This window comes from Taudactylus pleione, unplaced genomic scaffold, assembly GCF_031769625.1.
Source record: "Taudactylus pleione unplaced genomic scaffold, aTauple2 ptg001330l, whole genome shotgun sequence".
NCBI lineage: Eukaryota > Metazoa > Chordata > Amphibia > Anura > Myobatrachidae > Taudactylus > Taudactylus pleione.
Genome location: NW_028285730.1, coordinates 214,889 through 286,689, shown reverse-complemented (window position 1 = coordinate 286,689; position 71,801 = coordinate 214,889). Strand labels below are relative to the sequence as shown.

The 71,801-nt window shown below is 48.6% G+C and overlaps 2 protein-coding genes across 3 annotated transcripts in view; both read left to right on the top strand.

Moving 5' to 3' along the window:
• The first annotated feature begins 24,940 nt into the window (after nucleotides 1–24,940).
• Nucleotides 24,941–53,337, top strand: RBM43 (RNA binding motif protein 43). Of its 2 annotated transcripts, none has more exons than XM_088463188.1 (5): nucleotides 24,941–25,510; nucleotides 27,434–27,491; nucleotides 36,795–36,992; nucleotides 44,571–44,665; nucleotides 51,113–53,337. In XM_088463188.1, the coding sequence occupies exons 3-5, from the start codon at nucleotides 36,809–36,811 to the stop codon at nucleotides 52,271–52,273; spliced, it is 1,440 nt and encodes a 479-aa protein (XP_088319314.1). In that variant the 5' UTR covers nucleotides 24,941–25,510; nucleotides 27,434–27,491; nucleotides 36,795–36,808; the 3' UTR covers nucleotides 52,274–53,337. The 2 variants fall into 2 exon arrangements, with proteins under 2 accessions (XP_088319314.1, XP_088319313.1); XM_088463187.1 differs by having other exon boundaries at nucleotides 24,942–25,573.
• A 7,022-nt stretch (nucleotides 53,338–60,359) lies between these two features.
• LOC148443113 (unconventional myosin-Id-like) overlaps nucleotides 60,360–71,801 on the top strand; it is a gene marked incomplete at its 3' end in the record, with an annotated part of 199,590 nt that continues 188,148 nt past the window's right edge. The window contains exon 1 of the mRNA XM_088463194.1: nucleotides 60,360–60,478. Coding sequence (XP_088319320.1) covers nucleotides 60,384–60,478 — 95 coding nt within the window. The remainder of the gene's footprint in view (nucleotides 60,479–71,801) is intronic.

Below are 71,801 nucleotides of genomic sequence, written 5' to 3'. Positions count from 1 at the left end.
TCCGTCCCTCCAGAGCCCGGAGGACTCTTGCCCACATCCCTTGGACTTCCACATGGATTTTTCCTGAATTGAACACAAATTTTGCATCTCAATTAATTTCAGCATGTCAATTGTTTGGAAAGACATAAGTTTTTCAGTTGGGGAAAACATTTTCAACCCTGCTGCCCATTTTGCAGCTTCATCAGCCCTGTTGTTGCCCAATGACACCGGGTCATCTTCACATGTATGGGCTTTACACTTAATTACTGCCACTGTTTTGGGCAGTTGGATTGCTTCTAAAAGGTGTTTTATGTGTCGGGAGTGTCCAACTGGTGTGCCTGCTGCTGTCATAAAATTTCTCAGACGCCATAGAGCCCCAAAATCGTGTACCAACCCGAACGCATACCTCGAGTCAGTGTAACTGTTAGCAGATTTGCCTGCTGCCAGTTCACACGCTCTAGTTAGTGCTACTAACTCTGCCACCTGGGCTGAGTGAGGAGGACCAAGAGGTTTAGCTTCCATGATGTCTGTGTCATCTACAACAGCATAATCTGTACATAAATCACCTGTGTCTGTTTGTCTATGACAACTCCCATCCGTATAAAAAGTCACATCCACATTCTCTAAAGGTGTGTCATGTATGTCAGGTCTAGCAGTAAAGGTCTGATTCAGATATGTCATACAATCGTGCGTATCATTATGTCCGCTGAACTCACCTCCCGCCAGCAACTCATCTCCCTCCACCCTTTGTACATCATGTTGTACATATGGTAGATACGTTGCTGGATTCAGCGTGCTGCAACGTTTAACGGTGATGTTTGCAGGTGCAATTAGGGCTAATTCCCATTTGGTAAACCTAGCTGAAGAGACATGTCTGGTTTGAGCTGAGTTCAACAGAGCAGATACAGCATGGGGAGTGTAGACAATCATATCATGGCCCAATACTACGTCCTCACTTTTACTCACCAATAGAGCGGTAGCTGCTACACTTCTCAAACAAGTGTGGAGTGATCTTGCTACCGTGTCCAATTGGGCACTGTAGTATGCTACGGGCCTACTGGCATCACCATGTTTTTGTGTAAGGACACCTGCAGCACAACCATCGGCTTCCGTACAATACAAATCAAAAGGTTTTTCATAATCGGGTATTACCAATGCAGGAGCTTTTGTCAGGCTATCCTGAAGATTAAGAGACTAGTTCCTGTAAAGGCAAGGCCAGAATAGAAAAACCTGGGATCTACATTCGGCAATATCCACACATTCCCAAGAAGGTGCGAATTTGCTGTTGATTCTGCGGCAGTGTCATGTTTTGTATGGCCTGGATTCTATCATTTGTAAGATGTCGTAACCCCTGGGTTAGGCAGTGTCCCAAATATTTTACTCTGGAATGGCACGGTTGTAGCTTGTCCTTAGCCACCTTGTGTTCTGTATGCGAGAGATGAAGTAACAAAAGTTTAGTATCATTCAAACATGACATAAACGAGTCAAAACATAGCAATAAATCGTCCACATATTGAATTAGAACAGATCCATTGGCAGGTTGAAAAGATTGTAAACAGTCGTATAGTGCCTGGGAGAAGATACTGGGGCTGTCTATGAAACCTTGGGGTAATCGTGTCCATGTATATTGCACACCTCTGTATGTGAATGCGAATAGATACTGACAGTCAGGATGGAGAGGCACAGAGAAGAAAGCAGAACAGAGGTCAATGACAGTGAAATGGGTTGCATTTGGTGGGATCTGCATCAGGATGACAGCTGGATTTGGTAGTACAGGGAATTGGCTCTCTACTACCTTATTAACACCTCTAAGGTCTTGCACCAGCCTATAACCCCTCCCACCACTCTTCTTTACTGGAAAGATGGGATTGTTGGCTACACTAGCTGTACAAACTAAAATTCCCTGTTGCAATAATCGCTCAATTATTGGAAATACCCCTAATTCTACCTCCTGTTTTAGTGGGTACTGGGGAATTTTTGGAGCTTGCCTTCCGCTTTTTAAGTTTACCATTACAGGGCTTACATTTGCCATTAATCCAGTGTCCTGTCCATCCTTAGTCCAAAGAGAATTTGGGACAACATTTCATCTACTTGTGATGGATTTTCTTTTAAAACTGTAGAGTGATACATTATCCTTTGAGTAGTGTCTAACATATCCCGCACCTCTTATACCATTCTCTCTGGGACATTTAAATATACACCATCAGGGGTGCAATATATAACACATCCCATCTTACATAACAAGTCTCTGCCCAGTAGGTTAGTAGGAGCCGCAGCAGCCAGGAGAAAAGAATGTCTGGTATGCAACGCCCAATAGTAACCTCTGTGGACTTTGTTAAAGGATAACGTTCCACTTTACCTGTTACACCCATTGTTGGTACTGTCTCGTTGGTCACCTGTAAATTTATGGGAGATTTCATCACTGATCTGGTCGCCCCTGTGTCTACAAGAAAAGGATATTCAGTACCAGCTACATCAACCATCATGACCGGTTCTTCCCTAGTACTTCCCGTTAACCTGACTATCTGTAGACTACAGGTATGAACTGACCCCTAGCGTTGGCTACCATTCTCCAATAAAGCATTTACGGCCACAATTGGAGCAGGTGCCTGTTGAACATTTGCTGGTCTCTGTGCGTATCCCTTATGGGGATATCCAGGTCTCCCCTGATTTGGGATTCCTACTCGTTTTACTGTACAATTTCTACTTAAGTGTCCTGTTTGTTTACAATTGAAACATGTCCGTGATTCAGGTGACAACATGTGTTGTGGTGAAGTTTGGGCAGAGGGTAAAGGAGGTGGATATGGGTAAGGATAGGGAGGGTAAGGGTATTGTGGGGGATATGAGTATGGGACCTGTGGTTGTATTGGGTTAGTGGAGTAGAGCTGTTTGTTGTTGTGTGAGGTTAGTGAGGGCAGGTGTGTGTGTGCAGGTGCGAGTGTGTCTGTTGGCTGTGATGTTACCGTCATTCCTTCCAGAGCTTGTATACTGACAGCCATTAGTTTTTCGCTCTGGATCTCCCTCTTTTTTGAGATGTTTTTGTCATGTTCTATGGCAGACTCTATGAGGTTATCTATTGTAAGTACCCTCCAGCCAGGCTGTGAGGTCTGAACCCGAGTCTTTAAATTCTCTTTCAGACCGTCCATTAGTACCGTGACTATCATTCCCCTGTGGTGAGTGCTATCTTTAATATCTTCTATCCCAGTGTACTGGGTAATAGCCTGCAGAGCCCTGTCACAATAATCTTCTGCAGTTTCACTCTCCTTTTGTTTGATTGTGAAAATTTTGTTCCAGTTAACTACTACTGCAAAATATATACCCAATTGAGTCACAATGCGGGAAATGTTACCTTGGTTTACTTGGTCTGTTAAGGGAACGTCACCATCCAATACACAATCCGTGATAAATTTTGTCATGTCGGTATTGCGTGGCAGACAGGCCCTTAACACCACACGCCAATCTTTATTAGTTGGCACATGAGAACTACCCAAATTCCTCAAAAATCTTTGACATTTGGCTAGTTCCTTTTTGGGATCGGGGAAATCATTTATGATGAAATTTAGTTCCGCTCTTGTCCAAGGACAATGCATTACTACTTCCCTCGTGGGCACTACACCGTTCGCATCTGCATTTCCGTTCGGAACAGTTGTCGTCCGAATGGGATGCAGACCGGTAGCGTTGCTACCTCTGACCTGTTTACCTGGCTGGGGGTTTAATCTGCTGCTGCTACGTATGGTATTAACAACTTCCTCTACGGGTGCAGAGTGTGTTAACACTTCCCTTGCTGTTATCGATGGTGATGGCGGCACCACTCGTGATTGTGGTGATGCAGCATCCATCATCTGCACAGCATGGGAAATGGCAGACATTACAATAGGCTCATCATCTACATCATAAACATTTTCTTTATGGTTACTTAAGAGGGGGTACAAATTGCTTGTTAAATTTTTATGGGTATTTTTGGTAACTCCCCCATCCACATAAGGTGGAGGAGGTGAGCGTGAACTGCTGGCAATACTCTCCACAACGCTACCTTGCCGCACATGTGCGCCAATTTGCGGCTCGCCCGTATTGCAATTTAGCGTCGCGGATGTATTTTCTGGCAATGCGCTCGCAACGCTAGTTTGCGTCGCTTGCACATTTTTAAGCCACGCATCCCCCTCATGCTGCCACAAATTTAAACATTCAAAATATTTGACCTTTTTCTCTCGGGAGCGCATCAGACTGATGTGATCCCGGACATTATCTAATACATCCTTTTCAAAACTACCAATTCTGGGAAACGGTCTAACACATCGTCATTTTAAACCATACATCACAATACCTTATTGCATAAGTACCGTACTTAGTATGCATAATACGACGGGCTGATCCGATCGGCACCTCCATTAGCAGCACATCATTGTCTAACATCTCCACTGTTTGCATGGCTCCCATTCTGAGACAAAATCCTATGCTTTTCAATACAGATTTAAACTGGTGAAAGACAATCAAGATACTTTCACTTACCTGTGGACGATTTAAGTCAGCGGCGCCCACGCACCTGGATAAGATTTGAAAAAGGCAACTTCCACACCCGGATAAGATTTAGTAAGGCAACTTCCACACCTATAGGAGTTAATATGTCGGCCGCTCCTATGCACCTCTCTACAACAAAGACAACATGTACACCTGCTACTGTGTATAGAACGGTAAAGCTACTTACCGAGCGGCTAGACTAACCCTTGCACCTAGCCCTTAAGGATCATACGATATCCTCAACTTTGTCCAACAAATATTCACTGTTACACAGTTTTTTCCTGCGCAGAAAAATACACGTTAACCCAGATATTGATAACAATTGAAAAAGGTAAACCTCGATGGCTTACACGTGGCAGCAGAACCGGAAGTGCATATACGCTATTGTGCGACCAGCCGCATACACAATAATGCAACTGCCACACAACCGTATAACGACTTTTTAACTGCGTACGCAAAAATGCGTCTCAGCCACGTACTCAATACTGCGGCACCCCTCTAAACGTTAGGTTCTATCAACAAAGGAAAACAAACTTTTTCCTTTCTTGTCCCTAGATTCTAGTCAGCTTCCTTGGCTCACACGAAAACGGATAGCGATCTTTCAGCACAAAGCGGTTACAGGAAAACCCTGTATGTGGCCACTCCACCCTTTGCTGAGATATCACTAGACGTATGTGCCGTGTGAGTAGGTAAGTGACTTCACTAGACGAGCCCCATCTGACGATATTAAAATTGAACCTCTATATACCTCTAAGAATAACGCTAATTTGCATATGCAATCATACAGTAAATAGAGACTCCAGACTTAGAACATGTGGTTCCAAAGCACAAAGTATTATTCAAGTAAAAGTACAGTCAGTTACACGCTATTGATCCAGACACAATTAGACGCAAAGGAAATATACAGACCCAAGCACAGTATACATACGCAGAGCTTCCGGACCCAGTGATAGGTATCAGCAAGAGACCCCTCGTCATTCAAAATTCAGCAAGAAGACAAGAACCCAGCACTTGAGCACACATTTTTATACCCCCAGAATAGAACGGCCAATAGAGGAGTTTGTTGCTTATGTCATTGGTTCCCAGGGGTGAAGCATCTGTTACAGAGCTTTTAACAGGCTGGTTCAAATAGAATCTCCCTGCCTCTAACAGCTGGGGGTCTTCCCTTCCCACCCCCATGTCTGCATCCTAACAGTTGTTTCTAAAATATACATTTTGTTGCTTGTAGTCTCTGCGGTCCATAAGTTGCGAATGCATGATGCGATCTCCACACCGATAGTACCGGAATTCTGTTGAAAGAGTATGCATCAGTACGAACCAAACACTGCTGTCTTATTATGTACAGAACCTAAGTTATCAAATACCTTTATTTCTCAGCATTTAAACTAACTGAACCAACTTAAATCATATACTTTAAAACTTACTAAACCTTATGTGTGAATATGTAATGTATGAGTATTCGGGGTTTGATATAAGGACGCTAGCTAACTTGGGGCAGATGCGTGAGCATAAAGCTAATTATACAGCGGTTTCATACCAAGTCCTATGCATTCGCTAATATGCGACTAGTTAACAGCACAATTGTGCGTATTAATGTGTGTATGAGAAATGATGAAAGATGCAAATCGCATGTTGCTAATAGTAATATCGCCACATGTACTAAAGGGTAAGTTTATCTAAAATGGCGCTTAGGCGGCCATTCGCAAAATGGCGTCTTGCGATCTCATTTCCAAAATGGAGTCTTGTGGCCATTCGCAAAATGGCGTCTTGCGATCTCATTTCCAAAATGGAGTCTTGTGGCCAGTCGCAAGATGGCGTCGCTGCGATTTAATTTTAAACTGATCTGGTCTCAGCCAATTATCCAGCTTCGACACTATGGAGGGAGAAAACTGTGACAGCAGCAGAGGCAGCTGGTGGGGTCCTGTATGGAGGGAGGAAGCTGTAACAGCAGTAGAGGCAGCCAGTGGGGTCCTGTATGGAGGGAGGAAGCTGTGACAGCAGTAGAGACAGCCAGTTGGGTCCTGTATAAAGTAAAGGCAGCAGGAGGAGTCCTATATGGAGGGAGGAGGCTGTGACCCCAGTAGAGGCAGCCAGTGGGGTCCTGTATGGAGGGAGGAAGCTGTAACAGCAGTAGAGGGAGCCAGTGGGGTCCTGTATGGAGGGAGAAAGCTGTGACAGCAGTAGAGTCAACCAGTGGGTTTCTGTATGGAGGGAGGAAGCTGTGACAGCAGTAGAGACAGCCAGTGGGTTTCTGTATGGAGGGAGGATGCTATGACAGCAGTAGAGACAGCCAGTGGGGTCCTGTATGGAGGGAGGAAGCTGTGACAGCAGTAGAGACAGCCAGTGGGTTTATGTATGGAGGGAGGAAGCTGTGACAGCCAGTGGGGTCCTGTATGGAGGGAGGAAGCTGTGACAGCAGTAGAGGGAGCCAGTGGGGTCCTGTATGGAGGGAGGAAGCTGTGACAGCAGTAGAGACAGCCAGTGGGTTTATGTATGGAGGGAGGAAGCTGTGACAGCCAGTGGGGTCCTGTATGGAGGGAGGAAGCAGTTACAGCAGTAGAGACAGCCAGTGGGGTCCTGTATGGAGGTAGGAAGCTGTGACAGCAGTAGAGACAGCCAGTGGGTTTCTGTATGGAGAGAGGATGCTGTGACAGCAGTAGAGACAGCCAGTGGGGTCCTGTATGGAGGGAGGAAGCTGTGACAGCAGTAGAGGCAGCCAGTGGGTTTCTGTATGGAGGGAGGAAGCTGTGACAGCCAGTGGGGTCCTGTATGGAGGGAGGAAGCAGTGACAGCAGTAGAGACAGCCAGTGGGGTCCTGTATGGAGGGAGGAAGCTGTGACAACAGTAGAGACAGCCAGTGGGTTTCTGTATGGAGGGAGGATGCTGTGACAGCAGTAGAGACAGCCAGTGGGTTTCTGTATGGAGGGAGGATGCTGTGACAGCAGTAGAGGCAGCCAGTGGGTTTCTGTATGGAGGGAGGAAGCTGTGACAGCCAGTGGGGTCCTGTATGGAGGGAGGAAGCAGTGACAGCAGTAGAGACAGCCAGTGGGGTTCTGTATGGAGGGAGGATGCTGTGACAGCAGTAGAGACAGCCAGTGGGGTCCTGTATGGCGGGAGGAAGCTGTGACAGCAGTAGAGACAGCCAGTGGGTTTCTGTATGTAGGGAGGAAGCAGTGACAGCAGTAGAGACAGCCAGTGGGGTCCTGTATGGCGGGAGGAAGCTGTGACAGCAGTAGACACAGCCAGTGGGTTTCTGTATGGAGGGAGGAAGCAGTGACAGCAGTAGAGACAGCCAGTGGGGTCCTGTATGGCGGGAGGAAGATGTGACAGCAGTAGAGACAGCCAGTGGGTTTCTGTATGGAGGGAGGAAGCAGTGACAGCAGTAGAGACAGCCAGTGGGTTTCTGTATGTAGGGAGGAAGCAGTGACAGCAGTAGAGACAGCCAGTGGGGTCCTGTATGGCGGGAGGAAGCTGTGACAGCAGTAGACACAGCCAGTGGGTTTCTGTATGGAGGGAGGAAGCAGTGACAGCAGTAGAGACAGCCAGTGGGGTCCTGTATGGCGGGAGGAAGATGTGACAGCAGTAGAGACAGCCAGTGGGTTTCTGTATGGAGGGAGGAAGCAGTGACAGCAGTAGAGACAGCCAGTGGGGTCCTGTATGGAGGGAGTAAACTGTGACAGCAGTGAAAAGAGGCAGTGGGTTCCTGTATGGAGGGAGGAAGCTGTGACCGCAGTAGAGGCAGCCAGTGGGGTCCTGTATGGAGGGAGGAAGCTGAGACAGCAGTAGAGACAGCCAGTGGGGTCCTGTGAGGTTCTGAATTTGTTGTGGACCCGGGGTGGTGATAGGCGCAGACACAGAAGCAGACTTAAATGAAAAAATGGTGTTTTTAATAAGTGACTTAGAAGACATAGAAATGGCAATTGAAAAAGTCCAGGTTTAGCACTAAAGTGCACTTGATAACTGTAGTGGAGATTAATGAAGAAATGTCCAGGTAGTGACAGGCAGGAACAGTCCAGTATACAATATGGTGAGCAGTAACAGATTGCAGGTATGATGAGCTGTAACAAATGTACGTATGGTGAGCTGTAACAAATGCAGGCTGAGATAATGAAGTCTAGCTGGGAGTAAAAATGAGGCAAGGTGCAGGGAAACAGCAGGTTCAGGTATTCAGACAGGTGGGAAGGTATATAGAGGGTGCAGGGTATGCCCAGCAGGTTGGAGCAGGCAAGGTTCAGGCTAGTAAGGCACAGGTACTCTCTCTCAGCCGCAGCTGAGAAACACATTGCACTGGCAAAGAAGGAAGGCTCTGGACCTTCCTAAATACTCAGTGCTGCGCTGTGACTGGCTGGAATGAGCACATGACCTACCGGGATTGGACAGCTGGAATCACATGGCCGCAGGCAAGATGGCGGCGCCCATGCCAACGGAACAGAAACACCACCAGACCTTACCGGGCCTAGTGACAATGTGCCCGCACAGGACCATGCACAGATAATGCCCCTCGCCAAACACCAGCACCGCTGCCAGAGACGCCCCGCCATAACAACCTCACAAGTAATACCCGTTGACTACCATGCCGAGAAACCCTGGCTGTGACAGTACCCCCCCACTTATGGGTGGCCTCAGGACACTCACCAGGCTTCTCCGGATGGGCAGCATGGAACCTCTTGATGAGTGCAGGAGCATGAACATCTCGGGCATAAGTCCAACAACGTTCCTCTGGGCTGTAGCGCCTCCAATCCAGTAGGTACTGCAAATGTCCTCTGCGGAGATGGGAATCCAAGACCTGGGAGACCTCAAACTCTCTGCCCCTTTCAGTCTGGACACGGGGAGAAGCAGGCAGGACTCTGTGGAACTTGTTTAGCACCAGGGGTTTCAACAGGGAGACATGAAAGGAATTGGGAATTTTCAGATAAGGGGGTAGCTGAAGGCGATAAGCAACGGGGTTAATGACTTCTATGATGGAGAAGGGCCCGAAGAAGCCTGGAGCAAATTTCATAGACGGTACTCAAAGTCGTAGGTTCCGAGTGGACAAGCAGACCTGGTCTCCAACTTGCATACATGGTACTTTCCTACGCTTCTTATCAGCTTGAAATTTGTAATGGGAGGACGCCTTCTCCAGGTCAGAACGAACTTGAGACCAGATTGATGCAAATTTCCGTACAGTGTCTTCCACAGTTGGGACATCAAAGACGGGCAGGCTTTGAAATTCAGGGACCAGAGGATGAAGGCCATAGACCACTTGGAATGGTGTTTGGTTCGTGGAAGAGTGGTAGAAGGCGTTATGAGCAAATTCAGCCCATGGCAGTAATACAGACCAATTGTCTTGGGAAGATGTCATAAAAATTCTCAGGAAGGTCTCAAGGTCTTGATTAACCCTCTCAGTAGAACCGTTGCTTTGTGGGTGATAAGCCGTAGAAAAATTTAGCTTTACTTGCAATACAGAACATAAGGCTCTCCAAAATATTGCTGTGAACTGAACACCACGGTCAGAGACAATCTCAGCAGGAAGACCATGGAGACGGAAAATATGTTGAACAAACAAGTGAGCCAAGTCAGGAGCAGAAGGCAATTTCTTTAGTGGTATGTAATGGACCATTTTAGAGAATCGGTCTACTACGACCCAGATGGTAGTGAACCCTTCGGCAGATCTGTGACGAAGTCCATGGAGAGATGCGTCCATGGACGTGATGGAACAGGTAATGGCAACAACTCACCAGCCGGTGCCTGACGTGAAGATTTATGCTGGGCACACGAAGAACATGAGGAAATAAATTCCAACACGTCTGCTTTCTTGGATGGCCACCAATAGCTTCTCTTTAAAAACTCCAAGGTCTTCCGAGTACCTGAGTGACCTGCAAAGCGAGAGGAATGAGCCCAGGTGAGGAGCTGCTTCCTTAACTCCGGGGCCACAAAGGACTTCCCTGTAGGGGGTTGTAACTGTAAGGTGGCGAAGACTCGACTCCAAAACAGGGGTATTTTGTTGATTCTTTGATTTGTCATCACAGCAGAAAGATCTGGACAGGGCATCTGCCTTTTGATTAAAGGCTCCAGACCGGAAGGTCAGGGTGAACTGGAACCGAGCAAAAAATATCACCCATCGGGCCAAACGAGGACTCACGCACTGACGATTCTTGAAGAAGAGAAGATTTCTATGGTCCGTGAAGACAGTGAAGGGAAACTTGGCCCCTTCCAACAGGTATCTCCATTCTTTTAATGCTAACTTTACTGCTAAAAGTTCTTGTTCACCAATGGCATAATTTGTCTCGGCAGGAGAAAACTTCTTGGAGAAGAACCCACAGGGATGAACTCGATTATCGTCATAACGCTGGGAAAAAACTGCACCGACGGCCTCAGAAGACACATCCACTTCCACTAGAAACAACCTATCCAGATCTGGTTGTCGTAAGACTGGAGCTGAAATAAATGCCTGTTTTAAAAGTTGGAAGGCAGTCTCTGCCTCAGGTGGCCATAGGGCAGGGTTAGCGTCTTTTCGGGTCAATGCAGTAATGGGAGCCAATAATGTTGAAAATCCCTTAATAAAACGTCTATAGTAGTTGTCAAACCCAAGCAATCTCTGGATGGCTTTCAAAGTTTGAGGACGGGACCAATCCAAAATCGCCTGCACTTTTTTGGGATCCATTTCTAAACTGAAGCCAGAGATGACGTAACCAAGGGATGGCACACTGGGAACCCCAAAGACACATTTCTCCAGTTTGCAGTAAAGGTGGTTCTTTCTCAGACGGGACAATACTTCCTTCACATGTTCGATTCTTAATCGTTATATTGTTGAGGCCCCGATAATCTATACAAGGTTTTAGGCCTTCGTCTTTCTTGCCAACGAAAAAGAAGCCGGCTCCAGCGGGAGAGGTGGAAGGACGAATAAACACCTTTGCCAGGTTGTCCTGGATGTACTCTGACATGGCTTGAGTCTCAGGCATGGATAGAGGATAGGTGCAACCACGAGGTGGCATCTTGTCAGGTAGCAGCTCGATAGGACAGTCCCATTCTCTGTGGGGAGGTAAGACGTTCGCCTGTTGCTTGCAAAAAACATCAGAGAACATCTGGTACTCCTTGGGAATATCTGGAGAGTTTAACGAAGATGTCTTTCTTACAGATCGTATTTTGGGAAGACAGGATTTCTGACAGTCAGTTCCCCATGAAAGAATCTGCATTGAAAACCAGTCTATCCTGGGATTATGTTGGCATAACCAGGGTAGTCCTAAAATGATTTCTTGGGAAGCCTCTGGTATCACTAAGAACTTTAAAGACTCGGAGTGGAGTGCTCCAACACGAACTAATACTGGTTGACTTTCCTTGGTGACCACTCCTTTAGCTAGAGAATGTCCATCTACAGAAGTCAGGGAAATCGCTTGCTTGAGAGATGAACAAGGAATCTGTAGTTTATCAACTAGGCTGGAAGTCATGAAGTTTCCGGCTGCTCCGGAGTCTAATAGAGCAGAGACGAAGACAGGGATGGGCTTGAGATCCAAAGCTAAGGAAATCTTGAAATCTTTAGTATGAGGGGACGGACACATAACTCCTAACTTGATGTCCCTGAGGTCAGTTAGGAGCGGGAGTTTTCCGACTTGCGGGATCAGGAGGCCACCAGGTGACCCAAATCTCCGCAGTACAAACAGAGGTCTTTTAGCATCCTTCTCTGATGTTCCTCTTTGGAGAGATGGGTTTGGTTCACCTGCATGGGCTCCTCATCTATAGGAGGATGGGGTGGACGGGCAGGCAAGGGAGACGTAAATGACCTTTACCGGTCAGTTCTGTGCTTTTCAGCCTGATGTTCTCTGAAGCGTAGGTCAATTTTGTTGCAGAGTCAGATCATATCATTTAAATTGGTAGGAAGCTCACGAGTAATCAGATCATCTTTTAATCGGTCGGACGACCATGTCAAAAGGCTGAGGTGAGGGCCTCCTCATTCCACTTAAGCTCTGATGCCAAGATTTTAAGCTGTACGGCATATTGGCTGACAGGACGGGTTCCTTGTCTCAGGGTCATGATGCTGGACGATGTTGACACTGTGCGTCCAGGTTCATCGAAAATCCTCCTGAATGAAGATACAAAGTCTATAGTTATCCAGCAGCGAGTCTGAACGCTCCCAGAGTGGGGAGGCCCAAACCAGAGCCGAGCCGGTCAGCAAGGACACGATGTATGCCACTTTGGTTCTAGCAGTGGGGAAGTTATCAGGCTGTAACGTAAAGTGTTTATCATACTGATTTAAAAAACTACGACAGAGTTTAAGATTGCCGTCAAATTTACTTGGCATGGGTAGATGTAGAGGAGGGGATACCCTGGTCCCTGTATTACCAGGCACAGGAGGAGGTGAACTTGCTGAGACCCCAGGGGTGATTAATGAGGTTTGCAGATTATCTTGGCGTTTAGACATCTCCTGTAGGAACTGGGCCATCTGATGTTGCATTGCTTCCAGGTTTTCTAAATGACCAGCAATACAGCAAAATATATCCACTCCAGACTCCTGTTCCGTGGCCGGATCCATGGGCCAGTGCAAACTGTGAGGTTCTGAATTTGTTGTGGACCCGGGGTGGTGATAGGAGCAGACACAGAAGCAGACTTAAATGAAAAAGTGGTGTTTTTAATAAGTAACTTAGAAGACATAGAAATGGCAATTGAAAAAGTCCAGGTTTAGCACTAAAGTGCACTTGATAACTGTAGTGGGGGTTAATGAAGAAATGTCCAGGTAGTGACAGGCAGGAACAGTCCAGTATACAATATGGTGAGCAGTAACAGAATGCAGGTATGATGAACTGTAACTGAATGCAGGAATGATGAGCTGTAACGAATGCAGGTATGGTGAGCTGTAACAAATGCAGGCTGAGATAATGAAGTCCAACTGGGGTTAAAAATGAGGCAAGGTGCAGGGAAACAGCAGGTTCAGGTACTCAGGCAGGTGGGAAGATATATGGAGGGTGCAGGGTAAATCCAGCAGGTTGGAGCAGGCAAGGGTCAGGCTAGTAGCGTAGAAGGCAGGTAAGGCACAGGTACTCTTGCTCAGCCGCAGCTGAGAAACACGTTGCACTGGCAAAGAAGGAAGGCTCTGGATCTTCCTAAATACTCAAGGCCGCGCTGTGACTGGCTGGAATGAGCACATGACCTACCGGGATTGGACAGCCACAATTACATGGCCGCAGGCAAGATGGCGGAACCCATGCCAACGGAACGGAAACACCGCCAGACCTTACCGGGCCTAGTGACAATGTGCCCGCACAGGACCATGCGCAGCCAATGCCCCTCGCAAAAAACACCTGCCAGAGACCCCCTGCCATAAAGACCTCACAGATAATACCCAGTGACTACCATGCCGAGAAACCCTGGCCGTGACAGGTCCTGTATGGAGGGAGGGAGCTGTGATAGCAGTAGAGGGAGCCAGTGGGCTCCTGTATGGAGGGAGAAAGCTGTGACATCAGAGAAAACAGGCAGTGGGGTCCTGTATGGAGGGAGGAAGCTGTGACAGCAGTAGAGACAGCCAGTTGGGTCCTGTATGGAAGGAGGAAGCTGTGACAGCAGTAGAGACAGCCAGTTGGGTCCTGTATGGAGGGAGGAAGCTGTGACAGCAGTAGAGACAGCCAGTGGTGTCCTGTATGGAGGGAGGAAGCTGTGACAGCAGTAGAGACAGCCAGTCGGGTCCTGTATGGAGGGAGGAAGCTGTGACAGCAGTAGAGGGAGCCAGTTGGGTCCTGTATGGAGGGAGGAAGCTGTGACAGCAGTAGAGGGAGCCAGTTGGGTCCTGTATAAAGTAAAGGCACCAGGTGGGGTCCTGTATGGAGGGAGAAAGCTGTGACAGCAGTGAAAACAGGCAGTGGGGTCCTGTATGGAGGGAGGAAGCTGTGACCGCAGTAGAGGCAGCCAGTTGGGTCCTGTATGGAGGGAGGAAGCTGAGACAGCCAGTATGGAGGGAGGAAGCTGGACAGCAGTAGAGACAGCTAGTGGTGTACTGTATGGAGGGAGGAAGCTGTGACAGCAGTAGAGGCAGCCAGTGGGGTTCTGTATGGAGGGAGGAAGCTGTGACAGCAGTAGAGGGAGCCAGTGGGGTTATGTATGGAGGGAGGAAGCTGTGACCCCAGTAGAAGCAGCCAATGGGGTCCTGTATGGTGGGAGAAAGCTGTGACAGCAGTAGAGGGAGCCAGTGGGTTCCTGTATGAAGGGAGGAAGCTGTGACCGCAGTAGAAGTAGCCAGTGGGATCCTGTATGGAGGAAGGAAGCTGTGACAGCAGTAGAGGGAGCCAGTGGGTTCCTGTATGGAGGGAGGATGCTGTGACCACAGTAGAAGTAGCCAGTGGGGTCCTGTATGGAGGGAGGAAGCTGTGACAGCAGTAGACAGCCAGTGGGGTCCTGTATGGAGGGAGGAAGCTGTGACAGCAGTAGAGGGAGCCAGTGGGTTCCTGTATGGAGGGAGGAAGCTGTGACCACAGTAGAAGTAGCCAGTGGGGTCCTGTATGGAGGGAGGAAGCTGTGACAGCAGTAGATAGCCAGTTGGGTCCTGTATGGAGGGAGGAAGCTGTGACAGCAGTAGTTGGATCCTGTATGGAGGAAGGAAGGAAGCTGTGACAGCAGTAGAGGCAGCCAGTGGGGTCCTGTATGGAGGGAGGAAGCTGTGACCGCAGTAGAAGTAGCCAGTTGGATGCTGTATGGTGTAAGGAAGCTGTGACAGCAGTAGAGACAGCCAGTTGGGTCATGTATGGAGGAAGGAAGCTGTGACAGCAGTAGAGGCAGCCAGTGGGGTCCTGTATGGAGGGAGGAAGCTGTGACAGCAGTAGAGGGAGCCAGTGGGGTCCTACATAAAGGCAGCAGGTGGGGTCCTGTATGGAGGAAGGAAGCTGTGACAGCAGTAGAGGGAGCCAGTGGGGTCCTGTATGGAGGGAGGAAGCTGTGACAGCAGTAGACAGCCAGTTGGGTCCTGTATGGAGGGAGGAAGCTGTGACAGCAGTAGTGACAGCCAGTGGAGTCCTGTATGGAGGTATGAAGCTGAGATAGCCAGTAGGGTTTTGTATGGAGGGAGGAAGCTGTGACAGCAGTAGAGACAGCCAGTGAGGTTCTGTATAAAGTAAAGGCAGCAGGTGGGGTCCTGTATGGAGGGAGAAAGCTGTGACAGCAGTGAAAACAGTCAGTGGGGTCATGTATGGAGGGAGGAAGCTGTGACATCAGTAGAGGGAGCCAGTGGGGTCCTGTATAGAGGGGGGGAAGCTATAACAGCAGTAGAGGCAGCCAGTGGGGTCCTGCATGGAGGGAGGAAGCAGTGACAGCAATAGAGACAGCCAGTTGGGTCCTGTATAAAGTAAAGGCAGCAGGTGGGGTCCCGTATGGAGGGAGAAAGCTGTGACAGCAGTAAAATCAGTCAGTGTGTTCCTGTATGGAGGGAGCAAGCTGTGGCAGCAGTAGAGACAGCTAGTGGGGTCCTGTATGGAGAGAGGAAGCTGTGACAGCAGTAGACAGCCAGTGGGGTCCTATATGGAGGGAGGAAGCTGTGACAGCAGTAGAGGGAGCCAGTGGGGTCCTGTGTGGAGGGAGAAAGCTGTGACAGCAGTGAGAACAGGCAGTGGGGTCCTGTATGGAGGGAGGAAACTGTGACCACAGTAGAGTGAGCCAGTGGGGTCCTGTATGGAAGGGGAAGCTATGACAGCAGTAGAGGCAGCCAGTGGGGTCCTGTATGGACTGTATGGTCTTCCCTCCACTTCTACTGCTCTTCAGACCGTGGATTCTTTTTTCTCTGTCCTGGGGTTACTTTATGATGACCCAGACAAGGCAGCAATGGTGGAGGCTAGCCTTTGGTCTCTTAAACAGGAGAACAGGGCAGCAGAGGATTATTGTCCGGAGTTCAGGAAGTGGTCCGTAGACTCTGGTTGGAACGATCCTGCTCTTCGGATTCAGTTCTGATGGGGGTCTATTGGATCAGATAAAGGACATCCCGGTCCAACATCCCTCCGCAGACAGACTAGATGACCTAATAAGTCTGACCATCCGCATCGACCGACGTCTCCAGGAGTGCAGGTTGGAAAAGAATCTGCCATCACAGACTCCTCGATCACCTCTTTGGATGCCTTCGGTGGAACAGGAGGAACCTATGCAACTGGGGGCTTTCCGTCTCCCTGCTGAAGAGAGACACCGAGGAGACGCACACTGGGACTGTGCATGTATTGTTGAGGTAAAGGACATATGGCCCAACTTTGCCCCGTCAAGTCGGGAAAAGGCAAAGTCTAGATGGTAGTGGAGAGTTGCATCTAGGCCTTGCATCCATCTCTCAAAAAAATTCAGTCCTTTTCCCCACCATTCTCAAGTCAACACAAGGCCAGGTATCTGTTTCTGCCTTCATTGATAGTGGAGCCACAGAAAATTTCATGGATCTGGCATTCTTTGAGATGTTGGGATTAACTCCTGAACCTTTGAGTAGTCCAGTCACAGTCATTGGTCTGGATGGCAAGAATCTTTCCGCAGTTCCCATTTCCTTACGAATGCCTCTGATACAGTTGACTGTTGGAGCTCTACATCTGGAAGAACTTTCTTTTCTCCTCCTTCAATGTCCACTCCCGCTGTGCTGTGTTTGCCGTGGCTGAAGAAGCATAACCCAGTTATCCAATGGCAAACTGGGGAGATTCTGCAATGGGGATCCTCCTGTCGTGTTCATTGTCTGTCTTGGTCTGTTCGTCTAGCAGCAGTCATTCCATCAGTCTCCATTGATCCCAATTCCTTATCATAATCTGGCAGTAGTGTTCCCTAAAAAGATGTACCACCACATCAGTCCTTCGATTGTGCCATCGATCTGATACCTGAAGCCAGACTTCCCAAAGGTAGGCTATACGCCTTGTCTGTCCCCAAGAGTAAAGCGATGCAGGAGTTCATCCAGGACGCTCTAGAGAAAGGTTTTATTCGGCCATCCAAGTCCCCGGTAGGTGCCGATTTCTTTTTTGTCCAGAAAAAAGACGGATCACTCCAACCCTGCATTGATTGTAGAGGACTGAATAAAATCACCGTCAAAAATGCCTATCCCTTGCCTCTCAATTCAGTAATGTTCGACCAATTACGGGAGGCTTCTATCTTTGCATACAACCTTATCCGCATCCGGAAAGGAGACGTATGGAAGACGGCTTTTAACACCCACTCGGGGCATTTTGAGTATCTGGTTATGCCTTTCGGTCTCTCCAACCTGGTGCAGCCGTCTTCCAGGACTTTATTAATGAGATCTTGAGGGACTTCCTGGGGGTCTTTGCAGTTGTTTATTTGGAACACATTCTCATCTATTCCAAATCTGTGGAACAACATCAACAACACTTGAGACTGGTACTGCAAAGACTCCTGGATAATAGCCTGTATGCGAAGTTGGAGAAGTGTGAATTCAAGGTGGAAGAGATATCCTTCTTGGAGTACATAATCTCCTCTCGTGGATTCTCCATGGACTCGAGCAAGGTGAAGGCTGTCCTGGATTGGGAACAACCCACATCTCTAAAGACCATTCAGCGGTTTCTTGGATTTGCTAATTATTACCGCCGATTTATCAAATCTTTCTCCTCAATCGTCTCCCCCATCTTGGACTTGACCAAGAAAGGGGTGGATGTTGGTAATTGGCCTTCCAGAGCCGGTCACGCGTTCAACTCTCTCAAGACGGTATTTGTGTCTGCTCCTGTCCTCCGACATCCCAATCCTGACCTTCCTTTTGTGGTTGAAGTGGATGCTTCTGAGATTGGAGTAGGGGGCATTCTTTCTCAAAGGGATTTGGAAGACAATAAATTGCACCCATGCGCCTTTTTCTCTCGGAAATTTCAGTCAGCGGAGAGAAATTATGATGTGGGCAACTGAGAGCTTCTGGCCATTAAGTGGGCGTTTGAGGATTGGCGACACTGGTTAGAGGAGGCTAACCATGTTGTTTCAGTGGTGACGGATCATAAAAATCTGGCTAATATCGAGACTGCAAAGAGACTGAACACTAAACAAGCACGATGGGCCCTGTTCTTCACCCGCGTCCACGTTATAATCTCCTTTCGGCCTGGGTCTAAGAATGTGAAGGCGGATGCCCTTTCGCGTAGCTTTTCTGTTGGTCATTTTCCTACTGTTGGGGAAGAAACCATAATTCCAACTTCTCGGATTCATTTGGCCTTGACAAGAATCTTGGCGGACTCTCTTAGGCGGTTCCAGACTGAAGCTCCTCTCAAGATGCCCCCAGGATTACTATTTGTACCGGAGAGGTCTCGTAAGGCAGTTCTTAAGGATTTCCACTTGTCCAAGTCTGTTGGTCATCCAGGCATTTATAAGACTCTTGAACTTTCCCGCTCTATCTGGTGGCAGTCCATGTCTCGTGACATTCATGAGTTTGTGGCAGCTTGTGACTTCTGTTCCAGGAAAAAGGCTCTCCAAACCACTACTTCTGGCCTGTTATGTCCGTTACCAACTCCTCTAAAGCCATGGACGCATATCACGAAGGACTTCATGGTGGATCTTCCGTCGTCTGCCCGCTGCACAGTCATATGGACCATTGTGAACCGATTCTCCATGATGGTACATTTTGTTCCTCTCAGCAAATTGCGCTCAGCCAAAGAATAGGCAGTACTCTTTGTGCAACATGTTTTTAGGTCTCATGGACTTCCCTTAGACATCGTCTCTGACCGTGGTACCCAATTTATTGCTCGGTTCTGGAGGTGCTTTTGTGCTGATCTGGGTATCAATGTTAGCCTGTCCTCAGGGTACCACCGACAGTCCAATGGGCAGACAGAGCGGGCCAATCAATCTCTGGAGCAGTACCTCCGTTGCTTAATTTCCAAATGTCAAGACAACTGGGTGCCTCTGTTGCAATTCGCTGAGTTTGCTTACAACAACTCCTGCCATTCTACTTCCTCAGTGTCTCAGTTCTTCTACACAATTTCGGGATTCATCCTAGGAGCAATTCCTTTGAGACTTCGGCTACCACAACACCTTCTCCTTCGTCTGTTTCCAGGTTACGGTTAGTCTGGAAGAAAGCACAGTCTCTTCTTCAAGCGTCTGCCCAGACCTTGGAACGACCAGACAGACATTGTAGGCCCTGTAGTCTCAAAGTGGGGGACTTGGTTTGGCTGTCCGCCAGAAACATTATCCTGCACCAGAGGTCACAGAAGTTGGGGCCCAAGTTCATCGGTCCATTCAGGATTATTTCTCAAGTGAATCCTGTGGCTTACCGACTGAAGTTACCCCGGACTCTCAGGATCAATAACACTTTCCATTGTTCTCTCCTGAAACCGTTTTTTCTCTCCACCAGATTTTCTCCTAGGCATTCAGTCAGACCTCCACCAGTTCTTGTCCAGGGACGCCAGGAATTTGTCATGGAAAAGATCTTAGACTCCAGTTTCTAGAGGATGTCTTCAGTTTCTTGTGCACTGGAAGGGGTATGGACCGGAGGAGCACTCCTGGATTCCTGAAAGGTCGCTGCATGCTCATGCCCTGAACTGAAAATTCTTTGAGAACTTTCCTGACAAACCAGGGTCTAGGGATTCTTTAACCCCTCGTCAAGGGGGGGGGGGTACTGTCACAAGCCGCTGCACTGTGTATGCAGGGCATGGCGAATGCCCAGTGAGCGTTCGCTGAAACTCCTCCTACCTCCTGTCCATCATGCTGGAATTGATCTGGATTGGCTCCTGCTTCTATTTCCTCCTGGTGTGAACGCTGCTCTGATGCCGGTGATAGCAATTCACATGTTTCTGATAGCGGTCAGTCTCCTGTTATGTTACCAGTCGAGTTCCAGTTGCCCTGTCAGCCTTATTTCTTACCTGCCATTCGTACCATCGAGGCGGCACGGTCCGCATAACATTAGCCACCTACCGCTTGTGTCATCTAGGAGGCACGGTGTGTATTCCATCTCCCAGCCGCTTGTGTCATCTCGGCGGCACACAGTGCACTCGCTGTCCTGAGTGCCAGTGTGGTCCTGTATGGAGGGAGGAAGCTGTGACAGCAGTAGAGGGAGCCAGTGGGGTCCTGTATGGAGGGAGGAAGCTGTGACCGCAGTAGAGGGAGCCAGTGGGGTCCTGTATGGAGGGAGGAAACTGTGACAGCAGTAGAGGGAGCCAGAGGGGTCCTGTATGGAGGGAGGAAGCTGTGACAGCAGTAGAGGGAGCCAGTGGGGTCCTGTATGGAGGGAGGAAGCTGTGACAGCAATAGAGGCAGCCAGTGGGGTCCTGTATGGAGGGAGGAAGCTGTGACAGCAGTAGAGGCAGCCAGAGGGGTCCTGTACGGAGGGAGGAAGCTGTGACAGCAGTAGAGGGAGCCAGTGGGGTCCTGTATGGAGGGAGGAAGCTGTGACAGCAGTAGAGGCAGCCAGTGGGGTCCTGTATGGAGGGAGGAAGCTGTGACAGCAGTAGAGGGAGCCAGTGGGGTCCTGTATGGAGGGAGGAAGCTGTGACAGCAGTAGAGGCAGCCAGTGGGGTCCTGTATGGAGGGAGGAAGCTGTGACAGCAGTAGAAGCAGCCAGTGGGGTCCTGTATGGAGGGAGGAAGCTGTGACAGCAGTAGAGGCAGCCAGTGGGGTCCTGTATGGAGGGAGGAAGCTGTGACCACAGTAGAGGCAGCCAGTGGGGTCCTGTATGGAGGGAGGAAGCTGTGACCGCAGTAGAGGGAGCCAGTGGGGTCCTGTATGGAGGGAGGAAGCTGTGACCGCAGTAGAGGGAGCCAGTGGGGTCCTGTATGGAGGGAGGAAGCTGTGACAGCAGTAGAGGGAGCCAGTGGGGTCCTGTATGGAGGGAGGAAGCTGTGACAGCAGTAGAGACAGCCAGTGGACTGGGCTTACAAAATAAGTGAAGGAACCCCTGCGCTAATTAATATGCTTAAGGGTTGATATGGATGAACTGACAATCACCACACTGCTAAAATTATTTATAAATCTTTACTAATAATAAAATATAATGTAACAATATCAAATTGACTGGTCAATATACAATATAAAAGTCACCATAATATAGTGATTCAATTCTTAGATACACTATCAAAAAATTTATTGCTGAGAGAGGTGAATCCAAAACATAAGTTTTGGATTCACCTCTCTCAGCAATACATTTTTTCTCTGTGACAGGCAATTTGCTGAGGATTCATATTTCCATGGCGATGGGGATCACGTTCGCGTTCTCTTTGGTCATCAGTTTGTCGTCGGGCCTAATCCCGCTCCGACCTTCGTCTTTTTGCTGCTACTTGCTGTACAGTTACTCCCACAGCAGACATTTTCCTTTTAGGTTTTTTTTGTGGGCCCGGGGATACACTTTGTTGCTTCAATTATTTAATATATTCCTATTAATTTAACAGTAAGTGCAAATAAAACAAATGGATAAAAAATCCAGTCAATTTTGAAATGCGAAGTGGTTATAAATGGTAACTGCGCCCCAAAAACCTACATAAACCAAACCCAAAAGTACAGTAGGTAGTGGGAATAGTCAAGTTTGTTATATAAACTCTTTTTTGAAAACATTATAAGAGAATTTCAAGAAACAGATGTGGCACTGCCAGTCCTCCCACCACCACCACACTAGGCCGTGACACTGCCAGTCCACCCACCATCACCACACTCAAAGGATGTGGCACTGCCTGTACCTTTCCACCAATCACTAGGCTGTGGCATTGACAGTCCATTCCACCACTCACCAGGCTGTGCCCCTAAAGTCTCTATCCATTTCGTACCAAAAAGTCATGAGGATGTGGCATTGTCTTTCAGTCCCCACAACTCACCAGGTTTAGGCACTGCCAGTCCCTTTCTAACCCACATTCCAGATTGTGGCCCTGAGAGTCCCTCCCGAACCCACATGCCAGGATATTGCACTGCCAGTTTCTCCCAAACCCAATTGCGAGGATGTGACACTGCCAGACCCTCCCCACCACATACTGGGCTGTGGTAAGGCCAGTCCCTCTCCACCACATAATAGACTGTGACAGTCCTTTTCCACCACTCACCAGGCTATGGCACTGCCAGTCCCTCTCCATCACATACCAGGCTGTGGCACTGCCAGTCCCCCACCACTAGTCCCTGCCCACCATATAATAGACTGTGACAGTACCTACCCACCACATATTAGACTGGCACTGCCAGTCCTTTCAACTAGTATCCCTGGCGCTGCCAGTCCTTTCAAATACCATCCCTGGCACTGCCAGTCCTTTCAACTACCATCCCTGGCACTGCCTGGCATCAACTACCACCCCTGGCACTGCCAGTCCCACCACACTACCAGCCCCTGCTAGTCCCTCCATACCACATACTATACTGGCCATAGTTCCGGGTACTGCCTGTACCTTTCCACCAATCACTAGGCTGTGGCATTGACAGTCCATTCCACCACTCACCAGGCTGTGCCCCTAAAGTCTCTATCCATTTCGTACCAAAAAGTCATGAGGATGTGGCATTGTCTTTCAGTCCCCACAACTCACCAGGTTTAGGCACTGCCAGTCCCTTTCTAACCCACATTCCAGATTGTGGCCCTGAGAGTCCCTCCCGAACCCACATGCCAGGATATTGCACTGCCAGTTTCTCCCAAACCCAATTGCGAGGATGTGACACTGCCAGACCCTCCCCACCACATACTACGCTGTGGTAAGGCCAGTCCCTCTCCACCACATAATAGACTGTGACAGTCCTTTTCCACCACTCACCAGGCTATGGCACTGCCAGTCCCTCTCCATCACATACCAGGCTGTGGCACTGCCAGTCCCCCACCACATACCATGCTTTGGTACTGCCAGTTACCCACAACTTACTAGGCTGTGGTACTGCCAGTCCCTCCACCACACACCAGGCAGTAGCAGCGCCAGTCCTCCTACCACCACACTTGTCAGACTGTGGCACTGCCAGTACCTCCCCACCACACTGATAGTCCCACCCGAACCCACATACAGGGATGTCGCACTGCAAATCATCGATGGTTTATGGACAATGTTGACTACTTTTACCATCGAGAGCTAATGGTTCTCTGCCACCGATAGACGAGTGGAAGACAAATTATTTTTCTTTCTGGATGGAGCTTAGCCCTGCCCCAGGCTATGCTCCACCCGTTTTTGATTGGCCTGCGATTCCACGCCAGAGCGGTAGCCATCGAGGGGTGCACCACAGATGGTTTTTGTGTCATCGATGGTTACCGCCGATGGACACCCCTCCGATGGCCATCTGTACCCAACAGACACCAGGCTGTGGCACTGACAGTCCCCTTCCCACCACATAATAGCATGTGACAGTCCCTCCCCACCACACACTAGTCTGTGGCAATGCCATTCCGTTCCCACCACTCCCTCCTGAACCCAAATACCAGGCTGTGGCACTGACAGTCCCACCTGAACCAACATACAAAGATGTCACACTGCAAGCCTCTCCCGAACTCCCATGCCAGGCTGTGGCACTGCCAGTCCCTCCCTCCCCACATACTAGGCTGTGGCACGGCCAGTCCTCCCGCCATCACCACACACAGACTGTGGCACTTCCAGTCCCTCCGCACCCCACCTACCAGGCTGTTGCACTGCCAGTCCCCTCCAACCACACACAAGACTAAGACACTACCGTTCTGTACACATCAGAGACCAGGTTGTGGCACTGAAGGTCCCTCCCCACCACGCACCAAAATGTGGCAATGCAGTCCCAGGCTACCACACACCAGGCTGTGGCAATGCCAGTCCCTCCCCACCACACATGAACCTGTGGGACCGACAATCTCTACCCAACACACCAGGCTGTAGCCCTGACAGTCCCTCCTCACTACCATCCCTTACTCCTTTGCACTGCAAGACTCTCCACACTATCATACCTGACTTCCTGGCACTACCAGTCCCTCCACACTACCATCTCTGGCTGTGGCAATGCCATTCTGTTCCCACCAGTCACAAGGCTATGGCAATACTATTCCTTCCCCACAACTCCCCAGACTAAGCCACTGCCAGTCCCTCCCTCTCCACATACCAGGCTGTGGCTTTGCCAGTCCCTCCCTCCCCACATACCAGGATGTCCCACTGCCAGTCCCTCCCTCCCCACATACCAGGATGTCGCACTGCCAGTCCCTCCCTCTCCACATACCAGGCTGTGGCACTGCCAGTACCTCCCCACCAATCACTAGGCTGTTGCACTGACAGTCCATCCCCACCACACACCAGACTGTGGAACTGTCAGTCCCTCCCAATATACCAGGTTCAGGTTGTGGCACCACTAGTCCCTGCCCACCATATAATAGACTGTGACAGTACCTACCCACCACATATTAGACTGGCACTGCCAGTCCTTTCAACTAGTATCCCTGGCGCTGCCAGTCCTTTCAAATACCATCCCTGGCACTGCCAGTCCTTTCAACTACCATCCCTGGCACTGCCTGGCATCAACTACCACCCCTGGCACTGCCAGTCCCACCACACTACCAGCCCCTGCTAGTCCCTCCATACCACATACTATACTGGCCATAGTTCCGGGTGAGTGACTGCTGCAGGGTGTTACTCAGTTACAATGTGGGAGGTTTCCGCCCGTTACTTTCACTTTCACTTTAGGAGAAACGGTCACATTATAGCGCCGGGTGATAGCACAGGAGGGCCCGGGTCACCGCTCAGCCCGGAGCACCCCGGTATTCTGCAGCCAGGTGATAGCACAGGAGGGCCCGGGTCACCGCTCAGCCCGGAGCACCCCGGTATTCTGCAGCCAGGTGATAGCACAGGAGGGCCCGGGTCACCGCTCAGCCCGGAGCACCCCGGTATTCTGCAGCCAGGTGATAGCACAGGAGGGCCCGGGTCACCGCTCAGCCCGGAGCACCCCGGTATTCTGCAGCCAGGTGATAGCACAGGAGGGCCCGGGTCACCGCTCAGCCCGGAGCACCCCGGTATTCTGCAGCCAGGTGATAGCACAGGAGGGCCCGGGTCACCGCTCAGCCCGGAGCACCCCGGTATTCTGCAGCCAGGTGATAGCACAGGAGGGCCCGGGTCACCGCTCAGCCCGGAGCACCCCGGTATTCTGCAGCCAGGTGATAGCACAGGAGGGCCCGGGTCACCGCTCAGCCCGGAGCACCCCGGTATTCTGCAGCCAGGTGATAGCACAGGAGGGCCCGGGTCACCGCTCAGCCCGGAGCACCCCAGTAATCTGCGGCCAGGTGAGGTGGAGGGCTAATATACACTATATCTATATATCTAATCTCTCATTAACCCCTGCAGCTATTATACAGTACATCTCTCTGTCTCATTAACCCCTGCAGCTGTTATACAGTACATCTCTCTGTCTCATTAACCCCTGCAGCTGTTATACAGTATATATATCTGCCTCATTAACCCCTGCAGCTGTTATACAGTACATCTCTCTGTCTCATTAACCCCTGCAGCTGTTATACTGTACATCTCTCTGTCTCATTAACCCCTGCAGCTGTTATACTGTACATCTCTCTGTCTCATTAACCCCTGCAGCTGTTATACTGTACATCTCTCTGTCTCATTAACCCCTGCAGCTGTTATACTGTATATATATCTGCCTCATTAACCCCTGCAGCTGTTATACAGTACATCTCTCTGTCTCATTAACCCCTGCAGCTGTTATACTGTACATCTCTCTGTCTCATTAACCCCTGCAGCTATTATACAGTATATATATCTGCCTCATTAACCCCTGCAGCTGTTATACAGTACATCTCTCTGTCTCATTAACCCCTGCAGCTGTTATACTGTACATCTCTCTGTCTCATTAACCCCTGCAGCTGTTATACTGTGTATATATCTGCCTCATTAACCCCTGTAACTGTTATACAGTATATATCTCTGTCTCATTAACCCCTGTAGCTGTTATACAGTACATCTCTGTCTCATTAACCCCTGCAGCTGTTATACAGTACATCTCTCTCTCATTAACCCCTGCAGCTGTTATACAGTATCTATATCTCTCATTAACCCCTGCAGCTGTTATACAGTATCTATATCTCTCATTAACCCCTGCAGCTGTTATACAGTATATATATCTCTCATTAACCCCTGCAGCTGTTATACAGTATCTATATCTCATTAACCCCTGCAGCTGTTATACAGTATCTATATCTCTCATCATCCCCTGTAGCTATTATACAGTATCTATATCTCATTAACCCCTGTAGCTATTATACAGTATCTATATCTCATTAACCCCTGCAGCTATTATACAGTATCTATATCTCTCATTAACCCCTGCAGCTGTTATACAGTATATATATCTCTCATTAACCCCCGCAGCTGTTATACAGTATATATATCTCTCATTAACCCCTGCAGCTGTTATACAGTATCTATATCTCTCATTAACCCCTGCAGCTGTTATACAGTATATATATCTGCCTCATTAACCCCTGTAGCTATTATACAGTATCTATATCTCATTAACCCCTGCAGCTATTATACAGTATCTATATCTCTCATTAACCCCCGCAGCTGTTATACAGTATATATATCTCTCATTAACCCCTGCAGCTGTTATACAGTATATATATTTGCCTCATTAACCCCCGCAGCTGTTATACAGTATCTATATCTCTCATTAACCCCTGCAGCTGTTATACAGAATCTATATCTCTCATTAACCCCTGCAGCTGTTATACAGTATCTATATCTCTCATCATCCCCTGTAGCTATTATACAGTATCTATATCTCATTAACCCCTGCAGCTATTATACAGTATCTATATCTCTCATTAACCCCTGCAGCTATTATACAGTGTATATATATCTCTGTCTCATTAACCCCTGCAGCTGTTATACAGTATATGTCTCTCATCATCCCCTGTAGCTATTATACAGTATATATATCTCATTAACCCCTGCAGCTGTTATACAGTATATATCTCATCATCCCCTGTAGCTATTATACAGTATATATCTCTGTCTCATTAACCCCTGCAGCTATTATACAGTATATATATCTCTCATTAACCCCTGCAGCTATTATACAGGTATATATAATTAACCCTTTGTTTACTTCCTCTTTATGCTCATCCCAGGAGATTAGAAGAGTTTATTTATACCCGGTCTGTGGATAAATCCCCATCTTTGCATCTAGTAAGTATGGTATGTGACCCCTGGGCATAGAAGCTATCAGGTGCCCGAGTCTCCAGGACAGCCCTCCGCCCAGGTTTTAGAGATTTGTCCCATAAATGTCCTTGTTTTTAAGACCTATGTAAAATGAATCTTTTTTTGTGGATGTTAGATGCATTATTGTACAATTATACTATCTGCTCTTCCTGTCTGGGCCTCTATAATATGTATTATTCTGTATGTTATGATTGTCCCCAGTAACTATGCCATGATGGGACTTGTAGTGCAGCAATGTCCATCCATCCAAGAGAGTATCAGACGTGGCATGCATTGGCTCAGTTGGAACGTGTTCCTGTAATGTACACAAATGCTTCCATGGTAACAACCAGCTATTGTCCTACCTGGAGCCAGTGCTGGTCGTTTAATGAACAGGAATTGCGGATTAGTCGCTGTTGGTTACTGTATATTACCAGTGTTGGTAAATAACCCTTTGGTGTCTATATAAAATATATAAATGTTGTTGAACTACAGCTCCCAGCAGGTTGCCACTGGTTTACATGCTCCTGATGCTGGGGAAGAGGAGCTGACTCTCTCATGTGACACAACTGATATCTGGGAATAGAGAATAGTGAAAGAGAGAAGCACAGTATATTATATTATAACGCTGTGTATCTTATTATTCTGGTCATCTTCCGCTAATTACACAGCAGACATTAATGAGACCTAAGTCACAAAGTTCACCTGTAGTTTGTTAATCGGGATACGTTCAGTATCCCAGCGCTTAGAATACCGGCACCGGGAATACCGACACCTGTCAGAATCCCTGTGCCGGCATCCCGAGGTAAGTAACAGGGATGGGGGGAGGGTTAGGGTGCGGGGAGGGGGAGCTTAGGTTTAGGCTCCGGGGAGGGGTAGGGAGAGGTGGAGAGTTAGGATACATACTGACAGGTGACCATGGTGCCGGTGTTGGGATTTAGACCGCCGGCATTCCGTACCCATCCCTGTTAATCCTTTAGGGAAATAGGGACTTTAATAGGGAAAGTTAAATAGACACATTAAGTAGGTCAGTTATTCTAGACTTGTAGTGATACCATTGGTCAGTTCACCAGTTGGGGCAGAGAGTTCTGTTACCTAGGTGACCACAGGCCTATCGTACAGACTGGCATAACTGCGCAGATGCATGATAGAGACGCTCCACCCTGCTTTAGCTGTTTTTAAACATTTCATCTTTTAACAAAGGGATTAGGGCAGGTAACAATCCTTCATACTGAGACAGATCACTTCATTATTCCAGCTCTATTCCTGAGCACAGTCATAGACAGTGTTAGTTATTCATCTCCCATAGTAGGTGTGTTAGTTATTCATCTCCCATAGTAGGTGTGTTATTCATCTCCCATAGTAGGTGTGTTAGTTATTCATCTCCCATAGTAGGTGTGTTAGTTATTCATCTCCCATAGTAGGTGTGTTAGTTATTCATCTCCCATAGTAGGTGTGTTAGTTATTCATCTCCCATAGTAGGTGTGTTAGTTATTCATCTCCCATAGTAGGTGTGTTAGCCGCAGACTGAAGTTCATTTACATTTTTCATGTCTCTTCTTACTAAATATAACAGTTGTATCCCCATGTGTGAGGGTCGCCCTGTCTAAACCTCATCGCTTGGCCATTTGTTGCACGTGCTCCATAATGAGCTGTATTGCTGGTGTGTATATTGTGCCTCCCCTGCTGCGTTAGGTGTAATGAGCTGTATTGCTGGTGTGTATACTGTGCCTCCTCTGCTGTGTTAGGTGTAATGAGCTGTATTGCTGGTGTGTATACTGTGCCTCCTCTGCTGCGTTAGGTGTAATGAGCTGTATTGCTGGTGTGTATACTGTGCCTCCTCTGCTGCGTTAGGTGTGAGCTGTATTGCTGGTGTGTATACTGTGCCTCCTCTGCTGCGTAAGGTGTAATGAGCTGTATTGCTGGTGTGTATATTGTGCCTCCTCTGCTGCGTTAGGTGTAATGAGCTGTATTGCTGGTGTGTATATTGTGCCTCCTCTGCTGCGTTAGGTGTAATGAGCTGTATTGCTGGTGTGTATATTGTGCCTCCTCTGCTGCGTTAGGTGTAATGAGCTGTATTGCTGGTGTGTATATTGTGCCTCCTCTGCTGCGTTAGGTGTAACGAGCTGTATTGCTGGTGTGTATACTGTGCCTCCTCTGCTGCGTTAGGTGTAATGAGCTGTATTGCTGGTGTGTATACTGTGCCTCCTCTGCTGTGTTAGGTGTAATGAGCTGTATTGCTGGTGTGTATACTGTGCCTCCTCTGCTGCGTTAGGTGTAATGAGCTGTAGTGCTGGTGTGTATAATGTGCCTCCTCTGCTGCGTTAGGTGTAATGAGCTGTATTGCTGGTGTGTATATTGTGCCTCCTCTGCTGTGTTAGGTGTAATGAGCTGTATTGCTGGTGTGTATACTGTGCCTCCTCTGCTGTGTTAGGTGTAATGAGCTGTATTGCTGGTGTGTATACTGTGCCTCCTCTGCTGTGTTAGGTGTAATGAGCTGTATTGCTGGTGTGTATACTGTGCCTCCTCTGCTGCGTTAGGTGTAATGAGCTGTATTGCTGGTGTGTATACTGTGCCTCCTCTGCTGCGTTAGGTGTAATGAGCTGTATTGCTGGTGTGTATACTGTCCCTCCTCTGCTGTGTTAGGTGTAATGAGCTGTATTGCTGGTGTGTATACTGTGCCTCCTCTGCTGCGTTAGGTGTAATGAGCTGTATTGCTGGTGTGTATACTGTGCCTCCTCTGCTGCGTTAGGTGTAACGAGCTGTATTGCTGGTGTGTATACTGTGCCTCCTCTGCTGCGTTAGGTGTAATGAGCTGTATTGCTGGTGTGTATACTGTGCCTCCTCTGCTGCGTTAGGTGTAATGAGCTGTATTGCTGGTGTGTATACTGTGCCTCCTCTGCTGCGTTAGGTGTAACGAGCTGTATTGCTGGTGTGTATACTGTGCCTCCTCTGCTGCGTTAGGTGTAATGAGCTGTATTGCTGGTGTGTATACTGTGCCTCCTCTGCTGTGTTAGGTGTAATGAGCTGTATTGCTGGTGTGTATATTGTGCCTCCTCTGCTGCGTTAGGTGTAATGAGCTGTAGTGCTGGTGTGTATACTGTGCCTCCTCTGCTGCGTTAGATGTAATGAGCTGTAGTGCTGGTGTGTATACTGTGCCTCCTCTGCTGCGTTAGATGTAATGAGCTGTAGTGCTGGTGTGTATAATGTGCCTCCTCTGCTGCGTTAGGTGTAATGAGCTGTATTGCTGGTGTGTATACTGTCCCTCCTCTGCTGTGTTAGGTGTAATGAGCTGTATTGCTGGTGTGTATACTGTGCCTCCTCTGCTGTGTTAGGTGTAATGAGCTGTATTGCTGGTGTGTATACTGTGCCTCCTCTGCTGTGTTAGGTGTAATGAGCTGTATTGCTGGTGTGTATACTGTGCCTCCTCTGCTGTGTTAGGTGTAATGAGCTGTATTGCTGGTGTGTATACTGTGCCTCCTCTGCTGCGTTAGGTGTAATGAGCTGTATTGCTGGTGTGTATACTGTGCCTCCTCTGCTGCGTTAGGTGTAATGAGCTGTATTGCTGGTGTGTATATTGTGCCTCCTCTGCTGCGTTAGGTGTAATGAGCTGTAGTGCTGGTGTGTATACTGTGCCTCCTCTGCTGCGTTAGATGTAATGAGCTGTAGTGCTGGTGTGTATACTGTGCCTCCTCTGCTGCGTTAGATGTAATGAGCTGTAGTGCTGGTGTGTATTGTGCCTCCTCTGCTGCGTTAGGTGTAATGAGCTGTATTGCTGGTGTGTATACTGTGCCTCCTCTGCTGCGTTAGGTGTAATGAGCTGTATTGCTGGTGTGTATACTGTGCCTCCTCTGCTGCGTTAGGTGTAATGAGCTGTATAGCTGGTGTGTATACTGTGCCTCCTCTGCTGCGTTAGGTGTAATGAGCTGTATAGCTGGTGTGTATACTGTGCCTCCTCTGCTGCGTTAGGTGTAATGAGCTGTATTGCTGGTGTGTATACTGTGCCTCCCCTGCTGCGTTAGGTGTAATGAGCTGTATTGCTGGTGTGTATATTGTGCCTCCTCTGCTGCGTTAGGTTTAGTGAGCTGTATTGCTGGTGTGTATACTGTGCCTCCTCTGCTGCGTTAGGTGTGAGCTGTATTGCTGGTGTGTATACTGTGCCTCCTCTGCTGTGTTAGGTGTAATGAGCTGTATTGCTGGTGTGTATACTGTGCCTCCTCTGCTGTGTTAGGTGTAATGAGCTGTATTGCTGGTGTGTATACTGTGCCTCCTCTGCTGCGTTAGGTGTAATGAGCTGTATTGCTGGTGTGTATACTGTGCCTCCTCTGCTGCGTTAGGTGTAATGAGCTGTATTGCTGGTGTGTATATTGTGCCTCCTCTGCTGCGTTAGGTGTAATGAGCTGTAGTGCTGGTGTGTATACTGTGCCTCCTCTGCTGCGTTAGATGTAATGAGCTGTAGTGCTGGTGTGTATACTGTGCCTCCTCTGCTGCGTTAGATGTAATGAGCTGTAGTGCTGGTGTGTATAATGTGCCTCCTCTGCTGCGTTAGGTGTAATGAGCTGTATTGCTGGTGTGTATACTGTCCCTCCTCTGCTGTGTTAGGTGTAATGAGCTGTATTGCTGGTGTGTATACTGTGCCTCCTCTGCTGTGTTAGGTGTAATGAGCTGTATTGCTGGTGTGTATACTGTGCCTCCTCTGCTGTGTTAGGTGTAATGAGCTGTATTGCTGGTGTGTATACTGTGCCTCCTCTGCTGTGTTAGGTGTAATGAGCTGTATTGCTGGTGTGTATACTGTGCCTCCTCTGCTGCGTTAGGTGTAATGAGCTGTATTGCTGGTGTGTATACTGTGCCTCCTCTGCTGCGTTAGGTGTAATGAGCTGTATTGCTGGTGTGTATATTGTGCCTCCTCTGCTGCGTTAGGTGTAATGAGCTGTAGTGCTGGTGTGTATACTGTGCCTCCTCTGCTGCGTTAGATGTAATGAGCTGTAGTGCTGGTGTGTATACTGTGCCTCCTCTGCTGCGTTAGATGTAATGAGCTGTAGTGCTGGTGTGTATTGTGCCTCCTCTGCTGCGTTAGGTGTAATGAGCTGTATTGCTGGTGTGTATACTGTGCCTCCTCTGCTGCGTTAGGTGTAATGAGCTGTATTGCTGGTGTGTATACTGTGCCTCCTCTGCTGCGTTAGGTGTAATGAGCTGTATAGCTGGTGTGTATACTGTGCCTCCTCTGCTGCGTTAGGTGTAATGAGCTGTATAGCTGGTGTGTATACTGTGCCTCCTCTGCTGCGTTAGGTGTAATGAGCTGTATTGCTGGTGTGTATACTGTGCCTCCCCTGCTGCGTTAGGTGTAATGAGCTGTATTGCTGGTGTGTATATTGTGCCTCCTCTGCTGCGTTAGGTTTAGTGAGCTGTATTGCTGGTGTGTATACTGTGCCTCCTCTGCTGCGTTAGGTGTGAGCTGTATTGCTGGTGTGTATACTGTGCCTCCTCTGCTGCGTTAGGTGTGAGCTGTATTGCTGGTGTGTATACTGTGCCTCCTCTGCTGCGTTAGGTGTAACGAGCTGTATTGCTGGTGTGTATAATGTGCCGCCTCTGCTGCGTTAGGTGTAATGAGCTGTATTGCTGGTGTGTATATTGTGCCTCCTCTGCTGCGTTAGGTGTAATGAGCTGTATTGCTGGTGTGTATATTGTGCCTCCTCTGCTGCGTTAGGTGTAACGAGCTGTATTGCTGGTGTGTATACTGTGCCTCCTCTGCTGCGTTAGGTGTAATGAGCTGTATTGCTGGTGTGTATACTGTGCCTCCTCTGCTGCGTTAGGTGTAATGAGCTGTATTGCTGGTGTGTATATTGTGCCTCCTCTGCTGCGTTAGGTGTAATGAGCTGTATTGCTGGTGTGTATACTGTGCCTCCTCTGCTGCGTTAGGTGTAATGAGCTGTATTGCTGGTGTGTATACTGTGCCTCCTCTGCTGCGTTAGGTGTAATGAGCTGTATTGCTGGTGTGTATATTGTGCCTCCTCTGCTGCGTTAGGTGTAATGAGCTGTATTGCTGGTGTGTATACTGTGCCTCCTCTGCTGCGTTAGGTGTAATGAGCTGTATTGCTGGTGTGTATATTGTGCCTCCTCTGCTGCGTTAGGTGTAATGAGCTGTATTGCTGGTGTGTATATTGTGCCTCCTCTGCTGTGTTAGGTGTAATGAGCTGTAGTGCTGGTGTGTATATTGTGCCTCCTCTGCTGCGTTAGGTGTAATGAGCTGTATTGCTGGTGTGTATACTGTGCCTCCTCTGCTGCGTTAGGTGTAATGAGCTGTATTGCTGGTGTGTATATTGTGCCTCCTCTGCTGCGTTAGGTTTAGTGAGCTGTATTGCTGGTGTGTATACTGTGCCTCCTCTGCTGCGTTAGGTGTGAGCTGTATTGCTGGTGTGTATACTGTGCCTCCTCTGCTGCGTTAGGTGTGAGCTGTATTGCTGGTGTGTATACTGTGCCTCCTCTGCTGCGTTAGGTGTAACGAGCTGTATTGCTGGTGTGTATAATGTGCCGCCTCTGCTGCGTTAGGTGTAATGAGCTGTATTGCTGGTGTGTATATTGTGCCTCCTCTGCTGCGTTAGGTGTAATGAGCTGTATTGCTGGTGTGTATATTGTGCCTCCTCTGCTGCGTTAGGTGTAACGAGCTGTATTGCTGGTGTGTATACTGTGCCTCCTCTGCTGCGTTAGGTGTAATGAGCTGTATTGCTGGTGTGTATACTGTGCCTCCTCTGCTGCGTTAGGTGTAATGAGCTGTATTGCTGGTGTGTATATTGTGCCTCCTCTGCTGCGTTAGGTGTAATGAGCTGTATTGCTGGTGTGTATACTGTGCCTCCTCTGCTGCGTTAGGTGTAATGAGCTGTATTGCTGGTGTGTATACTGTGCCTCCTCTGCTGCGTTAGGTGTAATGAGCTGTATTGCTGGTGTGTATATTGTGCCTCCTCTGCTGCGTTAGGTGTAATGAGCTGTATTGCTGGTGTGTATACTGTGCCTCCTCTGCTGCGTTAGGTGTAATGAGCTGTATTGCTGGTGTGTATATTGTGCCTCCTCTGCTGCGTTAGGTGTAATGAGCTGTATTGCTGGTGTGTATATTGTGCCTCCTCTGCTGTGTTAGGTGTAATGAGCTGTAGTGCTGGTGTGTATATTGTGCCTCCTCTGCTGCGTTAGGTGTAATGAGCTGTATTGCTGGTGTGTATACTGTGCCTCCTCTGCTGCGTTAGGTGTAATGAGCTGTATAGCTGGTGTGTATATTGTGCCTCCTCTGCTGCGTTAGGTGTAATGAGCTGTATTGCTGGTGTGTATATTGTGCCTCCTCTGCTGCGTTAGGTGTAATGAGCTGTATTGCTGGTGTGTATACTGTGCCTCCTCTGCTGCGTTAGGTGTAATGAGCTGTATAGCTGGTGTGTATACTGTGCCTCCTCTGCTGCGTTAGGTGTAATGAGCTGTATAGCTGGTGTGTATACTGTGCCTCCTCTGCTGCGTTAGGTGTAATGAGCTGTATTGCTGGTGTGTATACTGTGCCTCCTCTGCTGCGTTAGGTGTAATGAGCTGTATTGCTGGTGTGTATATTGTGCCTCCTCTGCTGCGTTAGATGTAGTGAGCTGTATTGCTGGTGTGTATTGTGCCTCCTCTGCTGCGTTAGGTGTAATGAGCTGTATTGCTGGTGTGTATACTGTGCCTCCTCTGCTGCGTTAGGTGTAATGAGCTGTATTGCTGGTGTGTATACTGTGCCTCCTCTGCTGCGTTAGGTGTAATGAGCTGTATAGCTGGTGTGTATACTGTGCCTCCTCTGCTGCGTTAGGTGTAATGAGCTGTATAGCTGGTGTGTATACTGTGCCTCCTCTGCTGCGTTAGGTGTAATGAGCTGTATTGCTGGTGTGTATACTGTGCCTCCTCTGCTGCGTTAGGTGTAATGAGCTGTATTGCTGGTGTGTATATTGTGCCTCCTCTGCTGCGTTAGGTTTAGTGAGCTGTATTGCTGGTGTGTATACTGTGCCTCCTCTGCTGCGTTAGGTGTGAGCTGTATTGCTGGTGTGTATACTGTGCCTCCTCTGCTGCGTTAGGTGTGAGCTGTATTGCTGGTGTGTATACTGTGCCTCCTCTGCTGCGTTAGGTGTAACGAGCTGTATTGCTGGTGTGTATAATGTGCCGCCTCTGCTGCGTTAGGTGTAATGAGCTGTATTGCTGGTGTGTATATTGTGCCTCCTCTGCTGCGTTAGGTGTAATGAGCTGTATTGCTGGTGTGTATATTGTGCCTCCTCTGCTGCGTTAGGTGTAACGAGCTGTATTGCTGGTGTGTATACTGTGCCTCCTCTGCTGCGTTAGGTTTAGTGAGCTGTATTGCTGGTGTGTATACTGTGCCTCCTCTGCTGCGTTAGGTGTAGTGACCTGTATTGCTGGTTTGTATACTGTGCCTTCTCTGCTGTGTTAGGTGTAATGAGCTGTATTGCTGGTGTGTATACTGTGCCTCCTCTGCTGCGTTAGGTTTAGTGAGCTGTATTGCTGGTGTGTATACTGTGCCTCCTCTGCTGCGTTAGGTGTAATGAGCTGTATTGCTGGTGTGTATATTGTGCCTCCTCTGCTGCGTTAGGTGTAATGAGCTGTATTGCTGGTGTGTATACTGTGCCTCCTCTGCTGCGTTAGGTGTAATGAGCTGTATAGCTGGTGTGTATACTGTGCCTCCTCTGCTGCGTTAGGTGTAATGAGCTGTATAGCTGGTGTGTATACTGTGCCTCCTCTGCTGCGTTAGGTGTAATGAGCTGTATTGCTGGTGTGTATACTGTGCCTCCTCTGCTGCGTTAGGTGTAATGAGCTGTATTGCTGGTGTGTATACTGTGCCTCCTCTGCTGCGTTAGGTGTAATGAGCTGTATTGCTGGTGTGTATATTGTGCCTCCTCTGCTGCGTTAGATGTAGTGAGCTGTATTGCTGGTGTGTATTGTGCCTCCTCTGCTGCGTTAGGTGTAATGAGCTGTATTGCTGGTGTGTATACTGTGCCTCCTCTGCTGCGTTAGGTGTAATGAGCTGTATTGCTGGTGTGTATACTGTGCCTCCTCTGCTGCGTTAGGTGTAATGAGCTGTATAGCTGGTGTGTATACTGTGCCTCCTCTGCTGCGTTAGGTGTAATGAGCTGTATTGCTGGTGTGTATACTGTGCCTCCTCTGCTGCGTTAGGTGTGAGCTGTATTGCTGGTGTGTATACTGTGCCTCCACTGCTGCGTTAGGTGTAATTTGTATTTGGTAACCTCATTTTTCTTCCTTTTTGCCCGGGTTCCAGGTTGTGTCATCGCCATGACTGATAGCCGAGTTTTGCAGGTGGCTGGAATACCGCCGCGCGTCTACGAAGATGACCTAGTGCGAGATAAGCTTTTAATTCACTTCCTGCGCCCCAAAAACGGAGGGGGGTGTGATATCGATGTCCGTTACCCCACCAAAGAGGAGGGCGTGGCCACAGTGACCTTTGACCAGGAGGAAGGTGATTCATTATGTGGTCATTGTATCTTTCTTTTTAATACATTCTTACCTAGATCAGACTTAAATCGTAATCTGGACACTTTGACGCGAGGTTATTAGCTGCAGAAAGGAAGATTGGCGCCATATACCCTGTGGTTCAGTAACAGCCTAATTCTGCCACACACAGGGCTCAAGTCCAGGCCACATAAAAATCAGGACTATTTACAGTTATTCGGTGATTACAGATATTTGTGATCAGGAATTATTGTAAATTCCCCCAATTTTTGGTGACCGGACTGTAGACCTATGTGTGGCAGGAATAGGGCTAATTATCCGTGTACTAGGATAAGGTTGACCCCATCAAAATGAATGTAATAACATTTAATACATTATAAAAAGTGTATATGAACCATGTCCTTGTCCGGTATTGTTTTGTACTGTAATTCATTGTTTTTTCTCGCTTTGCTCATGTGTAAGGCGCTGCGGAAGCCTTGTGGCGCCATAAAAAATAAAGGCTCATAATAAAATGAAAATTAAATTCGGTGTTATAGCGAGTGGCCCCAATGAGCTGAAGCAGCGTTCGATGTAAGCGCAATTGTTTTGTCGTATTTTGTATGGCGCCATCATACGTATGCAGATTGAGCCACATACAGACGTATTTTGTAATTACGTCTGTATGTAATTGTATTGATCAGTGACGTGCGGTGAGGTCAGTGGCTGGAGAGACACAGGTATGTAATTGTATTTATCAGTGACGTGCGGTGAGGTCAGTGACTGGGGAGACACAGGTATGTAATTGTATTTATCAGTGACGTGCGGTGACGTTAGTGGCTGGAGAGACACAGGTATGTAATTGTATTTATCAGTGACGTGTGCTGAGGTCAGTGGTTGGGGAGACACAGGTATGTAATTGTATTTATCAGTGACGTGCGGTGAGGTCAGTGGTTGGGGAGACACAGGTATGTAATTGTATTTATCAGTGACGTGCGGTGAGGTCAGTGGCTGGAGAGACACAGGTATGTAATTGTATTTTTCTACTTCAGGGTCCATAGGGGGTCCACAGGGTTGACCTTTGGGTATAGCTGGATCTGGATCCATGGGCACCACGCAGTTAAAGCTTTGCTGCTCCCAGGATGCACTTGGGTCCGTCCTCCTCTATACCTCGCCCCGGCCACGGGCACCTCAGTTTTAGTTGGTGCCCGGCCGGAGTCGGACCCTAAGCTTTATTCTTTATTTTTATTTTTTTTTTTAAAAAAAGAAGATTTTATTATTTTATTTTTACTGTCTTCAGAGCGGCAGCATCAGACTGTCCTTCTGGACGTCTACGCTGCCGCTCCAACAGCCCCGCTGGCGCTGCGACGCCGGTACTGATACGGGGATCGCAGCGGGACCCCGGAGTCAGTACTAGCGTGGCTCCGGGACCTCCCAAGGACTGCTGCCGGACTGAAGGGGCCAGGTAAGCCGCGAGCAGCGCTGTCAGCGCTGCACGCGGGGAAAATGCAGTCTTCATGCCGCCGGTCTCTGGGGACAGACCGGCGGCGCTAGTAGCAGCGGCGGGCTCCCCCTCTTCAGGAATACCCCGCGTGTCCGCTGGCCCCCGGGGTGTAAGTACCGGCGGGGAACCGGCTTCCCCGGGGGTTTAGTACTAGCAGGGGAGGCAGCCTTCCCTGCTTCAGCGCTCCTCCCCTCAGCCCAGCGCGCCTTCTCTCATGTGTGCTGGCGTCGCTGGGCTGTTATCTCCTGGCCACTCCTCCTCAGAGCTCTCCGGCGGCCATCTTCCTCAGGCAGCATCGCAGAGCTCCCAGGCAGGCTTCCAGTGGACCAGTCCCCCTGCGTACCTCTCCCCCTGCAAAGGACAGTGTTCGCAGTGCTATAGCCCTCCCAGACACTGAATCTGGGAGGTTGATTGTAGCGGAAGGTGCAGTGAGTATAACTTCTCTGCATGGTATGTGACTATTGCTAGTGCTGCTGTCTGTGCTTATTTTCTACTTACTGTCAGCTTTTTACCTATCCCTTTCCTTCTCCTACGGCCCGCAGGTGCGTGGGGGAGGGGTGTTCTTTCTGTGTACCTCACTTATATAAATCTACGTATTTGTGAGGTCCGTCACATACTGCGGTGTGCTCCTCAGTACCATATTGTGGGCTGTTTGGGTTGCATACTTGGGAGTGCATGGGTGTTATACGCCTTACCTCGTTTCGGTGAGACACTTTTTTTGCAAAAAAGTTTGTGTCATGTCTGATGAGGGGAATGAGCGCTCCGAGGCTCCTGTGTTGTTTTCCTGCCGACGCTGTTCGGCAGGGGTTGACGGGGCAGATTTGTCTCAGGACGGTCTGTGCGGGCGATGCCAGTTGGTACCTGGACCCTCTAAACCCCCGGTGGCGCAGGATCCTCCGTGGGCAATGTTTACGCAAGTGCTGGCGGCAATTGCGGACCGACTTGCGATCCCGACTGCGGCCCCTTGTAGGGCGTTGCCCCAGCCTACCATGCCCCGTTCCCCGGGTGTGACTCGTCTGGTGCAGTCTCCTCCCGGGTCTCAGACTGTGGGTCCTTATGCGGGTTTGCCGGTATACGTGCAGACGCCCACGGTGCCGCAGCAGTCGATGGTACCTTTTCAGGGGTATCCTCAGGCAGTACCCCCGCCTTGGGTGGATGTCCTCTCCAGCTCTGTTCAGAGTCTGGCGGCTTCGTCATCGGCTTTTCAACATATGTTGCACAGTGATTTGCCCCCACAGGCGTCCAAGCGTTCCGGCTTCACTGGCGGCTCAGTTCACGGACACGGATGTGTCTTCGGATGACGGGGAGATCCATGAAGACTCTGACTCGGATGCCGGGGCCCAGGAGATGGAGGCTAAGTCTTCCATTAATGTGCCGGCATTGGTTAGGGCGGTGCGGGCCATCCTTCACATTGAGGAGGATGTGCCCGCCCCCAGGTCAAAATACCCAAATTTTAAAAAGGCCAAGGTAGCTTCGACGGTTTTCCCCCTGTCCGATCAATTGACGGATCATATGGCAGGGGCCTGGCAGTTGCCCAGCAAGAGGTTCCAACCGCAGAAGCGGTTGGCTTCGAACTATCCGTTTCCGGAGGCTCATTGCAGGAAGTGGGAAACTCCTCCAGCGGTGGATTCCCACGTTACCCGCTTAATTAAAAGCGCTACGCTGCCTTTGCCGTCGATCTCCTCCCTGAAGGATCCCACGGACAGGAAGGTGGAGACTTGTTTGAAGTCTATCTACTCTCTCTCGGGGGCGGTGGCCCGTCCGTCCATGGCCATCTCTTGGGTGGCTAAGGCCATCGAGAGCTGGGCCAATGCTTTGGAGGATACCTTTCCGGAAGATGCTCCGGAGATCCAGAGAGCGTTGATAGGTCAAATGAGGGATGCGGCTTCCTACATTGGGGAAGCATCGTTGGACGCAAGCCTGCTAACCTCTCGGGTGTCGGCTGCAGCTGTGTCGGCGCATCGGTCCTTGTGGCTGAGGTCTTGGAGAGCTGACGCTGACTCTAAAAAGGGACTGGAGGCCTTACCTTTTAATGGGGAGTTGCTTTTTGGTCCAGACTTGGACAAAATTGTGGACACTCTGGCTAAGTCTAAATCAGCCTTCCTCCCTTTGGCTTCTGCTCCTACCAAGGTACGGAGCTCTGCTTTTCCTTCCCGAGGCAGTCGACGACCAAGGCCGCTTCTAAGCCCAAGAAGCAGCCCTGGAGTGCCAGGCGCCCTTCTTCCAAGCAGGAAGATAAACCTTCTGCCTGATGGGACGGGCCTCCCTCTGGGGGACCCCAGAGTGGGAGGCCGACTTCTTCTATTTGCCCAGTGCTGGCACAATACCACCACGGATGCCTGGGTTCGAGAAGTGGTCTCCCAGGGGTACGCCCTGTCTTTTCGGCACAGACCGCCCCACCAGTTTTTCTGCACGAGTCCTTCTCAGGATACGACCAAGTCTTTACAGATTCAGGAAGCTATAGAGTCCTTGCTGACAGCAGGGGTCATTGTTCCCGTTCCTCAATTACAACGAGGGACGGGGTTCTATTCTTCTCTGTTTCTGGTGCGGAAACCCAATGGTTCTCATCGCCCTATCCTCAACTTGAAGTCTCTGAACAAATTCATCAGAGTTCCCAAGTTCAGGATGGAAACGTTACGTTCCATCATTCTGGCGATGGAACCGGGGGATTACATGGTGTCCCTGGATATCCAGGACGCCTACCTCCATGTTCCGATAGCACCTTTGCACCAGCAGTATCTGAGGTTCGCTATCCTTCAACACCATTACCAGTTCCGGGCGCTACCCTTTGGTCTCTCTACGGCACCGAGGGTGTTCACGAAGATTATGGCGGTCATGGCCGCACATCTTCGGAACCAGAATGTACGGCTACTACCGTATCTGGACGACCTCCTGTTGCTGGCGAGTTCCCCGGAGGTACTGCTTCATCATCTCCACTTGACGGTCGCTTGCCTGCAAGCGCACGGGTGGCTGATAAATTGGAAAAAGTCCTCCCTGATTCCATCTCAGCGGATGGTTCATTTGGGAGCCCTGCTGGATTCTCGGCAGCAAAGGATCTTCCTGACCCCGGAGAAGGTCTCCTCCCTGCAGCTGAGGATACACAGTTGCCTGAGCAGTTGCCGCCTGTCGGTCCATTCGGCTATGAGGGTTTTGGGCTCCATGGTGTCAACATTCGACATGGTGGAATTTGCCCAGTTCCATTCCCGGCCTCTGCAGGGGCTGATTCTATCGGAATGGAACGGGTTACCTCACCGGATCCGCTCTCAGTTGCTGGTGTTGTCCCCGGAGGTTCGGCAGTCTTTGGCTTGGTGGCTTCAGACAGCTCATCTGGTCGAGGGGCGTCCCTTTTGGATCCCGGACTGGGTCCTGCTCACGACGGATGCCAGTCTTCGGGGTTGGGGGGCAGTGTCCGGCTCGTTGTCACTTCAGGGTCGTTGGTCTGCGGAAGAAGCTCTTCTTCCCATCAACATTCTGGAACTGCGGGCGGTTTATCGGGCCCTGCAGTCGTCCGGTCCCGCTCTTTACGGACGGGCGGTTCAGGTGCAGTCCGACAACGCCACCACGGTGGCGTATATCAACCACCAAGGAGGAACTCGAAGTCGGGCAGCAATGTCGGAGGTGTCTCGCATCCTTGCTTGGGCGGAGTGTCACATTCCAGCGATCTCGGCAGTCTTCATTCCCGGAGTCCTCAATTGGGAGGCGGACTTCCTCAGCCGTCACGACGTGCATCCCGGGGAATGGTCGCTTCACCCAGAGGTGTTTCAGCTACTCGTGGACAGGTGGGGGCTGCCGGAGCTGGACTTGATGGCCTCCCGTCACAATCACAAGTTGCCCGTTTACGGGTCAAGGACAAGAGACGCAGGCGCCAGTCTGGTAGACGCGCTGTCGGTGAAATGGACGTTTCACCTGGCGTATCTGTTTCCTCCGATATCCTTACTTCCTCGGGTTCTGCGGAAATTCAAGCAGGACGGCGGCACGCTCGTGCTGGTTGCTCCGGCGTGGCCCAGTCGTCCTTGGTACTCCGATCTGAGGTGTCTCTCCATCGACGCTCCGTACCTTCTTCCTCAGCGTCGGGACCTGTTGTCTCAAGGGCCCTGCCTTTACCCGGATCTGGGTCGGCTGTCTTTGACGGCGTGGCTCTTGAGACAGCCGTCTTGAGGTCTAGGGGTTTCTCCAGTTCAGTCATTGGTACCATGCTTAGGGCACGCAAGCCTGCCTCCGCACGGATTTACCACAGGGTGTGGCGCACTTACTTTCAGTGGTGTGAATCCAGAAACTATGATCCTCAGGTGTTCCGGGTTTCCAGAATCTTGGAGTTCCTTCAATCAGGTTTAGACCTCGGCTTACGCCTGGCCTCTCTGAAGGTTCATGTGTCTGCTTTGTCCGTGTGGTTTCAGCGACGGATTGCTACACTACCGGATGTTCACACCTTTTTCCAGGGTGTTCTCAGGATACAGCCTCCCTTCGTGCCTCCTGTGGCTCCTTGGGACTTGGCGGTGGTGCTACGGGTCTTGCAGGGTCATCCTTTTGAGCCTCTTGAGGTGGTGGACCTCAAGTGGCTGACGTTCAAGACCGTTTTTCTCCTAGCAATTGCTTCTGCCAGGAGGGTGTCAGAGTTGGGGGCGCTTTCCTGTCGCCCTCCTTTTCTGATTTTTCATCAGGACAGAGCGGTGCTCAGCACTCGTCCTGAGTTTTTGTCCAAAGTGGTCTCGAAGTTCCACATTAATCAGGAGCTTTTCAGTCGCCTGATCTTTCAGCTGGTGAGGCTTCCTTAGATGTAGTCCGGGCACTTAGAATCTATGTGGATCGGACTGCTTCGGTTAGGAAGTCGGATTCTTTGTTTGTCCTCTTCGGTTTTCACAAGAGGGGTTGGCTGCCAACAAGCAAACGTTAGCCCGTTGGCTTCGTTCCGTTATTTGTGAGGCTTATGCACAGGAGGGTTTACCTGTGCCAGCCTCTGTTAAGGCTCATTCCACTCGTTCTGTGGGTCCCTCTTGGGCTGCTAGACGTGGCGCCTCCGCTGTTCAGCTGTGTAAGGCGGCCACTTGGTCTTCAATTCAAACGTTTTTGAGGTTCTATGCGTTTGACACCTTCGCCTCTCAGGATGTATCCTTCGGGCGCCGGGTACTCCTTTCAGCACAGGAGCGTCCCCGCCCTTAGTTGAACTGCTTTGGGACATCCCCAAGGTCAACCCTGTGGACCCCCTATGGACCCTGAAGTAGAAAATAAGAGATATGGTAAGAACTTACCTTTGTTATCTCTGTTTCTACGAAGTCCATAGGGTCCACAGGGCGCCCGCCCTGACGCACCTGGCTTCAAATGGGCTGTGTGGCTGGTCACCGGTTTTCCGTCTCCCATTTCTGTGAGTATGGTTTCTTGTGTGTTCCAGTCTTCCTTCTCTCTGTTTAGTCTCCTCCTCCGGCCTTAGCTGCTTACCAACTGAGGTGCCTGTGGCCGGGGCGGGGTATAGAGGAGGACGGACCCAAGTGCATCCTGGGAGCAGCAAAGCTTTAACTGCGTGGTGCCCATGGATCCAGATCCAGCTATACCCCAAGGTCAACCCTGTGGACCCTATGAACTTCGTAGAAACAGAGATAACAAAGGTAAGTTCTTACCATATCTCTTGTTATCAGTGACGTGCGGTGAGGTCAGTGGCTGCGGAGACACAGGTATGATGCCCCTGGTATCCCTGTACAGACACAGGCAGACTGTCCTATGTATCTGGCACTTCATTCAGACATGCGTCCAAGTCTGCAAGCTGCGTAAAATGGCGTCCTTTGCTCCCGAGAATTTATTCCTGCATTTTTTACGGAAACTGCATCCAGCACTATGGGGTATATTTACTAAAGTGCAGGTTATTAGAAGTGGAGATGTTGCCCATAGCAACCAATCGGATTCCATGTAACATTTATCTAGCACCTTCTAGAAGATAAAAGCTAGAAGCTGATTGGTTGCTATGGGCAACATCTCCACTTCTAATAACCCGCACCTTAGTAACTATACCCCCGTAACACTGTTATTATTATGGCAGAGATAACCTGGGCTCTGGTGACATGAATGATAAATATTCTCCTTTATTCTTCTCTCTGATGTCTGTGATAACAGTGGTGAAGAGGATGCTGGGCAAGGAGCACACGATGGAGATTGGAGACCGTACTTACCCGCTGGCAGTGAGGCGGCCATTGTGCCACACCTCAGAGGTAGGTACTTCGGACTCACAGAGGCCCATTGTATGCGGGGAAGTAGCGCTGCTGCCAGGATATTACCACGTTCTGCTGCCAGGATATTACCACGTGCTGCTGCCAGGATATTACCACGTTCTGCTGCCAGGATATTACCACGTTCTGCTGCCAGGATATTACCACGTTCTGCTGCCAGGATATTACCACATTCTGCTGCCAGGATATTACCACGTTCTGCTGCCAGGTCACTCACTCAGAGACATGATCTGTGGTCGCTGTTACTCTCCCATCACAGATTTATTTGGTGCTTCAGCAAAAGTTATTTCACAGTTTTCCCGAAATGGTGGAGTGTTGGGGGGGGAGGGAAGAGGCCAGGATCTCCATTGGCTGATTTCCTGGCCCCTTTGTTGTAACTGCGGTGGCCGACTTGCGTGACCCCAGGGGCACTTACCTGGCCGATGTTATTGCAAATTATCCGATGTCGCGTCCTTGGACGCAGCTTGGAGAAGTAATGCATGCGGAAGGCGTGACGCCTCCTGCTGCATTTACATAATTGCAAGGACGGAATTGCAAAGCTGCCTGCGTGCATACACCATATCTATAGCCTGCGTGCATACATCATATCTATAGCCTGCGTGCATACATCATATCTATAGCCTGCGTGTATACATCATATCTATATCCTGCGTGCATACATCATATATCTATAGCCTGCGTGCATACATCATATCTATAGCCTGCGTGCATACATCATATCTGTAGCCTGCGTGCATACATCATATCTATTTCCTGCGTGCATACATCATATCTATAGCCTGCGTGTATACATCATATCTATATCCTGCGTGCATACATCATATCTATAGCCTGCGTGTATACATCATATCTATAGCCTGCGTGCATACATCATATCTATAGCCTGCGTGCATACATCATATCTATAGCCTGCGTGCATACATCATATATCTATAGCCTGCGTGCATACATCATATCTATAGCCTGCGTGCATACATCATATCTATAGCCTGTGTGCATACATCATATCTGTAGCCTGCGTGCATACATCATATCTATAGCCTGCGTGTATACATCATATCTATATCCTGCCTGCATACATCATATATCTATAGCCTGCGTATATACATCATATTTATAGCCTGCGTGTATACATCATATATCTATAGCCTGCGTGTATACATCATACCTATAGCCTACGTGCATACATCATATCTGTAGCCTACGTGGAGCATTGCAATTCCGTCCTAAGCTGGATCAGGCCCTATGGGTGCGCTATATAAGTAACAATAATGGGGATCTGTCCTGGACAATCGGCCCAGTAAGGGTTCAGTATCTACATTTCATGCTTGGGCCCAAGAACCGCCACCTGGGTGAACAGATCAAACCACTCCGACAATTTTTTTAAATGATTGGATTTAGTTCCCCAAGAAATCCTGTTGTTGTTGTTTGTTTTTATTTTAATTGCTGCACTTAAACCTTTCCCAGGCTGCACTCCTCCTATTACATTCCTATTCGTTCACCTTCCGACTGCAGCTAATACTCTCATTGTAGTTTATTTTAGTAATCATCAAACTTCCTCTTCCTCCCCCTCAGCTGAGGTGTTAGAGTTGGGCCAGCAGTAGTGTTAGTGAGATTTCAGAGGCGATGTGGGTGGTCTTGTGTAACCGGCGTCTATCTGGTGCGCGTGGTAGTGGTGACTGCAACTATACGGGGGCCTAGCAACAGTCTGTGCAAAGGTAGCGGAAAACGCTCAGAACGCGGCTATGATTTTGCCGCCTCATACAGATTACACTGCGTGGCTAACGCACCGCGGTACTGCCGGGTTATACGAGGCTTTTTCTGCCTTTCCATCTATGTCTAGAGTTCCTTACACCTTATCCTACAGTCTAACGTTCTCTCCAAGTTTCTGTTTTATCGCATATTCATTATAAAACCTTTAACGTAAATATATAATTTATTAGAATAAACTGCTACATAAAGGGTGAGGTACTGAGCCCCCGGGGAGTCTTAGCTGGACTTATTATTGCTGTCTGGGAATGGATTGGGATAATTGCCCCAGTGCTGGGTAATTAATAAAATCACTGACACAGTAAATGTAGATCAGGCAGAAGCTTTGTTCAATGTTCACTAAAGAGAATCAAATTCTGTGAATAGTACTAATTATCTGCCGTCCTGGGCTAGTAATGGCCATCAGTGTACCTTATACACAGCTCTGCCGTCCTGGGCTAGTAATGGCCATCAGTGTACCTTATACACAGCTCTGCCGTCCTGGGCTAGTAATGGCCATCAGTGTACCTTATCCACAGCTCTGCCGTCCTGGGCTAGTAATCGCCATCAGTGTACCTTATACACAGCTCTGCCGTCCTGGGCTAGTAATCGCCATCAGTGTACCTTATACACAGCTCTGCCGTCCTGGGCTAGTAATGGCCATCAGTGTACCTTATACACAGCTCTGCCGTCCTGGGCTAGTAATGGCCATCAGTGTACGTTATACACAGCTCTGCCGTCCTGGGCTAGTAATGGTCATCAGTGTACCTTATACACAGCTCTGCCGTCCTGGGCTAGTAATGGCCATCAGTGTACCTTATACACAGCTCTGCCGTCCTGGGCTAGTAATGGCCATCAGTGTACCTTATCCACAGCTCTGCCGTCCTGGGCTAGTAATGGCCATCAGTGTACCTTATACACAGCTCTGCCGTCCTGGGCTAGTAATGGCCATCAGTGTACGTTATACACAGCTCTGCCGTCCTGGGCTAGTAATCGCCATCAGTATACCTTATCCACAGCTCTGCCGTCCTGGGCTAGTAAACGCCATCAGTGTACCTTATCCACAGCTTTGCCGTCCTGAGCTAGTAATGGCCATCAGTGTACCTTATCCACAGCTCTGCCGTCCTGGGCTAGTAATGGCCATCAGTGTACCTTATACACAGCTCTGCCGTCCTGGGCTAGTAATGGCCATCAGTGTACCTTATACACAGCTCTGCCGTCCTGAGCTAGTAATCGCCATCAGTGTACCTTATACACAGCTTTGTCGTCCTAGGCTAGTAATCGCCATCAGTGTACCTTATACACAGCTCTACCGTCATGGGCTAGTAATGGCCATCAGTGTACCTTATACACAGCTCTGCCGTCCTGTGCTAGTAATCGCCATCAGTGTACCTTATACACAGCTCTGCCGTCCTGGGCTAGTAATCGCCATCAGTGTACCTTATACACAGCTCTGCCGTCCTGGGCTAGTAATCGCCATCAGTGTACCTTATCCACAGCTCTGCCGTCCTGGGCTAGTAATCGCCATCAGTGTACCTTATACACAGCTCTGCCGTCCTGGGCTAGTAATCGCCATCAGTGTACCTTATACACAGCTCTGCCGTCCTGGGCTAGTAATCGCCATCAGTGTACCTTATACACAGCTTTGTCGTCCTAGGCTAGTAATCGCCATCAGTGTACCTTATACACAGCTCTGCCGTCCTGGGCTAGTAATGGCCATCAGTGTACCTTATCCACAGCTCTGCCGTCCTGGGCTAGTAATGGCCATCAGTGTACCTTATCCACAGCTTTGCCGTCCTGAGCTAGTAATCGCCGTCAGTGTACCTTATACACAGCTTTGCCGTCCTGGGCTAGTAATGGCCATCAGTGTACCTTATCAACAGCTTTGCCATCCTGAGCTAGTAATCGCCGTCAGTGTACCTTATACACAGCTTTGTTGTCCTAGGCTAGTAATCGCCATCAGTGTACCTTATACACAGCTCTGCCGTCCTGGGCTAGTAGTCGCCGTCAGTGTACCTTATACACAGCTTTGTTGTCCTAGGCTAGTAATCGCCATCAGTGTACCTTATACACAGCTCTGCCGTCCTGGGCTAGTAATCGCCATCAGTGTACCTTATACACAGCTCTGCCGTCCTGGGCTAGTAATGGCCATCAGTGTACCTTATCCACAGCTCTGCCGTCCTAGGCTAGTAATCGCCATCAGTGTACCTTATCCACAGCTCTGCCGTCCTGGGCTAGTAATCGCCATCAGTGTACCTTATCCACAGCTCTGCCGTCCTGGGCTAGTAATCGCCATCAGTGTACCTTATACACAGCTCTGCCGTCCTGGGCTAGTAATGGCCATCAGTGTACCTTATACACAGCTCTGCCGTCCTGGGCTAGTAATGGCCATCAGTGTACCTTATCCACAGCTCTGCCGTCCTAGGCTAGTAATGGCCATCAGTGTACCTTATCCACAGCTCTGCCGTCCTGGGCTAGTAATCGCCATCAGTGTACCTTATCCACAGCTCTGCCGTCCTGGGCTAGTAATGGCCATCAGTGTACCTTATCCACAGCTCTGCCGTCCTGGGCTAGTAATCGCCATCAGTGTACCTTATACACAGCTCTGCCGTCCTGGGCTAGTAATCGCCATCAGTGTACCTTATACACAGCTCTGCCGTCCTGGGCTAGTAATGGCCATCAGTGTACCTTATACACAGCTCTGCCGTCCTGGGCTAGTAATCGCCATCAGTGTACCTTATACACAGCTCTGCCGTCCTGGGCTAGTAATCGCCATCAGTGTACCTTATCCACAGCTCTGCCGTCCTGGGCTAGTAATGGCCATCAGTGTACCTTATCCACAGCTCTGCCGTCCTGGGCTAGTAATGGCCATCAGTGTACCTTATCCACAGCTTTGCCGTCCTGAGCTAGTAATCGCCGTCAGTGTACCTTATCCACAGCTCTGCCGTCCTGGGCTAGTAATGGCCATCAGTGTACCTTATCCACAGCTCTGCCGTCCTGGGCTAGTAATCGCCATCAGTGTACCTTATCCACAGCTCTGCCGTCCTGGGCTAGTAATGGCCATCAGTGTACCTTATCCACAGCTCTGCCGTTCTGGGCTAGTAATGGCCATCAGTGTACCTTATCCACAGCTCTGCCGTCCTGGGCTAGTAATCGCCATCAGTGTACCTTATCCACAGCTCTGCCGTCCTGGGCTAGTAATGGCCATCAGTGTACCTTATCCACAGCTCTGCCGTCCTGGGCTAGTAATGGCCATCAGTGTACCTTATCCACAGCTTTGCCGTCCTGAGCTAGTAATCGCCGTCAGTGTACCTTATCCACAGCTCTGCCGTCCTGGGCTAGTAATGGCCATCAGTGTACCTTATCCACAGCTCTGCCGTCCTGGGCTAGTAATCGCCATCAGTGTACCTTATCCACAGCTCTGCCGTCCTGGGCTAGTAATGGCCATCAGTGTACCTTATCCACAGCTCTGCCGTCCTGGGCTAGTAATGGCCATCAGTGTACCTTATCCACAGCTCTGCCGTCCTGGGCTAGTAATCGCCATCAGTGTACCTTATACACAGCTCTGCCGTCCTGGGCTAGTAATCGCCATCAGTGTACCTTATACACAGCTCTGCCGTCCTGGGCTAGTAATGGCCATCAGTGTACCTTATACACAGCTCTGCCGTCCTGGGCTAGTAATCGCCATCAGTGTACCTTATACACAGCTCTGCCGTCCTGGGCTAGTAATCGCCATCAGTGTACCTTATCCACAGCTCTGCCGTCCTGGGCTAGTAATGGCCATCAGTGTACCTGCCGTTCATGCATACAGACGGATAACCAGCACTGCACCATTCTCCCAGAAGCCCAGGAAGAGATTAGCATACATCGGTACGCAGTGACTGCACAGGGGAAGTTCCTGTAGCCAGAGCTGGGTCATACTGTAGGCAGCCTGTTCTCCTGCCTGGGGCCCATTGGGCACTGAGGGGCTCAGATTACTATAAACTACAATTGAGAAGCTCCTGTGTCCCCGCAGCAAAGCGCTGGTGTCTGTGAGATGTGCAGAACTCTCTCCTGTAACCACTGTTACATCTTTACAGTCTTTTAGTTTATGCCGCTGTTCTATTTTTGTCACTTTAGTGGGATTTGGGCAAACAACGTAATACTCAGTCTCTGTATATACATTATTGCAGAGCAGGAGGCCATAGGGGGGCACAGATGGGGCTGTTTATCACAGTTGTGTCATTTTGTGTTGTAAAAAACTGTAATATGACAGGGTCGGACGTGCGCCATCTTGTCAATCTTGCGTATTTCAGCAATGGAACTAATCGTGCGCAGAGGACGGGCGGTGAGCCGTTGTACAGTTTGCAGTCACAGGTGCAGCTGGGTGTAAGCGAGGGATCCTCACATAGACAAAGCTCAGCGAGGGCGTGTCCACATTACTGCGGCCTATACGGAATTTGCCGTCAGCGTAGTTTGGAGACGTGTCTTTTGCACATTGTGTAGTGTCGGTGCAAACGCACTTTTGTTGATAACTAATAGTAGATTGAAGCGTACACATAGGGGACGGGCACGTACTGCTCTCTATGCGGCGAACGCGCTTTTTTCTGTCCGTGAGCGTTACTTCCAGCTCTGCACCTGACCTACAGCATGTAACTGTTCCTTCTGTGCAATAACTAATATCTGTTTCTTCTCCTGCAGTTTTCCCTGCCCATTAGAACGACCTTGAACCTGAAATATTTCAATGACGTTTCTGAGGTAACGAGGCTGCTGCAGCGAAACAATCTGCGTATATCCAGTAACCGAGACTCAAAGCTCCTCATTACAGGGAATTTCCATGATCTGAGAAGATGTCGTGATGAGCTGTATGGGAAATTAGGGGGACCCCTGCTGCGTAGACCTAATGGCGAGGAGAATTTCCATCTTACGTCAGGCGATACGGAGAAGAGACCACCCAGGGGCAACAATCCCCCTTCTAATGTGACCAATAGCAGGAGACCTGTCTCAGAGGTAACAAATGACGCTTCACTCCATAACTCCGCCTTGAGACAACGCAAAGACGAGTATACGAAACCATCCGCCAACATCTCCTCCCCGAAGGTGTTGAATGAGCCCTCCTCACCATTGCCTCGTGGTAAATCGTCCAATCCAGTGCACACAGAAAACGTACATTCCTCCAGCTCACTGACTAGAAGTTTAGATTTGGAAACGGGAGTTTACAGCTACGTAACGACATTTGAAAAATCTACAATTGTTGACATTCTCAGACGTTGTTTTCTAAGTATGAAGGAAGAGAAATGTGAGAAATGGAGCAGGATCACACTTACGGCAAAGTCTCCGTATAGTCCCACATTATTTCAGTATGCCCTTGATAAGATTTCAGAACTCTTTACCTATTACACAGCTTTCCTCCATAGAGACAGCATCAAATTGCCGATCATTCCAGGGAAAGCAGAAGCCAAGGAACTGCGACGGCTTCTACTGAGACGAGGTATTTACTCATGGCGAAATGAGGACTCGTTAAACCTTATTGGCGCGTCTGACAATATCCTTCGGTTTAAGCAGGAATGGGAAGTGCCCTCAGGGGAAAAGAAAATCTCAAATTACCCCAGTCCCCCCACAGAGGGGAATTACCCCAGTCCCCCCACAGAGGGGAATTACCCCAGTCCCCCCACAGAGGGGCTAAATAATATGCACATAGCTCCACGTCACAAGAACTTGCTGCAAACTAAGGTGTCGGACGGGAAGCCAAGAGCACGTGATCCCAGTCAGGGGACTCCTGCCAGGGGGAGAGGTGGGCAGCAACAGGTAAACCGCAGAGCATCACCCTCCACCGATCCCCAAAAAGAGCAATGGAGATGAGCGGAACAATATTGGAGCTTATTTAGGGTTGATAGATAATGAAATCACAGTTAGGGGTCATTGTTTGATGCCATTAAGGCTGAGACCTCGGTTTCCATACTTAGTACTCACCATAGACCATTATCAGAGCTGCACAGCTGGCGTCCACCAGTCACAGACGGACCTTTAGAGGACTGTGACCAGATGTCGGCGCGTTCATAGACTGCTTGTGACTGTGACGGGCCTGCTCTATCTCATTACCCGCGGGGCCTCCTCTGCGCAGGCTCTATGTCTCATATTACATGTCACATCCCTGTTATTCAGTATCGTTAGGAAACACAGGTACAATACAGAGCGACTGCGGGAGAGCATAGCGCTATATTCCCGACGGTATATGAGGAGACCCAGGAACAGAGCAGATACCTTGTACGTCATGTTTATCCGCCATTACGGCGTATAAGGAAATACAGTCTGGCGCTATCGGTACAGTTCTTTATTTTAGATTTTTATTTCCATTGTGAGTACAGGTATTTGCATTTCACCATCTCAGTTGTTCATTGTTTCTGAAATGTAAAAAACTAAACATATGAATAATATAATAGTTTTTTTTATTATACATTAAATGTGTTTATTTTAACTAACACATGACCCCTTGCGCTGGCTACACAACGCTCAGCGCCCGACTTACCACCTGTTCTCCAGCTGCTGCAATCTGGACGGAATTTATTCATTCTGTTTCCTGACATTTCAGTGAATTCAGCCCCAGCAGAGACGGGATTCGTGCACACTAGCGGAATATCTGTGTATCCCTGTGCGCGCCGCCCGTATTTCATCGCCGTAGATGAGGAAAGCGTACTTGGCACATGAACTATGTAGATACCATAGGGATCAATAGGGATCTATAGTGCTTTTGTCCGCCATATTTGCATTTGGTTCCATTTAGAGTGCAGCAGCAGTGTGGAGACTAATTCTGTGCTTTACAGAATTTATGTTACATTATACTGTTTATGTATTATCTTACTCTGTGATTCTGCTGTCTTAGATCATTCCCTGCTTGGTTTGCATTAAATACTTTGTGCTACACAGGCACTCGTGTGGTTATGTGTCCATTTGGAGTGATGTCACGTTGTCCGGTGTTTTGCTCGCTGCTGGATATAGAACAGGAGCGATGTTCACCATGTTAAGTGCATGGGCACATTAACCAGGTTATTTAACATTTCCCACATCACCACCATAATACATCACTTATTCTAACTGGGATCGGAATATTACTATGTCTAATTACGATAACATATCTCAGGGCGCTCAGAAAGTCATTGGCCACTTCCCAGGAGCCTCCATTGTGGGAGAAATGATGATTTAACGCTGTAGAAGATATATTTGTGGGGGATACTCTCAGCCCTGCAGGTGCCTGCAAGTCAGATCTGCCTGTTGTAGGCTATGGGACCTGGGTTTAAATATATGTAATGTTACTCTCAGCTAAGCCATGAAAATGAGGTGACGTACAAAGGGGCTCTCTGTATGTGTCCCACATCCATTATGTACACATGGGAATGTCAACATGGTCGTAATGTCGATATTGACCATGGTGACTTTCAGTAGTCGACACTGATGTTATATCGACAATGTTAGAATGTCCACATGCTGGTTTTGTAAGGATTCCATCCCTAAAGGGGACACAATAATTTCTAAGTTTCCTGGTAATGTCGACATTACGACAATTCTATCAATGTCGACATTTTACCCTATCAATATCATTAATGCCGACCTTGTTGTGTTGATGTTGTGAATGGCGACCTGGTGAAAGGAGTCATAGTTATTGCATGCCCATACAAAGGGTAAGGACCACCGTCATCAGGCCCTTGCAGGAAGGTAGGGGTGGGGGCTCTGTGTGCGGCATCGCAGGTGTCGGCAAACGCTCAATACAAGTTCATTTAGTCCTTGATATTAAATCACCATTATCCAAGTGCTTTGTACTGACAGGTCTGCTCCCTGATTGTGTCACATTTCTATATTCATGTGTTTATACTGTTTGCGCTAATCTTTCCGTCTCCTCTTCTGGTGTCGCACTAGACACGAAACACTTCAATGAATAAAAACAATCCCTGTAGAACCCCAGGAAGGACTTGGGGAGGGTACTCGTGCAATAAGGTGCGCCATTCTTCTGGAAAATATCCTGCTGAGACTTGTGGTTCCCCCGTAGCGGAAAAATTGGCAGACAAAGAGCGCAGAGTCACCTCTGACTGTCTAATATTTTAAAATCCTTTCCACCTTGTAAATTCTATTATAGTTTTTCTGAATCCATTGCAAAGTCACTGCACAGTCTCATCGGGTTGGGTATGAAATCCCGGCTGTCGGGACGCCGCTGGTCAGAATACCGACAGCGGCATGCCGACACCCATAGGGAAGACAGGTAAGTGTTTTTGTAACCCGTACCCTAACCCACCCTCCCCGGTTCCTAACCCCCCCCCCAGTGCCTAAACCTAACCTCCCCCCCTAGTGCCTAAACCTATCCTCCCCCTCACCGCACCCTAATCCTAACACTCCCTACCCGGTGCCTAACCCTCCCCCTAATGCTTAACCCTGCTACCTAACCTCCCCCTAACACCCCGATACTTGCCATTCGGGATACTGGTGTCGGGATTTCAGCACCAGTATTCAGACTGTCGGCATCACGCACGCCAGGATGCCAACTACATCCCGTCCAGCCATACCAATCCTCCCCTGTGTAAGTGGTTTTAGCCCCTAGTGGTGACACGGTGTATGGCACCAACCTAATCACTGACACTTTTTCGAAGGCACCTTTTATATTCTGAGATCCGCATATCTGGGCTCCCTTTTATGGGAGTACTCTTGTTATCATAACTGCGCATCTATATCTGAACGCATTAGGAGTTTAGCCGCACGCGTGTATTTTTAACGCTCCATAACTGATGATTTCACATAATTATTGGTTGCAAAATGATGAATTCTATAACGCTCTACCAAAGCTTTTATAATCTTGACTACGTAACTTTCCTGACAATATGTTGAGTTTCTCAGTGATATGATCTGGATTACATATAATTTTAGCCACTGTTGTTGCCGGTGCAGACCCACCTTGCCTATTGGAAATGGCGCTGCCGGAAGTAGCGGATGTGCAGCCGCACATAATGTCTATTGTCCAATCTCATACTTCCAAACTCTCTGTAGTATAAAGACAAAAATCTCCCCTCGCCTTATATAACCCGACGCTGTAAGTCGAAACCTATGGGTGCTGCGGCTACTATCGGAAATAGAGGGACCGCAGAAGATATCGGAGATCCTTCATGCATTGGGGTGATACTTCATATTTGCGGGTGTCCTCCGAAAACTGTTTTTTTTTTTTTCCGGGGAATATGCCGCAAATATTTTATGATCAGTAGGCCTCCATATGTGAGAGTATTAGGAGGAACAGGACAGATGTGTAAAACCCCCGTCCCTTACCAGCTGTTAGTGAGCTGATGGCCTCCTCTGGGGTGCATCTGTATACTGACCCCCTATACTGCATTTATGTCCTCGCTACTGATGCCAAGTGCTCACACGCTGATCAGGAAACGTGATTTATCTCAACAAAGCTGCGGTTCTCCCACCTGGGCTGCAGTGGCAGAAGTACGACAGCGATGTCATGGTCCGATCCAGCCACTTACTGGGTGACAGCGGAAGAAGAGGCTGGGCGGTAAGGCATACAGAAAACGACAGATGTGTAGGAAACCTTCTATTCTTTATCTAATACAAAATATTGGGGCAGCGTCTGAAAATTAGGAAGTTAGAAATGACTACACTGTCTCTTTAATGAACAGAACGAGAATGTCCAGGAAACTATAAGTGATTCAAACGCTGGTTTAGTAATAATGATGTAACCGCAGGCAGAGGGAGGAAACTGACACAGGGCGCGCACTACCCAAAAATACGCCTAAAATATACATTGCAGTCCACAAAAACATCATGGGGCATGGTCTATAAATCTGATCATTGCAAAATATACTGTTTGTGTGTATACAGTCAGGTGCATAAATATTGGGACATTGACAGAATTTTCATATTTTAGCCTCTATTCACAGCCACAATGGCTTTGAAATGAAACAAACAAGATGTGATTTAACTGCAGACTTTCAGATTTAATTTGAGGGTTATTACATCTAAATCAGGTGAACGGTGTAGGAATTACAACGGTTTCTATATGTGCCTCCCACTTTTTAAGGGGCCAAAAGTAATGGGACTATCAACTCAAAAGCTATTTCATGGACAGGTGTAGGCTATTCCCTCGTTATTTCATTATCAATTAAGCAGGTAAAAGGTCTGGAGTTGATTCTAGGTGTGACATTTGCATTTGGAATCAGTTGCTGTCGACTCTCATTACGAGATCCAAAGAGCTGTCAGTATCAGTGAAGCAAGCCATCATTAGGCTGAAACATCAAACCCATCAGAGAGATAGCAAAAACATTAGGTGTGGCCAAATCAACTGTTTGGAACATTGTTAAAAAGAAAGAACGCACCGGAGAGCTCAGCAACACCAAAAGACCCAGAAGACCACTGAAAACAACTGTGGTGGATGACAGAAGAATTATTTCCCTGGTGAAAAAAAAACCCTTCACAACAGTTGGCCAAATCAAGAACACTCTCCAGGAGGTAGGTGTATATGTGTCAAAAGTCAACAATCAAGAGAAGACTTCACAAGAGTGAATATAGAGGGTTCACCACAAGATGTAAACCATTGGTGAGCCACAAAAACAGGAAGACCAGATTAGAGTTTTCCAAACAATATCTAAAAAAGCCATTACAGTTCTGGAACAACATCCTATGGACAGATGAGACAAAGAACAACTTGTACCAGAGTGATGGGAAGAGAAGAGTATGGAGAAGGAAAGGAACTGCTCATGATCCAAAACATACCACCTCATCAGTGAAGCATGGTGGTGGTAGTGTCATGGCGTGGGCATGTATGGCTGCCAATGGAACTGGTTCCCTTGTATTTATTGATGATGTGACTGCTGACAAAAGCAGCAAAATGAATTCTGAAGTGTTTTGGGCAATATTATATGCTCATATTCAGTCAAATGCTTCAGAACTCATTGGACAGCACTTCACAGTGCAGATGGACAATGACCCGAAGCATACTGCAAAAGCAACCAAAGAGTTTTTTAAGGCTAAAAAGTGGAATGTTATGCAATAGCCAAGTCAATCCCCTGACCTGAATCCGATTGAGCATGTATTTCACTTGATGAAGGCAAAACTGAAGGGAAAATTCCCCAAGAACAAGCAGGAACTGAAGACATTTGCAGTAGAGGCCTGGCAGAGCATCACCAGGGATGAAACCCAGCGTCTGGTGAGGTCTATGCGTTCCAGACTTCAGGCTGTAATTGCCTGCAAAGGATTTGCAACAAAGTATTAAAAAGTGAAAGTTAGATTTAGGATTGTTTAGTTTGTCCCATTACTTTTGGCCCATTAAAAAGTGGGAGGCACATATAGAAACCGTTGTAATTCCTACACTATTCACCTGATTTGGATGTAATTACCCTCAAATTAAATCTGAAAGTCTGCAGGTAAAGCACATCTTGTTTGTTTCATTTCAAAGCCATTGTGGTGGTGAATAGAGGCCAAAATATGAAAATTATGTCAATGTCCCAATATTTATGCACCTGACTGTATATATATATATATATATATATATATATATATATGATGTAAAAATTATCTAATTGTGCAATGAAATCTGTTAGAAAATTATATAAGTCCGTTATGTGTATTTTTTTTGCCAGTCTGATAGCCGATGATGCCACCCGCACCTCCCACCTGCCAAGATAAGGAGGGGGGCACAGAACGTGCACAGACCATTACTGACATTATTGGTAATCTGTGCATGCCTCAAGGTGCATTGCCGTAGTCCCTCACAGCGATTATATACTCGCAGTGTGACTGACAGACAGTGTGCGTTTGGGGGAGGTAGGTGTGTGCGTATTGTGTTTATTGAAACATTTCTTGACAGGTAAACTACAGGTATACCAGTGGGCCTTAATGCCCCGCATGCTGGTACTTGTGGTTCTCCAAGCACCAGCATGTGGGGGAGGCTTGCTGGGACCTGCAGTTCTACTCGTAAAGACAATGTTTACTAATCTGTTTTTACACTACACTTACACCATCAACCCGCCACCTAACGCCCACGGGTGCCGGGGATAGCCCCGGGCTGTTAGCCTAGGCCTGGGGTGCCCTGGAGAGGGGGGCCCCTTTATTGTGGGGTCCCCAACTCCCCAGGGATCCCCGGCCTGGGCTGACTAGCGGTCAGGAGTAAGGTTTCGGCTGGGGAACCCGATGATAGTGTTTCCCTGGCTGTAACATTACCCCCCCCCCCCCCGCTAGAAAGGGTCCAGTGTTGGTTGTGGAAATTCCAGGAGAACCCTAAGCATTTTTTCCCCTGTAATACCAGGATTAGATCAGAGCCCAGTGCTGGTTGTGCTAAGTACCCTACGCAATTTTTTTCCCTGTTCTTACACAATCGGGACTGGCTATGAAAAGTCTGGGGCTGGTTGTGTTTTAAGGGGGGACCCCACGTAATTTTTTTTTTAAAACATTATCTCCTTACAAGCTTTCTGCAGCAAGATGCGTGAATCTCACTGTTGTATGCTTGTATCTGTGTGAAATCTAACTGCTCATGCTGAAAACGAATGTATGAAGTTCTATTCATTTGGGGATTTGAAGTTCGAGTGAGTTCGTGTTTCATTCGATTAATAAATCAAATGTTAGTAAATGAATGGATCCAATTGTTCTCTATGTGAAAAAATCGATGTTTTTCATAATTCGATTTAATTTCAAATTCCTTTTTCTGGCACATATAGAAACCGTTGTAATTCCTACACCGTTCACCTGATTTGGATGTAATTACCCTCAAATTAAATCTGAAAGTCTGCAGGTAAAGCGCATCTTGTTTGTTTCATTTCAAAGCCATTGTGGTGGTGACTAGAGGCCAAAATATGAAAATTCTGTAAATGTCCCAATATTTATGCACCTGACTATGTATGTGTATATATATATATATATATATATATATATGTATGTGTGTGTGTATATATATATATATATATATATATATATATGTATGTGTATATATATATATCACACACACAAAGACTCAGCATCTCCCTGCATCTGAATAGCCCAGTCCCACCCAGCACATCTCTAGTACATTTCGGAGGCCGTGCCTCTGAATCAGGATTGCGACTCTGTGCGTTAACAATCGGGACGCATGCAGTGTAGACGCACGCAGTAGAGAAACATGGCTCTACTGCGCCCGACTTCGGCGGTGCTTGCGGCTCATAATCGGGCCTTTGAAACATTGTGATGTGTTTTACACAATTCCTCATTTGTTAACAATTCTACTTTACTGTATATATTTACATGCCAGCCACCAATATATTACTGATTGACAGCTGAACAGCCGGTCAGGAAGAACAACAAACGGTTCGGCGCAGGGGCCCAGAGGCTCCGCTGACGCAGCTCTAAGCTGGAGGTGAAGGTGTTCTTACCTTTATTAGAGCATAAGGCTGAGTTTATACCATTTAGGAGTAATATAAAGAACACCACCTAAAATGTTATTTAAATGAAATTCAAATTGTTTAAATGTTACACTTATTATGTGGTGATCACTATATAGCCTTAGCATAGTGCCCTCGGACTAATACTAAAAGTGACGTTTTGGGTGGAGACCTGGGCTCTGCCCTTCGCTCCCCACCCTCGTGTCTGTGGTCTCCTGTCATCCGGCTGATGGATACAGCATTAGATGACTTTGCAGGTGTGATGAACGGTTGTAGAGTCGGCACATTGAGAATACGGGATCTCTCTGTTGCTGCTCGGTGGTCAGTGATGCCTGTACGTGGATAACGGTCGTGTTATCCTCATAGACCCTGTAATCACCTCTCTCTGTAACTTCCCTCCATTCGTTCGTCTGACAGCCCCTCTCCCCGCCTGAAACCGCACCAGGAAGTCGCAGACCGGCTCTCTGCCTCACTCATTCTTCCTGTGCACTTGTCAGGGGCTGGCAGCTACTATTTGTGTCTGATCCTCCAACGAGTCTTATTCTCACCCCCTAAAAACCTGCTAGCAGCCCCCTGGTGGGATGGCGGAGCAGGAGAGCTTGGAGTTTGGCAAAGCGGATTTTGTCCTCCTGGACAATGTGACCATAGAGGACTTTATGGCTAACCTGAAGCTGAGGTAGGTGGAAGGGACGGATAGAACATGGGTACTCCCACATCTCACAGATGTTTTTTGTAAAATACAAAGTGAGCGTTCTGCCCGTGTCTAACATTTCTGTCACTTGGGTCACTGGGCATGATTCAGAGCCGGACGCTATATGCGCTCGCTCATCCAGGAAAAGGGGCTGGCTATTTAAATTGACCGTTCGCTCTTTGCGGTCTGTTGACGCCTCTATGTCTGAACGAGCGAACAAAACATGCAGACTTTTTTTTTTTGTAAAAAACGCCCCTGGACGCTCACATCATACGTCATCTCCGCTATTTATTAGATTAATCGAGTACATCGAAAGGCGAATTAACTGCTCGCAGTGCTTGTGGTAGCATTTTCCTACCGCAATCATGCGAGCAGTTCAGGCTAAAAGACAACCAAGTGACGTGGCCGATGACGCTACTCTGTTAATTATGCACACCCATTAAACGCCCGTTTTAACCGTTTGGCACGCCTGCGTTCGGATCTCCACTCCCCGTTTTCAAGCACCTTCCCCTGTTACGACCCACAAACGGCTCCTCCTGTTACTCAAATTAGCAGGCATTCGCTATATTGCGAGCACACGATTTTCGACCGCACTGACTGGTTCGCGCATGCGTATTACAACCCATACGCATGCACAGATGTGCGAACATCACTCGGAACGAACGAGCGGCCGCTTACAAGCGGCTCTGAATCAGGCCCACTGTTCCGTGGGCAGCATCAGCTGGCGTTCTGCCCCGCCTGATCCTGTTATTGGCTAGAGATTACCGGGATCGTCTCTAAGGTGCCACAACTCTGCGCAGTGCTGCAGAGGGGGGGTTACAGGTAGTATTCAGAGTAATGAAGCTGTATGTCTCATATGGTTTACTGCATGTTGTCTGTTGATATGAAATACAGTCAAAATATGCGTTTATTATGAATAGAGTTTATATTTCCTCTAATATACATTGACAAAGACATAACTTACTATACACAGCCACTAATGACGCGTCAGGAGAACCTGACAGTAACCAGGAATGGTAGAAATCTGTACTCGGTATGAGACAGATAGATTTTGGGAAGCCAGAACTGGGTTGTGCCCTCGCACCTGTACAGTCACCTCTTAGGAGGGAGAGATCTGCAGGTGGATATAGGTCAGAAATAGGGACTTTCCTATTGAAAAAGGAACAGTCATTTCTCCAATCGTAACAATAAAACTGAATTTTAGCCGCTGTGATATAGGAGGAATATATTGGACTTTACGCCAGATTCCAGATATACGGGTCTATTTACTAAGCAGTGTTAGGAGACAGAGTGATAAGTGATAAGGTGCCAGCCAATCAGCTCCCAACTGTCATTTTTCAAACACAGCCTGTGACATGGTAGTTGGGAGCTGATTGGCTGGCACCTTATCACTCTGTCTCCTAACACTGCCTAGTAACTAGACCCCTTAGTGAGAAAATAAAAAGTTCAGGGATAGATCAAGTTTATTTTAAAAATGTGTAAAACAACAGTGTAATGTAGCTTCTCTGCCCCCCACCGACATCTGGCTGCACCCCTGATACCGCAGTGTAATGTAGCTTCTCTGCCCCCCACCTACTTCTGGCTGCACCCCTGATACCGCAGTGTACTGTAGCTTCTCTGCCTCCCACCTACTTCTGGCTGCACCCCTGAGACCGCAGTGTAATGTAGCTTCTCTGCCCCCCACCGACATCTGGCTGCACCCCTGATACCGCAGTGTAATGTAGCTTCTCTGCCCCCCACCTACTTCTGGCTGCACCCCTGATACCGCAGTGTACTGTAGCTTCTCTGCCTCCCACCTACTTCTGGCTGCACCCCTGAGACCGCAGTGTAATGTAGCTTCTCTGTCCCCCACCTACTTCTGGCTGCACCCCTGATACCGCAGTGTAATGTAGCTTCTCTGCCCCCCACCTACTTCTGGCTGCACCCCTGATACCGCAGTGTAATGTAGCTTCTCTGCCCCCCCAGCTACTTCTGGCTGCACCCCTGATACCGCAGTGTAATGTAGCTTCTCTGCCCCCCAGCTACTTCTGGCTGCACCCCTGATACCGCAGTGTAATGTAGCTTCTCTGCCCCCCACCTACTTCTGGCTGCAACCCTGAGACCGCAGTGTAATGTAGCTTCTCTGCCCCCCAGCTACTTCTGGCTGCACCCCTGATACCGCAGTGTAATGTAGCTTCTCAGCCCCCCACCTACTTCTGACTGCACCCCTGAGACCGCAGTGTAATGTAGCTTCTCTGCCCCACCTACTTCTGGCTGCACCCCTTAGACCGCCGTGTAATGTAGCTTCTCTGCCTCCCACCTACTTCTGGCTGCACCCCTGAGACCGCAGTGTAATGTAGCTTCTCTGCCCCCCCACCTACTTCTGGCTGCACCCCTGATACCGCAGATGGAGCCATTGTTTGTCGCAATGCACTCTCGCCGCGATTGCTTTGTGATTACGTATGCACAGAGCATCCATCGGCAAAGTGAGTGACATGTAGTCAGCGTTCGGGGTTGGTAACGGGGGTGTTTAGAAAAGCGCAGGCGTGTCTGACTGAACGCAGTTTCATGGGCGTTGTGTAAATTAGCCATTGCGATACATTCACAGCATGAGAGCTCTCAGCGTGCGAGGAGAACTGCAGCGTTTGCGGCTGGTCAGACCTACCGCAAGGGCAAGATGGCTGCTTGATTTGCGGCGATGTTACCGATATTTACGCATGTAAGCAACGTCGTACGCAGATGAGAAGTAGGGCGTTCCTTTGCTCGGGTGATCTTAGCAGCTGAGATCACATTAACATCCATCTCTGAATAAGGCCCAAAGTCCTGAGCCATTCCTCAAACAGACGCACGTAGGCAGCAGAGCTGACACTTTAATTATCCGCAGTCTACGACAGATTGAGGTATTCTCTGGATCGCCAGCTGTTGTGGAACTACAAGTCCAAGTATGCCCACATGTAAACCCTGTGAGATCTATGATACTTTGGATACACTGACAGGACCCAGCCCTGATTATTGTGCTCACGTTATGCAGGAGACCAGCGGGGTACACAGCTATCCCCCAATATCCCTAACCCGATGCTGCAGGACCCTCCGCACAGTGACCACACTACAGGTGTCTGACTGGTCTGTTGTACCTAGTTCTGAGCAAATGTCTGACATTATGTTTTATTGTATTAAAGGTTCTTATTAGAACACTAGGGGCCTGATTCAGACCCACTCGCGAGCGGCTGTCCGCTCGCAAGTGGGTCGATGTTCTGGACTGAGCATGCGCACGACGGAGGGAGCTCCGTCGTGCGCATGCGCCAGACGCGACGAGCGAAGGAAAGTCCTTCGCTCGTTGTGTCCGATCAAAGGGGGCGTGCTGTCAATGTTGATTGACAGCACGCCCCCTTTGGTTGGCGTGCCGGGAGGCGTGCCTCCCTGACGGGGGCGTTCCCACGGGAACGCCTCCCGTCAAAAGCCGGCCCACTGACATCATTAGTGATGTCAGTGGGAGTGATTTTGGCTCTGATAGAGCCAAAATCACTCCGGAGCTTGCGGTTGAAAACCTCAACCGCAGGCTCCGGCTCGCAATTTCGATGGTCGCGATGGTCTCGACCATTGCGGCCATCAAAATGCACGCTCGTATAGCCTGTGGGTGGTGACCCACAGCTATACGAGCGTCCAGAAGGACGCTCCATTTTCATGGAGGCCGGCCCTCATTCAGAGCGTGCGCTCTGCTCAGAGCGTACGGCTCTGAATGAGGGCCTAGATGTATTATACAGAAGCTGGTTCTTGGGTCTGTGACTGGGGAAATGTGTGTAAGGTTTTATATTTGGGGATATTAGTTCTGATTTGCCTTTCTCCCACCAGCAACACCAATGTGAGGTCATTGTGGGGCTATTCAGGTATTTCATTTAACCGAGATAACACAGGACTGATCGGATAAGCTGGGACCCAAAATATTATCTTGTATTTATAAAGTATATCAGGCAACAGTCCTGATTTCCAGAGTCCTGACCACCAGCATTTGCGTACAGGATCACAGATGGAGGTCGCAACAAGCCTGCGTTTTTAGCCAACACTCCCCGTTACCACCCCCAAACGCTCCCTGACTTTAATCACACTGCAAATAAATACTCGTTGCGAGCGACTACAGTAATGTACCTTGATGCATACGCAGTGCGACTCCGATGCCTGCGCACATTGCCGATAATCGCACAGCTGTGTAAACCTCGCATAGCGTACAACTGTGAATCAGGCGCTACATGCGCATCTTTAAGTACTTATGAGTAAAATGCATCTGTTCTCACTTGTAGCTGAATGGGCATTACTGGGTGGGACAGGGGCATTACTGGGAGGGAAAGGGGCGTTACTGGGCGGTAAAGGGGCATTACTGGGTGGGAAAAGGGTGCTACTGGGTGGAAAAGGGGCACTACTGGGTTGGAAAGGGGCGTAACTGGGTGGTAAAGGGGCGTTAATGGGTGTGAAAGGGGCATTACTGGGTGGGAAAGGGGCGTTATTGGGTGGGAAAGGGGCAATATTGGGGGCTCTCACGTACACAAGGTTACATCCTAGTCTGAGGTTGGCTATGCTGAGATCTGTCTGACGTCAGTCTGACCTCCTGCATCAGGGACAAGGCCGTTGCCAATGTCGATGATGGCTGCTCTCGTCAGCGGGTGGCTGGTGGAGGTGCTGGCGCTTATATGCGTCAGACTCAGTATACCAGCGAATGTTTGCATGTGATTTTTCCATCGCAGAAAACGCCCAGAATTGCGACGGTATCACGTGCGGCTCTGAAGCCCATGGTCTCTGGAGTAGGGCGTAGTTTCTGCGCATATGGTCCGCAGGTTTGGGCTTGAGATGAAATTGCATCAATATATTACACACATGGAATTTCTGCGGTGGAACAGGCTGTTTTCGCAGAGGTGCGACGTTCCGGTGATGACAATCTGCGAATTCCGCTTTCACTTCACCATTCCGCACTGCATTTATAAATTCTATAGTCCGTTTATCATGGAACTGATAGCCTGCACACAGGACTGAGGTGACAATGGCGTCAATTATTTCTGCTCTCCGCTCTGGTCGGGGTATAATAGGGGAGGGAGAGTGGGGATAGCGACCAAACTCAATGCAGAATGAGGCGATTATTCCAGTCATTGTTGAAGATGAAGTCGGGGATGATGGGCGAGGGGGAGAGCAGTTTCCGCGGTCATGGGAGATTGGGAATGGGCATCATGGGTGTGAAATAGCCGTATGTGTTCTGGGGATATTCTACAGATGGGAGCAAATGTCCAAAAAGAGGGATAAGATGTAGGGAGTGGAGGAGAAGGTGACACTCAGACAGAGGACACCTGGAACGGAGGAAAGGACTACATTTACCAAGCGGCAGCTTTGCTTCTTCGCAGGATTGACCAGCAAATTTAAATCACCAATAACATTAAGTACAAGGGGACGGCGCGTTTCACACTTAATATTACGCGTTACCTATCTAGGTCAGGCCCACAGAGAAGCAAAGCCGCTGCTATGTCACATCGAGCCTGGAGGCTCTATAGACCGGTTAGTGTAGAATCTGCTTTTCTAATAACCCCACTGGCTGAGGGTTCTTATACCCAGGGCAATAGGGGGAGGGGAGTATTGGGGTTTGAATTCTATTATTTTATATGTTTGTTGGCTGGTGCTTTAAACAAATGCAGAAAATTCTCTCCATTTTATCGAGTGAATCTTCTCCCCACCCAGGTACGTTACAAATGACTGTAATACGTGTTTATTTCACAGGAGAGCATGTATTATTAACAATAATTCTCTTATTACCAATTGGGCAATATAGATAAAATGTGTCAGGTTGTCATTTCATGTAATCATGTTACTTTGATGCTTTATTTACCCTTTTTTTTGTACCTTTACTGCTTTATGTAGGATGCTGCGGAAATATGCAACACCTTCTAAATAAATGCTAATAACAATAATAATACTATTTACTACCAAGATTACGGGGCAGCCTCCCACTGGCACAAGTTGCAGTGTCAGAATCTATGCAGTCAGCAGGGATTAACCAGGGTTTAAGATGCAACTTTACTTGTTCTCTCTATATCCAGGTCACTAAAGCTGAATGTAATAACAAAATTACGAGTTCGAAATACTATTACAGGTTGAGTCTCCCATATCCAAAATGCTTGGGACCAGGGGTATTTTGGATAACGGAATATTCCGTATTTTGGAATATTTGCATATCATAATGAAATATCTTGGGAAAGGGACCCAAATATACACACACAATGCATTTATGTGTTATATACACCTTAGACACACAGCCTGCAGGTCATTTTATACAATATTTTCAATAATTTTATGGCTTAAGCAAAGTTTGTGTACCGAAATGAAATTCATTTATGTTTCATATACACCTTATTCACACACCCTGAAGGTCCTTTTATACAATATTTTTTTATAATTTGTGCCTTAGAAAAAGTTTGTGTACATTGAACCACCAAAAATCAAAGGTTTCATTATCTCAGTCATGCCAAAATTATTCCGTATTTCGGAATATTCCGTATTTCGGAATATTTGGATATGGGAGACTCAACCTGTAGTGCGGAAAAGTTGTGGGTCCATAACAGTAAATTGTGTGCAAAATTTCAGCTCGGTCAGATAATTTTTACTATCCCCAGCGGGCGCTTGAAGTTTAGAAAATTTTATACACATTAGGATATTTTGTTTTTAAGTGAAAACTCTTCAGTTGAACTCAGTTATATACAAACCTACTGAATATCATACATACCAGCATATGCGCCCCTGTCATTATCGGCGCTGCTATCTACAAGATAGCAGCGCCGATAGCCTGACGCATGGCAGCTTCTCATGGCGGTGGGTGAGAATCGCCTCACAACAGTCCTGGCAGTTGGGCCTAGAGACTAGTCGGGATTTAATTGTGATTCTCTCACCAGCATTGGGACGGCTGGTAGATATGTTTATATAGATAAAGATATATTCACAGCTTATCATCTCCTTTCCTCAGCTTTAGTAATACAGTGGGAATTGCTTCTATTAAAGGGAAATTATTCTGAATATTAAAAAATTCTAATTTGCCACAGTCAGTTTGTGTTATGTGTAAGGATCATGTATTCTGTTTGCTTACGTAGCTTGTAGTATAATTTTCCAGATATGTCTCAGATTAATAGACTATAACAATTGTAATCGTGGTGTAGATACAGAGGGGGTCATTCAGACCCGGTCGCAAGCGTTGATAGCTCGCAACCGGGTCGATGTTCCCCCACTGGGCATGCGCATGTCAGAGCCGACGTGACCCGGCTAGCGACGGGTGCTCTGTCGCTAGGGGTCTCGCACCAAAGGGGGCAAGCTGTCGATGTTGAGTGACAGCTCGCCCCATTTGGGAGGCAGGCAGGGGGCGTGGCCGGCCAAACTGAGGAGCGCCTGCCGTTTGGGGGCTGCCCCACTGACATCAGCAGTGATGTCATTGGGGAGCTTCCTGCTCGATCAGAGCAGGAAGCTCCCTGGGGCTTGCGAATGCCGAGACCCAACCTTAGGGTCTCGTCGCAAGCCCCGATGGTCGTGATGGTCTTGACCATCGTGACCATCACCTTGGTCGGTCGCTAGAGCTGTGGGTGGTAACCCACAGCTTAGCGATCGACCAAGAGGCAGCACTACAAGATGCAAGCGGCCGCCCTCATTCAGAGCGACCGCTTGCATCTAACGACCGCCTCTGAATGAGGTCCAGAATTCTCTTGAGTAATTGGGTAATATGGAGGTTTCGTTAGATGGGTGCCGTAGTTCCAACTGTCGCAATTTATGGACATTCTCGGTTTGTCCGTCCCGCCATCCTTACATGCTCCCATGTATGTGACCACACCCCCTTTCCTGAGCGCACGCTATGGGCCTGGCTCGCAGTAATGTGTCACGATTCTGGGCGCTTTCTGGGATTAGAGGTTACATGTGAACACACGCCGCTATTCTTAGATGGTCACATCGATATACCCGCACTGGCCCCAGCCCTCTCTTCAGCATTTACACCATCCACATAGTTCCTGCAGGAGAACTGACTGAACATTGGATCCGCACGCGCACAGCTCAGAGTAGCATACGCCCACGACAAATTTATTACACCCCTTTGCAATCCAGTAATGACCCTCCAGCCACAAATGAGAAGCAACCGAGATGCGACCGACATAGCGGTCAATTTGATGAGGAGCAAGGGGGGCGCATTGCCATTGCAACGGCATAGAAAAGCCGGCAACAATAGCTGGACTGGCCCCATTCGCTGCCCGATCTCACCCTGAACTTGGGGATTTTTGCACGTAGCTCTATGGGACTGTGAACAAAAATCCACGAGTTCAGTGGTACCGTAATTGCAGCATATAGCAGCACTTCATTGCAGGTGCGACTTTGCCTCGCCTAATTGAATTGACCCCTTAGAATCACGCGTAAGTACTTTGAGCTGTGTATGCTATGCAGCCAGTGACGCGGGCCCAGTTTGCTGATCATCGCTCAATGTGTCCACGTTCAGAATTCCGTGCAGCTAAGAAACAGACTCGATGAATCAATTCAGTGATTAAAAAAGTTGAGAGGTTTGTTAGTGCCTGTTTCTGGGAGATTCTGATATCTAAAGGGGCATGTCCACTACATGAGGGTGGCACGACTGTACGATTACAACATTGTAATTATTCATCATCCTGTGCAGTGAATAATGGCCCTCATTCAGAGCCGCTCACAAAAGCGAGCGCTCGCTCTGAATGAGGGCGGACACTTTTTAAAAAAAAAAGCCGGCTCCTGGCCGCTCGCTAAGCTGTGGGTGACCTCCCACACCTTTTGCGAGTGGCTAGGTGATGGTCGCGATGGTCTTAACCATCGGGCTTGCGACGAGACCCTTGCTCTAATAGAGCCGAAAGCTCACTACTGACATCACGAGTGATGTCAGTAGGGCCGCCCACAAACTGCAGGCGTTCCTTCAGGAACGCCTCCTTTTGTCCAGCCACCCCCCCTCACTTCCTACAAAACGGGGCGAGCTGTCGATCAACATCAACAGCCGCCCCGTTTGTAGCGAGCCCCGGAGCGAGTGAAATTCTCGCTCGCTGCGGGGCTTGCGCACGCCGTGCATGCGCACTGCCCGGTCATCGACCCGCTTGCGAGCAGGTCTGAATCAGGCCCAATGTGCCCACACTGAACGAGATGTCGTTCAGTGCATGCACCCTCCCTCATGCACAACCTGACGATCTCGTTAGGTTAGCCTGCATGTTCAGGTGATGACAAATGGCGACAACGACCAGCGGGAACGCGCATCGCTGGTCGTTGCCAGCATAATTACTGCACGATTAATGAACGATAACGATTTCGTAATCATTCAATCACTCATTTTTCTCGTGTAGTGGATACGCACCTTATCATGGTCGGGTTTTTACTTTGTCTCCTCTCTCCTTTTCAGGAATCCCTGCTAATGTCCTCTTTCAGGTTCTGCTGGCGGTGATCTAATTAGGATACTGTCACCCCATAGCTCTGTGTTTTATCCCTGTGTCTGATGTCATGGTCTGGTCACATGACAGTGCCTACATCTCCATCACATGGGAGGGAATCCCTGCTGGCTTCCTCTGTCTGGTTCTGCTACCAGTGACCTCTCCCACTAGCTGTTACATTACTAGATTGTATGCAGCCGGCAGATTTTACACAATTGTTCAGAGATGCACTTCTGCTGCTTACCAGGTCACTAGGCTGATTGTAATTATGAGTAAATCACCATAAACCCTACTACACCTCACAACATTTAACATGCCATGTATCCCAAAAGCATAACTAGCTCCTCTGATTGCTCTGTGAGCATCAGTGGCTCCTGTCGCGTGGCACCTACACATGGCAGTGAGCAGGGCAATGCGGTGTGCCCTCATCACAATGAGACGTGGCCATACACATGGTGACGTGTCTACCACTTCTGAAGCCCCAGGCTACTTATACCTCTGTTCAAAACTCCCATGCATTGCTGTGCCCACCAGTGGCACCTGTCCACCAGTGTTCTGCTGTACCCAACATTTCCACAGTCATGGTGGCAGGATGGGCACCTCAAATTGGGACTGTCCCATAAATAGGGATAAATTGCACTCATCTATCTAAACCTAGATTACCTTGTTAACCTATACTATTCAGCCAAATCCTGTATAAATATACACCTCAAGAGTAGAGGGTGGGTGGTGAATGATAAATGGGGCTTAATAGGGGTGTAAAGAATCTGAGAAGAGTGGGGAATGATGGGCTGATTGTGATGGGGTGTGTAAAGAATCTCAGAAGAGGATGTTGGGGTGAATGATGGGTGGGGTGTGTAAAGGATCTCAGGAAAAGATGGGGAGTGGTGAATGATGGATAGAGTGTGTAAAAGATCTCAGAAAAAGAGGTTAGGTGGTGAAGGTTGGATGGGTGTCATGGGGTGAGTAAGGGATCTCAGAAGAAGAGGATTGGTGGCGGATGGTGGATAGGGTGTGAAAGGCTGTGTAAAGGTGTGAGGGGGTCTGTAAAGGATTTCGGGAAAAGAGGTTGAATGATGAATTAGTGTTATGTGGTAATGGGGGTCTGTAAAGATTGTCAGAAGAAGAGTATAGCTGGTGAATGATGGATGAGGTGTGCTGGATTATGTAAAATATCTCAGAAGAAGATGGTGAGGGTGAATGATGGATGGGATGTGTAAAGGATCTCGGAAGAAGATGGTGAGGGTAAATGATGGATGGGAGGTGTAAAGGATCTCGGAAGAAGATGGTGCGGGTGTGAATGATGAATGGGGTGTGTAAAGGATCTCGGAAGAAGATGGTGCGGGTGTGAATGATGGATGGGATGTGTAAAGGATCTCGGAAGAAGATGGTGCGGGTATGAATGATGGATGGGGTGTGTAAAGGTTCTTGGAAGAAGATGGTGCGGGTGTGAATGATGGATGAGGTGTGTAAAGGATCTCAGAAGAAGATGGTGTGGGGGGGTGAATGATGGATGGGGTGTGTAAAAGATCTCGGAAGAAGATGGTGCGGGTGTGAATGATGGATGGGGTGTGTAAAGGATCTCGGAAGAAGATGGTGTGGGTGTGAATGATGGATGGGATGTGTAAAGGATCTCAGAAGAAGATGGTGTGGGGGGTGAATGATGGATGGAGTGTGTAAAGGATCTCATAAGAAGAGGGGCATTAATAAATGAAGGTTCTGGTATGAGAGGGATTGTAAATCTCAGAAGTGGGTAGGTGAATGGTGGGTGCGGTGTGATGGGGAGTGTCAATATCAGAAAAAAAGGGTGGTTGATGGATGAGGTGTGTAAAAGATCTCAGAAGTAGATGGTGAGTGGTAAATGATGGATGGGGTTTGATGAA

Excerpts from the sequence above, each read along its gene's own strand:
- RBM43 (XM_088463188.1), top strand. The coding sequence starts at position 36,809 with ATGACTGATAGCCGAGTTTTGCAGGTGGCTGGAATACCGCCGCGCGTC. Across the intron at positions 36,993-44,570 it reads GACCTTTGACCAGGAGGAAG|TGGTGAAGAGGATGCTGGGC; the intron begins GTGATTCATTAT and ends CTGTGATAACAG. Across the intron at positions 44,666-51,112 it reads CATTGTGCCACACCTCAGAG|TTTTCCCTGCCCATTAGAAC; the intron begins GTAGGTACTTCG and ends CTTCTCCTGCAG.